The sequence below is a fragment of the Boleophthalmus pectinirostris genome, unplaced genomic scaffold (genome assembly GCF_026225935.1).
Source record: "Boleophthalmus pectinirostris isolate CB_2022bp ecotype Guang Dong unplaced genomic scaffold, ASM2622593v1 HiC_scaffold_10, whole genome shotgun sequence".
Classification (NCBI taxonomy): Eukaryota; Metazoa; Chordata; class Actinopteri; order Gobiiformes; family Gobiidae; genus Boleophthalmus; species Boleophthalmus pectinirostris.
The window spans coordinates 14,310,455-14,370,792 of record NW_026570971.1 but is presented as its reverse complement, the minus strand read 5'-3'; the positions used below and the strand labels follow the sequence as shown (position 1 = coordinate 14,370,792).

General features: G+C 37.9%; 2 protein-coding genes across 2 annotated transcripts; both read left to right on the top strand.

Moving 5' to 3' along the window:
• The first annotated feature begins 16,289 nt into the window (after positions 1–16,289).
• stac (SH3 and cysteine rich domain) lies at positions 16,290–55,315 on the top strand. The gene is made up of 12 exons (XM_055162112.1): positions 16,290–16,859; positions 18,147–18,218; positions 23,634–23,949; positions 34,595–34,728; positions 42,122–42,203; positions 42,452–42,558; positions 43,365–43,446; positions 44,394–44,461; positions 47,552–47,649; positions 51,011–51,062; positions 51,452–51,589; positions 52,683–55,315. Exons 1-12 carry the CDS (start codon positions 16,752–16,754, stop codon positions 52,779–52,781), a joined length of 1,356 nt encoding a protein of 451 aa, XP_055018087.1. The 5' UTR covers positions 16,290–16,751; the 3' UTR covers positions 52,782–55,315.
• Positions 55,316–58,480: 3,165 nt separating this feature from the next.
• LOC110155238 (uncharacterized) lies at positions 58,481–59,985 on the top strand. The gene is made up of 4 exons (XM_020919300.2): positions 58,481–58,620; positions 58,699–58,733; positions 59,161–59,247; positions 59,632–59,985. Exons 1-4 carry the CDS (start codon positions 58,572–58,574, stop codon positions 59,818–59,820), a joined length of 360 nt encoding a protein of 119 aa, XP_020774959.1. The 5' UTR covers positions 58,481–58,571; the 3' UTR covers positions 59,821–59,985.
• Positions 59,986–60,338: the final 353 nt, after the last annotated feature.

Here is a 60,338-nt window from a genome sequence, read left to right as displayed (position 1 = left end):
ATGTTATAATATTGTTAGCTCCTCAAAAACAGACCTGGAGCTGTGTTTTATTTCATTCACACATGTTTGAGTAAATCTTTATTATTATTCTGTCTACATCTCCAAAGCCCAAAATGCTTTGTTCCACCTTGTGAAGTCATGAAGCGGTAGTTTTCAAGTTAACAGCTCCTTTTATCTTTTGTTCAGTAGATATAAGCAATTTCAGGACTGAAGTCATCCAAATGCTTCTAGTGAAGGTGTATGGAGTTTAACACATTGGAACACTTTCAGTATTACCACAGGGTGGAACAGAGTGTTTCTGTTTGAGAGAAGAACTCAGCCTAAATATGCAGAATGTGTGTGAATGAAACAAAACACAACTCCAGGTATGTTTGTGATGAAGAAACACCATTATAACAGATTAGAAAACAGCTTAATATGGACCATTTAATAAAACAAAATGAACTATGCAAATGCTTTAAACTATAACCATCTTGAGCGTGGCAGCCCTTAAGCCTGTGAGGTGGAACACTGGCCACTCTTTCATCCCTCTGTCTGTCTGTACAGCTCTCAGAAAAAGCACCCAGGGTTCTAAATGACTCCCAATTTCACCCAGAGCCTGTCACCACTAGGGCCATTTGTCACTTCCAGTGTTCTCCCCTGCCACGGTAGAAAATGCATTTGTGCTCTTCTTTATGGAGTGTGAAGGCTTTGGTTTTGATGGATCTGGATGGTAAATATGTCTGGCACTTATGGGTGGAGGACCACAGAATCTCATTCACACTAAGCAGATTTTCTAGCATCTCACATTTAAATTTTATTTTAGGAATGGAAAAAAAAAAACAATTAGTGGATGTGTTTTAATATTAGACAGAGCTGGCTGACTGCCAATTTGATTAGTTTTTTGTTTGTTTTTTTAACACTGGATGCATTGGCAAAATAGGTGACCAGCTCAGGGGCACACCAATAGTATGTTGGAATTTACAGCTTCCTTTGAGAAACAGCCGATGGTTTTAGTTACTTCTTAAAGACAAAAAATACTAATATTATAACTTTAATCATGATCACCCATCCCCAAAACAAATTTACTTTCTCCACAAGCAACGTATAATTGTAGCGCTCTTAAAATGATTTTGTAGAATATACATCAAATATTCAAGGCCATAAATCAGTACAGTAGCCCACAGTATTGTTGGCTACTGTAGTACTGCACTGAAGTACCACAATCTATTGATATTTTAGACCGTCCCTTCATTGGTTCCAGTTCCTCTCATAGCCCCATTGATTTACAAAACATCTACATTGTCTTCAAATGTGTGTGCGCGTTTTGGTGCTTGTTTGGTTGGAGTGTCATCTTCCATTCGGTGTCGTAGCAACCGTCAACTGAGCGAGTGTTTGACAGGGTGCCCCCACCAACCACCCACCTACGCACCCCTTCCGACCCACACACCCCCACCCACCCCGCCCGCGTCACCGCCACAACACTCATGACTCACACTTACTCTATACTCTACACTCTATTTTAGGGTCCTTTGAGGGGCTTCTGTAATGTGTCTGCATCATTAGCACCTCGCTGCTGTAAACTTGATGGCTTTGTGATGCTAAGTTAATTGTTCCCGTAAGTGGCAATGTCCAGGGTCCATATTGGATCGTGTAGTAGGTGGATAAAGTGATCATCTTTCAAATGAGACTACCTTATAAGGATCAAAGATTTTGTGAAGTAATAGTTTTTACACCGATTTTTACGCCATCGGATGACACATTACACTCTTACGTGGCCACTGTTACTATTTTTATGTACTATATGTACTAATTAAGAAGTAAACTTAGACTTAGACAAACTTTATTGATCCACAAGGGAAATTATTTGGACACAGTAGCTCACAGATCTCAATATAATATAATAACAAAGAGCAAAAACATAAATGGTAAGGGTGTAACAATAACTGAAATATCATGATATCGTATCATCAAAGTTCTCACAATAATATCGTGGACCATCGCAATATATCGAATAACAAGTCTCTTTGCTTAATGTAAGTTTTATGGTGTGGCAAAAAAATAAATAAAAGACGGACGGAACTACATAGACCATGATCCTTTGCTCCATTTCAGTGCAGACTACAAGAAGAAATAACAGTTCTAAACACTGTTAAGTCTTAGTTCTTTGGATTAAGTCTTGTCAAGGCATTTTAAGAGGAAAAAGTAGCATATTGACAGTTTTAGCTGTTTAGCCTCCAAAATATATTGCAATAAATATTGTATTGTATATCGTGGAATTATCGTACTGAGAGATTTGTATATTGCTACATCCCTAATCGTGAGCCTCCCCACCATATCGTGAGCTTTCCCACGATATCGCAATAAATATTGTACCATGAGGTTCATACCATGACAATATCGTATCGGGAGACTTGGATATCGTTACACCCCTAATAAATGGTAATAATACATTCTTAATAAGTAGCAAAAAAGAGCAAGAGACATGTGTCAAATAAGACATAATTATATAAATGTAAATGTAAAAGTCAAAATAAAATAGAAAGATAATAAAATATAAAATCACAGCTTTATGCAAGAGGTCAGAGGAAGACCGTGAACTCATGGCAGTATTTTTTGCTAGATTTTTGTTCTTTTTGGCACATTATTATGAAATAATTGTCTCTTCTCATTTAACATTGCATTTGATTGAATTTTAATAATTTTGAACACTTATTCCCCCACACTCCACCACCTGCGCAATGATGCAGCATAGTTCAAGCAGCACTTGGAGAGTAATCCCTCAGCAACATCTGCCAACAGGGTTGTCACATTTATGACATTTTGGAGAATCTACAAAATCGAAACCTTTTGGACCAAATGACACTTGTTAAACCACATTCAACTTTTTAATGGATAGGGTGTAAGGAAAAACTGTGGAGAATGGCTAAGGGAGATGGTCTTGAAATTCTTGTATTCTGAAATTGCATAAGAGATGGTTTTTGCCTTTGTACACGATGTTCTAGTTGCAAAGATAGAATGTCTCAGCGCTTCCATATAAAATATTATTTAGTGTTCTCACACAGAAGACAACATTAGTCTTATCACTGTTAGTTGTTATTTTCTATATTTGAAATGCATCCAGAACTTTTTATGTTAAGATATATTTTCCCCATGAAGTACCAGTATTCATTTCTTTTATAGGATAAAAGGGTTTTCTGTACTTTCTACTCTACTACATTTTTGAACTAGACTAAAGATTACAAAGTATTATCTTTGAGTAAACAAAGAAATATTTTGTAGTTTCTGAAAAATCTATAATTCAAGATGACATTAGATGCATTAATACAAATACTTAATTGAATTACAATTTTAAGTACTTTTATAGTGTAATTGATTACTGTGAAAATAAAGTAATTAAAAAATTACAGTTACTAACAAAATACTTTGTTACTTCATTACCCATAGGCATTACTTACGTCAGATAACCACCTCGGAGGCAGAGAGTTTGTAGCAGCGTCATGGACATGTTACTCATTTCAATTGTTGGTATGATTCTTTTGGGACAGTATAAGCAACTCATTGGTTGTTTATCTTTATTTAAATGTCTTTCATAAAACATATAAGCACATATTTGATTTATTTATGCAATATTGGAAAAATGTAACTAAGTTACTTTCTTGAGACAGTAACAAAGTAAGTAATGCAATATATTACATTTTTAACAAGTAACTAGTAAATGGGTAATTAATCACTTTTTCAAAGTAACTTCCCCAACACTGTGTATGTGTACAAAATTATGACAAAATTGAGTTCTTCTTCCTCCACCAATGGTTTTAGACACACGCTCTACCACTGAGCCACTGCCAGTAAAGTTTAAGTCTATTAATAATATGAACAGGCTCGCTAAAGTTTGCTAACCAGGCGAACTTGAGTTGTCAGTTTAATGAGATTTTAGTGAGAGAAGGCCAGGACAGTGCAATCACGAACCGCGGGACATGAAAGATGATAGTTTCTTTATGAGGCCAGGCTAAACTCATCCGTTTACTGTATGGGTGCTATTAATTGGATCAAGCCACCACCACCGCAGCCTTATTTTAGCCTGCCACAATATTGTGCCTGACCACTGAACGCATTACACACCATACGCAGACAAATGGCTCACAGGGACTAAGTTATAATTGACTTCCTCCTGTGGTCAGCACTAAATCACTGACGAAAGATGGAAACAACATTTAGACAAAGGAGCACAGATTGCCTGGCGTGGAGAGTCAACAGATTTGTCCTGATTCTGCTGCTGAAGTTAGCAAACCAAATATGGCAGAGAATTTCATATGGCTTTTCCAGCAAAGTCTGATTAAAGCATTGATGGTACAGCTCAACTTCACATTTCATTTAAAGCGATCATATTATTTTCTAATCTATGTTTTAATGTTGTTTCCTCATCACAAATATACCCGGAGTTGTGTTTTGTTTCATTCACACATGTTCAACACACAGACCCCAGATATTTAGCTGAACTTGTACACTAGTTAACAAAATTTTTTTCCATTCAAACGTTTTAAAACAGTGACCAAGAGTTGCACTGGAGGGTTAATGTACCACTATGTTCATCAATCAATCAGTTATGGACATATCACATCAAATATATGAAGAAAGATGTATGGAATCAAAAAAAAAAATCTTAAAATTAGCCACCACAGAAAAAAGTTGAATAACTCTACAAAATATGTTTATGTATCTAAAGCAAAAAGTGGCTACTTTAAGGATTTGAATAATAAAAAATATTAAAAAACTATTTTTCTTTGCTACGTAAATCCATGCATGACACATAAATACTAGAAGTTTTCATTGTCATTTTCACATCATATTAGCTGACCAATCTATTCCAAGACCAATACTGTAAAAACACCTAGCTCTATGGTATTGGATCGGGACACCCCAGTGCAGAATTTGACATTTAAAACCTCTGTCTAGCCAAAATCTCATTTGTCTCCATGTATAAGGGCTTTTTTAATACTAGTCCATGTTTGCCTGGAAATATTAGTTTGAATTTGCCAAGCAAAGTCAAGTTAAAGATGATGTTGTCTGTTTAGAGGTTGGTCCTCTGTCTCTTGTTGGACTGCTGAGGCTCATGAGAAGTGTGAAAGGAGGAGTTTCTCAGCTGGAAAATCCTTTTGTGCCTCTACAGCTTGAAAATTATACCAGACTTTTTTGTTCTCAGACAAACGGTCCCACTGTAGGATAAGACAAACAAGATACATTAATACTATTGTACATATAACATGACTGAGACACTTTAGTAGTTTGAATAATTTTAAATTAGCAAAGGTGTTTTATACTAAAACATCTAAAAGACTTATTTCATACTTACTCTTTTTTGTAGCACAGCGTTCAGCACCATGGTGTTCCTAATGTGGAGCTCTCTCATGACGTGCCCCCACTGCTCCTGTTTGAAGAGAGAAGGCTGTGGGGGGGCTCAGTGACAGAGGCCAGACCCTCTGTGGTAGGAGCAGGGGTGCGACGCTTGGATCCAGTAGGGTACTTGGATACTGGTGCAGGGCCCACAGGAACATGGGCCTCAGATCGAGGAGCATCCATGGATCCACAGACAGGGTGCTTGAACTCCAGAACAGAGCCTGTGGATCTATATGCAGGAAGCTTGGATCTAGGTGCAGACTCTTGTGGTGCTATATGAGGAGTTGCACCCATGGGTGCAGCCGGAATGTCCATTGTAGGTGAGGAACATAGCAGTCTCAGTTTGTCTTTCACCAGTTGTTCCTCGTCCTGATCAAAAGGTGGAGTATTGAGGACACTTTCCAACCAGGCCTCCTCGTCCACTGGAGGGTCGAGGTGCTCATAGACGGAGAGGGGATTGTTGGTTGGAGGTGTCTCTTGCTCCAAAACTAGTTCATTGCCCTCAGTGTTTTGACTCTGGATGAGCAGAGATTGATCTGCCATGTTGAACATCTGGGGGTCTTGAATAACCTGAAACACGTCCTGAATGGTAGGCTTATAACCACTCACATCTCTGAGTATCGGACTCCAGAAGACATGAGGCGGCAGAGGGTCTTCTACCTCTTCAGGTTCAGACAGAGGACCATGGACATAATACAATACAGGCTTCGGTTCCGCTGGAGAGGGGAACTGGAACTGGTGGTCAACCTGGGCCCTGAGGACGTCCACGATGTCCAACCAGCGGTCCAACTCAGTCTGTGACTCGATGTGGGCCATTTCCGGTATAAGTTCATACTCCCGCTGGGCACTCAGTAGAGAGATGATCTCTGCCCTTACGTTGTTTGGCATGTTCAGTATTTGGGGTATTCCACCTCTGTTATATCAAGAAATACAGAAAGTAAGCTCAGCTAAGTTAACTGTCCCACTGAGATGATTTGATGATACATGTTCAAGTTAGCTTACACTTATGTTTGTGGATACTCAAGTCCCCACTTTTCAAGATCAAACTAGTGGTAGATTTACTAATTTGAACTGTATCCACATGTTCTTCATGATTTTTGTTATCATTAAAAAGTTCATCTTGCCCACGTCTTTTACATAAGCTAGCAGTAGTCCCCACAGCACTCCAACATGCGCTACAGTTAAATTTGCACAATTGCAGATTCATAATATAATCAAAATCATTGTAAAACAGTAGACATACTAGTTTATTCCAGTTAAAGTTAAGTTAAACAGAACTACAGTAAGTTATTGTGGCTTCAAAACGTACTTAAAATTGTGCTTACTACATTATCACAGAAATTAAAACATATTTGGTAAAGACATATCACAGGACATTTTGTGTAAGTCTGGTTACCATCTTGATTGATGGACACCACTTACCGGACATTAACTCAACTTGTGCTCAAAAACAAATGTTAAAAAAAACATATTCACCTCTTGTACTCAAAATATGTTGAAAAAACAGAGCAGCTTTGGAGATGTTTTGTATTAAAAGTGTGTACAGTCTGGAGGTCAGAGCAAAAGTGCTGGCCAAGTGAAAAGTGACATTTACTTGTTTAGAAATTACATCGCCATGACAGTATGATCACCAACCGGCCAATCATAGGAGAGCAACGGACATATTCAAAATTGAGTGTATTTAAAATGATTTAACGGTCACTGTCACCATAGCAACTCAGTAAAATGTGTAGTACTTGTTAGTAAATTTTTGTAATCATGTTATTTATTTGTAGGGATGTAACAATAACTGAAATACTGTGATATTGTGATGTATCATCAAAGTTCTCACAATAATATATTGTGGACCATCACAATATATCAAATTACAAGTTTTTTTGCTTAAATTAAGAGTTATGGTGCAGCAATAGCTCAAAAGAAAGAGGGAACTACATAGACCATGATCCTTTGCTCCATTTCAGTGCAGACTACAAGAGGAAATAACAGTTCTAAGCACTTTTAAGTCTTAGTTCTTTGGATTAAGTCTTGTCAAGGCATTTTAAGAGGAAAAAGTAGCATATTAACAGTTAAATAATAGTGAAAATATCGTAACGAGAGATATGGATATTGTTACATCCCTAATCGTGAGCCTCCCCATCATATCATGAGCTTTCCCACGATATCGCAATAAATATCGTACCATGAGGTTCATACCTTGATGATATCGTATTGTGAGACTTGGATATCATTACACCCCTATTTATTTGTAAGTTTTTAAATGCTTTTTTTGCCAGATTGTAGTTTGTGAAGCATGAGGAATGAGCAAATATTTTATCTAGAGTTTCAGTATTGTATTTTAGGTATTTATTTATGAAGAACTTGCCTTAAAATACAACAAAAGTGTCAAAACATGTCTATAGGTGCAGTAACTTCATCCCATTTAGACGTTAGTATTTCTCCATTCTAGTTGTTTGTCCTGTTTCTGTGTCTTTTTAAGTGAAATCACAGAACGGTTTAATGACTGGGTTAATACGTGGACTATATGGGTGGATAATGAACTATTTTGCTATGTAAAATAATCACGTATGTAGTTTCTGGGCATTTTTTCCATGAAGCTGAAAAATAAACCCATCAGGCTACATTTTAAGAAAACATGATTAGATAATCGTCTTGACAGCCAACCAAATGGTCACATCAACAGCTTGGCTATTATGTTAATGGTTTTGTAATCGCTGTAATTAATTAATTGTAATAGCTTGTATGCATACAGTTTTTAAAAATGTAGTACAATCACAACTCAACCAATGCTTTAACCTGCATATGGTGGACACATACGGGTTTTTCTCATTCTTAATATATGGTGCAGGTGTTTAGTGATGATTCAGATTTTTTATTTTAAAACAACTGAATTTCAGCAGTGAAACTGGTAATTCAAATGAGGGAGGGAGGGACTCATGGGAAGCTCCTTTGCTTTCTGTTTGGATAATCATCTTGACAACCAAAACACCAGATTATAACACAAACAGCTTGACCATTATGTTGAATTTTTTGAACATGTTTTCCGCGTAGGTGGGGATACATACTAGTCTGATTCATCACCCAGTTTCACTTTGTGTAAACCGTCTGACCTCACAGCATTAGAATTTGTTCACTTGACGGTAGGCGGGTAGGTTTTTATTTAACCAATTGCTGCTATTTGGTCATGACATATATTAAGCTTTTCCCACAATTTGTAGGAAGAAGGGCAATAACGTCTTTCCCCTTGGTAAAATTCACCAAACATTTTCTTTGTTCCGGCTTTAAATCCTCGATCTCCTGAATCGTTGCCAACACAGAACGTATAACTCTTCTCTGATTGGCTGGTGCCTGGATTCGCACTTCCGGGTTCTTGCAAACCGTCTAATGTACTCCGATTACTGACCTAGTCGCTGGAGAAAAATGAAATTGAGCGGAGGCACTAGGTGGTGCCAGCCTGGCTAAATACATGCATCATATTTATATAATTTTAAATTCAAATTCTATGTAAGCCCCCTTAATACAAAAACACAATTAGACCTGGCACAATAACACATTTTGAAGTGTGATAAATTGCTGAAATAAATATATACAATAAAGGATAATACTGTAAGCAAACCATAAGGCTTTCCCCCAGAAACTATCCTAAATGTACTGTTATGTTAGAAAATATGAGCCACAATAAATAAATGACAGAAAGCACTTTAGTAGTTAGATTGTAGCTCTAATGAAACATAGAAATTCATAATTCAAGTGTAACTACAGTGTAATCGTGTCATAATACAGAAAAAATAACCAAAAATGTCAAATTAGTACAAAGAAATAGTCCACACAATAAATATTGACTCTCAAAAATCCTTGTTCCATCTGTCATGTATTGAATGATAAGTTGATATAGTAATTACCATGATAGGCCTAAGCGCAATTAAACACAATAGTAGATAATTAGTAGTTTTCAGTTTAAAGTCACTTCAAATGTTGCAATCAATAACAATGTAGCCTCTCATAAATACATAAATACCCCCCAAATATTGTGTATCTTTTATTTATAACACATAAAATTGATTATGGTGACAGGTGTAGGTTCTGTTAGTCCCAAAATATTTTTTCATAATGTCAGTTTTTATATAGTGATACTTATGTTTTATAGTTGTGTACACTGGCCTTGCTTTGTGTGATCTCTGTTGTCTTGAGTCGAGTGTGTGGTGTATGGATCAGCTGGCCGTGTGCTGTCATCAGTTCTGATTGACACAGGAGCCTGGCCTGTACATAAGCACCAGCGCGTCCAGAATGCGTCACTGCAGAGGATACAGTGATGAGAGAGAGGCTGTCTCCATCACAGCTCTTTCACACCTCCGAGTGAGAAGGAGACACCGCATTTACTGAGAGAGAGCGCTGCCTTTTCATGTGGATTCTGCAGGATTGCTTTATAGCATGTACAGTAGAGGTGCAATGGGAGTGTAGTTTTTTTGTAGTCTAAATCCTGACTTCAGCATTTTGATTATCCCTGTGAGTAAAGCTTGTAGAAAAAAAAAATCCTACATGCAAGAATGATGTAAAATTTTTCCCCATAGTCTGTGGTTTGTTAAAGGTTCATCATGTAACTTTTCAGGCAGAGGGTATGTCACCTGCTTGTCACCATGGAGATGTTATTGCTTTTCCTGGAACTAAGCAAAAAGAAAGCAGAAATATTGCTGTATTGGCGATACATTATCGTGGGCTGCAGTATCGATATTTCCCCATTTTTTTGGGGATGTTTTAGCAATGTTTTTTGTGACTGAATGTATCACGATATAGTAGTAATATCGTATTGCAAGCTATGAATCGTGTATCATATCTAATCGTGAAGGAACCTATTCTACAGTCTGGTGTCAAACTTTTCTTCCTCCACAGAGACAAGCAGGGAATGCCACCAGGCCTAGTTATGAGTCAGATCTGTGGAGAAGTGACCCTGCTCACAATAAGACCAGGGGTGTAACAATAACCAAAATATCGGGATATCGTATCATCTGAAGTCTCACAATAATATCACAAGCTGTCACAATATATATCATATCACAAGTTCAGTTATTTTAATTCCTTGTTCTGTTACAGCAGCTAAAAAAACAGATCTAACTACTTAGACCATGATCCTTTGCTCTGTTTCAGTGTAGATAGTGTGATGAAATAACTCTGAATAAGGACTTAGGACTGTAGTTTAGGATAGTATAAATCTCTTGAAGGCATTTTAAAAGGAAAAGTAGAATTTTTTCAATTCTGTTTAATAGGGGTGTGCCAAAATATCAAAATATTGATATATATTGTATCGTTTAATGTGATGATGCTGTATCGATATATCTCTAAGAGTATTTTTTGGTATATTTTTACAAAATTATTTTGTTACAGCTACAGTTTTGTTGCTTGTTTAGTTGAGGGAAACTTGTTTATGCAACACATTAGGTATATTCACTGTTTTGATAAATAAAATGGGTGTTTCATGTGAGCTTTAAACAAGAAGTGGTTTAACAAAGACTTTTAGTATCACAGCCATGATTTAGCCTTTATTTTTTATTGAACCTTATCGAATCGTTTTGAAATATATCGTATCAAATCGAAAGTGCATTGTATCAAGATATGTATTGTATCGTGGCCTATGTATCGAGGTATGTATCGTATCGGCAACTTTTTAATGATACCCGGCCCTACTGTTTACAGTATAGGGCTTTTTACTTCTGCAAAAACTTTGTCTTAGGTGTAGGTTTTGTAATTAATTTGAGCCTTGGCCCAAATCTGTATTAATTTTCATGTAACCTAAATCTCATCAGTTTTTTTTTTTCCTGTGGTAATGAGTGTATCCCCTGCAGAGTCTATTCCTGCTCATCTCATAAGAAAGCGTCGTTCTGCTGCTTGAGGGATTGGCTGTTAGTGGAGCAGGCAGGACTCATATCAGCCTGCGTCACTCCAACATTTTCACCTCACTTTCAGGTGAAGAGATTGCCAAAATGGAATTTAATTAATCTTTTTCAATTAACGCCTGGTTTGACATCAATGTGCAATCATTTTTTTCTATAATAGTCTTTAAGAATCATCAAAATTATTTATATCATTATTACATTCATTGATACATTGCACTATGAGGGTTGGCTGAGCAATATAACAAAAATGAGACCCATTTTTTGTCATATTGGTCAATCACAATTTTCAGTTCAATTTTATTTTTTATTCAAACCTAATAAAAATAGCTTTCTAAACATAAACAATGCAGAATTATTGCCATTTAGGAGAAACAATAGTCCACTTTTCAACTGCGAGTCTGAACTTAGTCCCAATCACTGCTGCCTTTACTAACAACGGTGTAGACTTCAACAGTAAAACAAACAAAACAAAAAAACAAAACTATACTGACAATTAAAAATGACTGAATCTCAATCTTGATTAAAGCTGTCCAAACACTTAAATATTACCAAGATGAATAAATTAAATTGTTTTATTTTTTGGATCTTCTATATGGTCACATTGTTAATAGTCAGTTTTTTCTTATAAATAAAATGAGAGATTATGTCACTTATCCGTTTGCTAATATATCAGACCTGCTGTCTAAAGAGTATACACAAAGCTTTATTTTTTCACTTTGTTGCAAAGAGATAACTGCATAAAACTACAAGACAACACAGCTCTCTTTTTCAGTTATACTTGTTGGCCCAAAAATATTAGCAGAGCCTATTGGCCGCCAGTTCCTCTGGAATTTAAACAATCAGAAATGGCTATGAAAAAAACATATCAGTCCATCTCTAAATGATAACTAACCAATTAATCACGAAGACCCATAATTTTTATAAAACCATGCACTCAAAAAGTGACTTTTGAACAAAAATGTGTATGAATAAAATGAAGACACGTGCTGAGATGTTGACCTCTTGTTACAGACAGGTCCCTGACTGCTTGTCTGGTGATGTCTTGGCTGGAGCTCTGATGTGATCAGCATGTGTGTGAGCAGGAAACTACACTCCCAGAATAAGCAGCACCATGCCGAGGCTCAGGGGGAGACACATGCACTGTCACAGGCTAAACATGCCGTCTGGAGCAGGTCAGACTCTAACACAGACAAGGTTTAGAGAAGAGATGCTCATTTAAAGAGTAAAGCACACATCAAAATATACTTCACAATAAGTATTTAGGAAATCACAATTTAAATGGACACAATTAAACCACAAATGCTGCCATTTTTAAGAATATCATTTCTTCCACAAAGAACAAAATACCCAATCTTATTCTGCATTAAAACACGTAACCGTGTAGTTTAGATGTGTGTCGTGAAATGTGATTCTTTCATTCATTCGTTCATTTTTCAGTCAGTTTTTGTAAATTTTCCTGGATGCACTTAAATTGTGAACTTTGACCAGAAGAAAAGTCTAAGGTGATCAATGTTTGTTAGAAAAATTGTGATTAGATATTTTTTTCTCATATCGCTCAGCGCTATTAAGAATGACTCAGGCTTAGTAACTAAAAAACAGGGTTAAGTGTTGGGGTAAGCAGTTACTAAGCCTAAATAATTCTTAATAAATTATTTGCTCATATTATATTATCACAACCCTAACATCCTTAGTTGTTCAGTTCAGTACTTCAGTCATTTTGATACCTTACAGACCGTTCCCACATTAACTTCACTAATTCAAAGGTGGTGAAAATCAGAATCTGCATAAGTTACAGTTCATAATTAACACATATCTGCTGCATGTGAAGTTCTTAAATAAACGTGAGACTCTGCACATGTTGTCAAACGTGTTAGGAACCTGAAAACCTGGTACACGCACTCTACTGCTAATTCCTCGGTCTCCTAATGCGTTTTGTGGAAATTACAAATCACCTTTTCCTGGTAATCGTGTTTGACGTGAGCTTCATGACCAAAATTAAACCACAAAAGTTTTGAATTTCTGTCATTTTATTTAGGCAGTCAGTCATGTCCCTGGATATTTGTTTCATAACTGGAAAAAAACCAGTGCATTTGAAGGAAAACTGCAGTTAGGGAAGAGGATTCAAACTACCCCTGGAAGGGCCTCTTCTGTCTGGAAATGGAACCTGGGATCTCTTAGTAATAATGCTGTCAAAAGGATCGAAAATCTGACACTAATCAATACTGAAACTTTTATCGAAACTACAGCAGAAGTCATTTGAGCAGTAGTAAAAAACTGGACAGAAATGAACCTTTCCTGAATAGTTTTTGAATGATCTTGAGCTGTATCAGAACAAGTATAAGATCACCTGGACCACTGTGGAGCCTATCAACATTATTTAATGTTGAAAATCACATTCTATTGTCAATTTATTTTATTTTACTATCATCGTGCTATCAGAATTGGTATTGAGTATTGAGTTTATTAGTGTGATTCATCAGTCGGTTTCACTTTGTGGAAACCGTCTGACCTCACAGCATTAAGATTCATTCACTCGACGGTAGGTGGGTACTTTTTTTTATTTAACCAATTGCTGCTATTTGGTTGCTCCTCTAACGGGGCTAACTGGCATATTAAGCTTTTCCCAAAGAAGGGCAATAAGGTCTTTCCCCTTGATAAAATTCAGCAAACATTCTTTTTGTTCCGGCTTTAAATCCTTGATCTTGGGAATCGTTGCCAACACAGAATATATGGCTCTTCGCTGATTGGCTGATGCCCGAACTCGGACTTCCAGGGTTCTTGCAAACTGTCTGGTGTATTCCGATTCCTGACCTAGTTGCTGGAGAGAAATGAAATTGAGCGGAGGCACTAGGTGGTGCCAGGCTGGCTACGAGTTTATTCCTTAGTATCAAAATCAAGTTAGCAATTTTGGGATTGCGACACTATTTAGTAATAGTAAAAATAACTGATTAAAGATCCTACATAATGCAAAATTGACTCTTTTGAGCTTTAAGCCTCCTCAAAAACAAGATTTATGTTTTGTTTCATTTACACATTTTTTGAGTATTCCTTTATTATTAATCCGTCTACAGCTCCAGAGTTTATAATTCTCTTCTTGAAGTGGTAGTTTTCAGGTTAACACCTTGGAGATTGGTGAATCCAGGGATGGAAGTATCCAAATAACTTTAATGAAGGTGTATGGAAAACACAGTGGAGCACTTCATGTATTACTACCTGACATCACAAGGTGGAACAGAGTATTTTCCATTTGAGAGAAGAACTCAGCCTAAATATGCAGGGTGTGTGTGTTAATAAAACAAAGCACAACTCCAGGTATGTTTTTGATGAGAAAACAACATTATAACAGATGAGAAAATAGCAAAATATGGGCCCTCTTTAACATAGACTTCTTCATTTAAGCATGTGTTTGTGCGTGTTAGGCTTGGACAGTGCACTTAGCATCTTGTATTTGGTTACTATTGAGCAGAGAGCCTTGGCTGTTGGCTCTGTGCTTGGATAAAGACTCTCATTTAGAATAATGAGCCCCTCTGCGTATATGTCTGTGTTCTGCTGTGCTCTCACGCCTCTGTCCACTGATGGTGCAGCCGCGTACAGAGAAAATTATACACTTCTTTTCCTGTTGCTCTTTCCCTGTTCACACTGACTGTGGCCCTGCTCATGTGTGGGGCTGATTCACACTCTGAACACATTGAGCAGAGGGAGAGTGTGCTATGACTCAAAGCTGACTGAGGAGTCCAGGGTCCAGGCTGGAGGGGCTGTCCGTGCTTTTTCTGATACTGAAATTTAAAACTTGTTTTTGATACTAGAGGAAAGGCTCAGTTCTTGATGCCAATCTCATACCAGTGTATTCAAATAAGTACACAAAATTATTCAGATAAGAAAAAGCAAGATGTGTTTTTACAGTATTGATTAGGGATGTAACGATAACTGAAATATCGTGATATCATATTGTCAAAGTTCTAACAATAATATCGTGGACCATCAGAATATATCGAGTCTCTTTGCTTAAATTAAGAGTTATGGTGCAGCAATTGCTAAAAAAAAAAAAAAACAGCGGGAACTACATAGACCATGATCCTTTGCTCCATTTCAGTGCAGACTACAAGAAGAAATAACAGTTCTAAGCACTTTTAAGTCTTAGTTCTTTGGATTAAGTCTTGCCAAGGCATTTTAAGAGGAAAAAGTAGCATATTAACAGTTTTGTTAACCTCCACAAAATACTGTAGCAAATATCGTACCGTGAGATGTATATTGTGAAAACCGAGAGATTTGAATATCGTTACATCCCTAATCGTGAGCCTCCCCACCATATCGTGAGCTTTCTCGCAATAAATACCGTGAGGGTCATACCGTGATGAAATCATGGATATCGTTTCACCCCTAGTTATTGATTCTTCAAATTAGTATTAGCACCTTTCGATTTTTTGACAACCCTTGCAGCACAGTCTAATATGCCCCATTTGATTAGTTCACTGAGTTGGTTGAAGAGGCTGATGGTTTTGCTGCTGTGGTAAAAAAAATAAGGCTGAGAGGGTTCTGGGATGTTTATGAAATAGCAGAAAGAAGAAAGGGTAGAGTGGGTTTATTTGAAGGGCTTGAGATGTATCAGACTGCAATTGATTCACTGACAGTACCTGGTCTGAAGACCTTATGTGAAGCTGGTGGTCTTTCTCAGAATAGTTATGAGCTGCAGGTTGTAGCAGACACTGAAATATAAATTTAAAATTGATTTTCCATAAAATAAAAATGTATAAATTGACGTTTGTCTTATGCGTAGATATAGTAAAGGTTTTGTTTTTCTCTATAGTCCTCACTTAATGACCTTGACAGATTGATCATGGATGCTTTTGGCTCATCTGTAACATCCATTTTCCACCTTTATCGACCAATCTGTGCGGTTTCTGACACAAGGTTTACGCAACCCACATTGTGCAGCACGTGCTTTATAGTAAACAGTAACTTTCTGGATATTTTAAACCACGTGAACAACTACAGTATTTGCGTAAAGCTCTACGGCACCGCTTCTAGAAGATGGCCGTGATTCATTGAAACATATGGGACTGTGAGCGTGTCTTCTATCGAAATGTTGGCAGGACAGTCTCGTGTTGTGTCACATCTCTCCTCCTTCCATCCTGCCTTCCCTCTCTGAGTCGCTCGCTGCTCTCCGCCCTTCGCAGTTCTGGCAGAGCGGAGCGCGCGGTGTGCGTCTGGACATGTCACGCTGCTTTACGCACAAGACCTTCTACACGAGAGACATTAAAGAGACGCGCACTGTGTAAACGGACTTGCAGAAAGTTGATTGTTTTCCCGGAACAGCGGCTCTCGGCGCGGCGGTGGCGCGGATGAGGCTCCCATCTCGCCGCGTCTTCGTCCGGACAACTTGTCTTCTTTCCTCGGTACACGAAGCGGAATGGAAACAGTCTAAAAAGAGAGCAGCGTGGGAACTTTAAAGCGCTTGACTTTTTGGAAATCATCGAATGAGAGAGCATGATCCCTCCAGCAAACATGCTCCAGGACGAAAGTGGGGGCAAAGAGGGCGACCGCGAGCATGAAGAGAGTCCAAAATCACCCACCGCCAGCCAACAAGAGACTAAGGTAGGACTGTTGCAACAAACTTTTACAACTACCTCATCTATCTGCAACATTTACAACCGGACAGCTTTCCTCCTCTTGGCTTTCTCCTCTGGTGTAAATCTAGATAGGCTGAGGCTACATTAAGAGGGGAGAGCCGTAATTTAAATGTCATTAAAGGGCACCAGCAATTTACTCCATCTTTGAAATGTAAGGATGACATTTGTTGGAGATGGCGTGGGATAATCCATTCTGCTAAACCGTGAATCCCATTGGAGATCTACGCGTGGAGTAATATTAGGATAATAATAGACTTGGATGATCTAAAACAACGCCAAATTTAGGACTAAGAAGAAAGATAATGTCTTTAGTATTTTAGTGACTGCAGAATCCTTAGATCAGTATTTTATTTTCATTATAAACATATCAGAAAATAATAAAACAACACGAAGACTGAAGCAAAGCAGGGTATAAATATCAGAGGTGGGACCAAGTTGTTGTTTTGCAAGTTTCAAGTCTTTGACCTCAAGTCCCAAGTCAAAAGTTGCATCTAAAGTAAACAAAAAAACAAAACAGAGAAGTGAGAGCGACATGTTCCAGTTTGTTCTTGTAAAATTCAGCACTGCATTTATCAACTGTAAAGAAAAAAGTATTTTCTAAAAACATATATATTTTTAGGAGAAGCATCAAGTTTTCTCAAGTCACAGGGCCCACGTCTGAGTCGAGTCCCAAGTCATTGACCTTCAAGTCCACGTCAAGTCCCAAGTCTTTGTCTGTTTTATCAAGTCAAGTCTCAAGTCCTAAAAAATAGTGACTCAAGTCTGATTCGAGCCCAAGTCACGACTTGCAAGTCCCCACCTCTGATAAACATTAATAAAAAGTTCAACAAAATAAAAAGTTGCTCTTAATGACATCTAGCTCAGAAGTTGCTAGTTCAACTCCCTCCAAATTGGCCATCATATATTCAATTTAATCTCCATTAATGTGAAATAGATTCTTCTTCTTCTTTTCTCCATATACCAGCTGCACAGAAGAGGGGCTATTTCAAAATTATAGCAATTTTGGATATTATAAAAGAAGCACATCTATTTCAAACTACTATTATTCCCTTTTACCTAGAGTCACTTCGTACCTTTCTTAACACATTATTAACTGCAGTACCCGGGACATGTACTTGTATGTGGTCCTGATGTACTGCCAGCTGCTGTGGGCTCCTCTCTGGGAGTCTCACATCCACCACTCTGCACTACTGTACTCAGAGAAGTATCAGTATTAGTACATGTACTAATGGTCCTCTTGTACATGTCTCAGGCTGATCCAGTCTCACAAGGACAGATGAGCCCTTCATCTTGTGACGTGAAAGCTCTTGGCTCCCCTACAGCAGTGAGCGTGCTTTAAATTCTCCTGCTGTCTTAAATTGGCAGCAAGTTTATGAGATTAATGCCGAACATTTTCAGCACTTTAAAACTTGGATAAACCTCTATGTAGGAGCAGACTGGTAAATACATTATTTCAGTGGACAAGGGAGACTTATGGATTGTAGTTTTACAATAAGTCTGGATCACAAGCCACATTTTTTACGCATTAATTTCCTCGTAGTGTTTATACACTCATCACTTTTACTTTCCCTTTCTTTATCAGAATCTCACCATAAGATTACAGTGGTGTTAATGAAGTTTAATAAAGATTTACATACTAATCATAGAATTACAAGTTGCATTTTGCTACTTTTTTGGTGGAGGGTCTGTCACCTGCTTGTCTCCATGGAAATGTTATTGCTTTGTCATTGCTCCGGAGAGCTACTTTTACAAATGAAAATGCGAGAGAACTAGTAATTTTGTCAGTTTCGAGAAATGTTGTATATGAGAGCCTTAGATCGGGTACAGTTGCATGCTAATAAAACATTATATATTTATTAATGCACAAAGTTAGCCATCAAAATGGTATATTTACAATGGCAATAGGCATTTCATTTATAAAATTTTAGTTCTTTGGCACAATATATATAATTTAGAAGTCCCTTGGTGAGCTCCTGGTAGCTCCCGAGCTACAGGTTGGAGACTCCTGGTCTAGAATGTTCCCTGGTAGAGATTAAACCTATCTCTGTAAGCTACATTACAGGCCAAGTCTGTGGAGAGTCGCCTCTATTCACAGTGAGAATTGTTGTATTTTTGAACAATAGAAACTTTGGTAATGAATACAGTAAATGCTAGATAGATGTGTCATACCATTGAACATACCAAGCAGTTGACGGATCCTCCACCAGAAAAGTTGCACAATGCATCTTTAACCATATGATTTTGAAGAATTGTTCAGCCCTTAGAATGTGGTTGTTTTTTGTTTTTTTTGACAACTATTGCAAGAAGATTTTCAATTTATATTTTAGTATTATTCAGAGTCCACATTTTAAACACATCCAGACAAATTAAATATAAATTGACAAACTAATTTAAGAATCACATTTCAGAACATGTTTGTACAAATCAAAACTACAACATTAGCCATTTTTATGCTGAATAATTTTCTTGTTTGTGAAGGAGATTATGGTACATCAAACATGACAGCCTTTGTGACTTGCTTATTACGTCCAGTCAAATTTCGATTCGATTGCCCCAGCCATACTTTTGTTTTTAAATAAAGCTCTTCTGCTCTGTTCCCTTGAAGAATTTGAGACCAGACGAACAGAAGCGCAAGGTGAGGTTTCACACTTAGACAATTCCCCGGCCCATCTAAGCCTCCTGCATGGAATCTAAAAGTTGTTCAGTCACAACTTTTGCCTTTTATAACATTAGACAACTTTCATATAGAGGGGATGTTATGTTTTATACTGTATAATCAATTCTATTTCTGAATTTTAAGCACTCTTATCATCCAGTCATCCCATAGTTCCTACTAACCTGCCTGGCACTGACAGGACAGCCCATCTAAACATAATGCCATTATAACACAGTAGAGGCCCCCAGATGCATGCTCCACACTCACTTAAATAATAAAAAAATATGATTCTGTTTCCTGATCTATGTTATAATGTTGTTTCCTCCCCACAAACGGACCTGGAGTTGTGTTTTGTTTCATTCACACATGTTTAACGCTCAAACCCTGTTCTTCTCTCAAACAGAAAACATTATTCCACCTTGTGACCTCATAGGGTAATGCAGGAAGTGCTCCACTGTGTTTTTAAAATCTATACTAGGGCTGTTCAATTATGGAACAAATCATTATCAGGATTATTTTGGTCAATATTGAAATCACGATCGTTCTAATGATTATTTTATAGTTACACAATGCATTTATTCAGCATTTCTCTCTCAAACAAATGCTGTTATTGATAATTTATGCAAAACTGTGTAGCCTATATGTATTTTCAATATAGGTGACAAATAAGTAGCCTGATTCATCAGCCAGTTTCACTTCGTATAAAGTGTATGACCTCGTAGTGTTAGAATTAATTCGCTCGACGGTAGGTGGGTACTTTTTTTATTTAACCATTTGCTGCTATTTGATCGTGATGTATGTAATGTGCCTCTAACAGGGCTAACTGGTATATTAAGCTTTTCCCAAATCCCATAGGAAGAAGGGCAGTAACGTCTTTCCTTTTGATAAAATTCACCAAACATTCTCTTTGTTGTGGCTTTTTTTTGTGGATCTCAGGAATCATTGCCAACACAGAATGAATGGTTGATGATGGTGCTGATCGGCTGGTGCCCAGACTCACACTTCCGAGGTTCTTGCAAACCGTCTAGTGTATTCCGATTCCTGACTGCTGGAGAGAAATGAAATTGAGAAGAGGCACTAGGTGGCACCAGCCTGGCCAACAAATATATACCTTAGAGCAGTTTTGCAATGAATAAAATATACTTTGAACAAGGCATAGAAAAACATAAATATATCCAAAATAAACTATATATCCAGCTGTTCTACAATCTCTATATTAAAACAAAAAAATAAATAAATATACGTATTTATATTTTAAAAATCGTAAAATAAACTTTAAACTTTAAAACATTTCAACTTGATTATATGAGTTTGGAAATCGCAATCAAAATTCAATTAATTGCACAGCCTTAATCCATACACCTTTGCTAGAATCATTTGGATGATTTCAGCCCTGGAATTGTTCATCTCTAAAAGGTAGCTGTTGAAAACTACTGCTTGATGTTATCACAAGGTGGAACAGAGCATTTGGAGCTTTGGAGATGTAGACAGACTGATAATAAAGTGTTAAATGAAACAAAACACAACTCCAGGCTGGTTTTTGATGAGGTGGCATCATTATGACATGGTTTAAGCTCAGAAGAGTCAGTTTTGCGTAATATAGATCAAACAAGAGAGCACATGTGTAGATGTTTTACGATGAAATGTGCTTATCCAAACACAAGCCAACAGTGCCAGTGCTGCCCTTTTAGAAATGTGTATCTGTATGTGCGTGTGTGTGTTTGTGTGCGTGTGTGTGGTTGATAATGGAGGGTGTAAATCAATTCTCTTCTGGATGACCTGTAGAACTGATTGATTGTGACCATAATGTTCTGATGCCAAAGCCAAAAGCTATCCAAACGGTCCACTCCGCACGGGAACTCTGCCAAACTAGTTCATAAAGGCTTTTGGTCTCACTCACTCACATAGAAAAAGCATTTATTTTATGTAGCTGTTTGTTTGAAGAATTTAAAAGGCCCATGTTACACTATTTATTTTATAATCTAATGTTTCCTCATTATGAGCCTACTTGAGAGTTCAGTTCTAGGCTCTGTTCCACCCTGTGATGTCATGTGGCAATACGGGAAGGTGATCCACTGTGTTTTTTTTTTGTTTTTTTTAATATTTGAATTGAACATTGAACATGACATAGAGAGAGAAAAAAATACTGTAAACAAATTGCATCCTATGTTATAGATTGCATTTAAATTTGTATAATGTTACAGCATGTCATGTCCAGTGTATGTCCCATTTATTCCAAAGTTTGTCAAAGAGGACCATTTTCAAAGTAAATCTAAATGTTATTTTTTTCCTTTTTTCAAATTTCATTTATAATTTATGACCAGGCTTCGATTGATGGCGCAGTTTCTGTCATCCATTCTTTTGTAATGGCCTTTTTTCCTGCTGCCAGAAGTATGCTCCAGAGATATCCACTGACTGTGTCCATGGCAGGGGTTTTGTAGCCAGGCTGGCGCCACCTAGTGCCTCCGCTCAATTTTATTTCTCTCCTGCGACTAGGTCAGGAATCGGAATACACTAGATGGTTCGCAAAAATCGAGTGCGAGTTCGAGCACCAGCGACTCAGCGAAGATCCAGACATTCTGTGTTGGCAACGATTCCCGAGATCGAGGATTTAAAGTTGGAACAAAGAGAATGTTCAGTGAATTTTATCAATCATTCTTTCTACGGGATTTTGGAAAAGCTTAATATACCAGTTAGCCCTGTTAGCGGCGCATTACATACGTCACAACCAAAAAGCAGCGATTGGTTAAATGAAAAAAGTACCTGCCTACCGTCGAGCTAACAAATTCTAATGCTGTGAGGTCAGACGGTTTCTACGAAGTGAAACCGGCTGATGAATCAGGCTGGGGGTTTTGAGGCCCAGGTACATAATTTTGAAATCGAGTGGGATGGTCATATTAAAGACAGTTTGCAGTGCTTCGTTAATTTCTGTCCAATATTCTCCATTGGGATGTATATATATTTTCCCATTCTTCATCTTCTTCTGCCAGGGTCCACTGTCTTTTTAAACCCCATACACATTCACTAGAATAATTTGGATAATTTTAGTCCTGGAATTTCCCATCTCTTCTGAACAAAAGATAAAATGTAGCTGCTAACTTGAAAACTATTTCCTCATGGCATCACAAAGTGGAACAAAACATTTTGAGCTTTGGCGATGTAGACAGACTAATAATCATGTGTGAATGAAACAAAACACAACTCCAGGTATGTTTTTGATGAGGGAACAACATTGTAAAGTGGTTTAGTGCTTACAAGAGTTAATTTTGCATAATGCAGGACCTTTAGAGTAATCAAAGATAAACAAATATTCTTTCCTGGTCCAGAGATGAAATGAAGCCATGTAAGGTTTGTGCTTCATATACAGTACACTGTTAAAGGTGGAAGGTGCAGAGTATGGGAATGAAAGGTGTTGCACTGTGTAAACTTAGACATGACATTGTGAAGAGGTTTAAACAGTCTCACTTAGAAGTCTCTCCAGATGGTTCCTTTTATTTACTACGATTTATACTGGAACATTTCAGATCTGTTTATACGCTAGAGGACAGTGGTCACATGCATTTAATGTCGTCACTCACTCCAGACATCGCAAATTCTAATTTAGCTTAGTTTTAAAGATGTATAAATCACATACTGTTTTGTGTTAACCTTATTTGTTTATACATAGGCCTGTCACAGTAAGAAATTTTGAAGTGGGATATATTGCTGAGGTGAATATAGATGATAAACAATAATGAAAATGAGTGAAACCAAACCATAAAGAAGATGTCTTAAAATGTATTCTAAATTTACAATATTATAAAAAAAAATATGAGTTGCAATAAATAAATGACAGAATACAACAGTTAAGTAGTTTGTTTTGGAGCTCATAGAAGTTCATAATTCAACCTTCCATAGTGTAAATTGTTTAATAATATGGAAAAATAACCAAAAATGTCTAATTAGCACAAAGAAAAAGTCCCCACGAAATATACTGACTCCCAAATATTATTGTGTTATGTATTAAATGCAAAGCCTATACAGTATTATCGTGACAGGCCTATTTATATCTGTACAATATTGTTTCTTATTGCTTTTTCTCAGCTGCAGAGACTAAAGCGCTCACTGTCCTTCAAAACCAAGAGCATCCGCAGTAAAAGTGCGGACAACTTCTTCCGTAGCAGCAATGAGAACAAGACGGAGCTCCTGTCTGACGTGAGCAGCAGCACCGGGCACCTGTGTAACATCGGCATGGCCCCACCTGCCATCCCCTCCGCCCCGCCGGCCATCCCCTCCGCCCCCCCGCCCACCTCACGCCCACAGGCCCGCAACCCCCTGCACGACTCGGCCGGACACTGCTTCATGGAGCACATCTTCAAGAAGCCCACCTTCTGTGACGTCTGCAACCACATGATCGTAGGTACGGCCCTAACAGCTCTCAATACACAGGTACCACTTCATAATAATGACACCAACATTTGCTCATATAAAGCATGAATAACACATGATTCTCAGGGTTCTCACGGTCATGGAAAGCCTGGAAAAGTCATGGAATTTTTGTATCTATCACACAACTACAGCGTTCTGTTAAGTTCTCATGACGCTATTATGATTATTTCTGAAAGTATGCACCTTTTTTTTAAAAGAGACGACAATAAATGCACTGACAGTATTTAAAATTTTGAATGAAAAATTATGATACCAAACCATAAGGCAAGTGGAAAGAGTTAACATTTCATATTTAGACCTAAAAGTATGATCAATTCTACACACGTAGGGTGAGATAGAAATTTATGTATTTATTTTTGGGCAAGTAAGAAATTGACATTCTTTTACAATGGAACATATAACATAAAAAAATCATAGCAGAAATAACAACAACAACAACAAAAAATTAAAATTAAAATAGAAAAATTGGTCCAAAAAGAAGTGGGAAGAAGAAAACTTATTTAATCCCACCCCCTTCTTCTAATCTAACACAATGAGCTTTCTTTCGCAATTTTTCAGACATTTTACATTAAATTATATGAACTATTTACAAGTGCCGTAAAGTCATGGAAAATTCACTTTAGGTCATGAAAAAGTGGAAAAGTTTTGAAATTTTGCCAATGACAGAGTGGGAACCTTGAATTCTGCTTTAGTAACTATCTTATTAATGGATTAGGGTCGGAGTTACTGTCAGAAATAAAGTCTGAATCATTCTTTACAAACTGTTCTCTCCCTTAAATAAAATGTCCATGCTTCTTTATGGTTAATGAAAGTGTAATTATGTAATTAAGTGTTACCAAAAGACGTATGTGTAAGCATTAAACAACAAGGAGCTGTACGCCCGGCTCCAAGATGTTTAATGTGCTTATGCTACAGCTTCAAACAGAAAATGTTTCACTTGTAAATGTGAAAAGCCTGTTCACAGTCTGTAAATGTCCAAAATATCAGTTATTTCAATGTTTTAATTTTACTCACAGCAGTTAAGTATTTGTTTTCTGTGGTTATGTCATGCTGATGGCTGCAGAGAAATGATACAGAACAGTGATTTGGCTTTTGCCGGACTATTATAAATGAACAAAAACCTACGTGCATGTTTTGTTTAATTCTAGCATGTTCAAGTAATCCATTTTATTTGGGCATTCAACGTATATATTTTTTTTTTAATTGGCATCAAGTCCATACATCTTCACAAGAGTCAGATCATTTTACCGTTCAAACCGCCTGTCACAAGAAGGCAGCATTGATTACAACCACAGACCAATTATATGACACGAGAGCCCAGATAGACAGATTTTATGGCGGCGTAAAAAACACGGTGTTGAGTTGCTCCGTCGAGGATGTTCTTAGCTTTATGTGGGGTTCGCTGCAGGTGGAGGCAGGTGTGGTCTCCCCCTGTCACAGCCTCTGATTTAGGTGAAGGGAGAGGATGTGTGTCTGTCTGTAATGAGAGAACACAGTGAGTCACAGTGGGCCAGGTCAGAGAGAAGGTCATCGCCGAGCTGCACATGGCAACAACAGAAACAAATTAGGGACCTGCAATTCAGTCATGATGAAACACAATAATAGATATGTTAAAGATGCACATGTTTTAAAGGACTGTATTCTAACTAGGTATGAGCTGACCAATTATTTTATTTAGACTATAAGGATTTATATGGGACAATTGCAAAAAATGTGAGTTTGCTGAAAATTTGGGACTGAATCATGAGTTTAATCAGCTTTTTATATGTAAATAAATACACAATTTCCTTTGTTTTGCATATATTCCCGTACAGTTGTAGTCTTGTGAGTGCAGTTTGGATCAGATACACAGAAATACTTGTTTTTATATTTTATTTTCTTATAGTTTTTTTTAGTTATTTTACCACAGAACCTTTTTTTAGTCGACGAGAGCATGTGTTCAGTTGACCAAGAATTTATTTTGTTGACTACAGCCCTATTTTATGTATTCTTATGTTATCAGGGTACCCACGGGGTTTTAAAAGTCTTAAAAAAGGTCTTAACATTCATGTTCCTAAATTAAGGTCTTAAAAAGTCTTAAATTATGTTGTCCAAGTCTTATTTTTTCACAAAAGTCTGACATTTCATTAGCCTATTTTTTTGTATACTCAACCGGGCTGCAGTGCAATGTTAAATGGAGGGAGGAAAAAAAAAAAAGGTTGATCATTATTAGAATTGGATCTGGTGTTTTTCACCCACATAATGGGTGCGATGTTGGTCTTAATTTTCATTTAAGTGGTCTCAAAAAGGTCTTTAGAAAGTCTTAAATTTGGGGTAGTCAAACCTGGGGATGCCCTAGTTATAGACAAGTTAAACGGCTATTGCAGTTCTTGTCTGTTTAATGCTGAATTCATTGTTAATTTTCGTAAATTAATATACACTATTAATCAAAAGTTTGGACACACCATCTCATTCAGTGTTTTTTATTTATTTTTACAACTTTCTACATTTTGGATACATACAAAATAAAATAAGAAAGAATTATGTAGCAGAAAGAAAAACATTAAATAATTCTGCTATAATGTATTTTTTAAATATTTATATTCAGATCCATAAACCTCCGAGTTTCTTTTTAACGACAACATTTTCTGTATACCCTGTGTCATATATTTGATGTCTTCTGTACGTTGTGTCTAAACTTTTGACTGGTGTAGCATAATTTTTTATCTTTGTGTCTAATATTTGTTCCCTGTAATTCAGATTTTCACTTTGGCTCTTAGGTTGTTCTTCTTTTTCAGTCGTCTGCTTCACCTGGGCTTGCCTCTTCCAGTAATATTATAATAGTGGTTCATTACTATGCAATGTCACTTAGGACTCATTTTGCCAGCACCATTATGCAACAATAACACTTATACAGCGCTCACACTAAGCAAAGCATGTACATATCAAAATGCTAATACTGTCAGACACACTGGAAATATTAAACACCCACAGGATCCTAATGGGTCTCATTTGTTATAGAAATGTCTGCAAATGTAGTCTCTAATCCATAATAAATAAGGCAAAATTACATTACATTACATTACTGTGCTTACAAAGCCATTCATTATGTCTGCATGATGGAGGCCAAGACAAATCTAATATAGAGCCACATCTCCATTTGAGTGCAGTTTAGATGTCTGCTCAGCCTCCTGCACAGGGCTCTAACACGTGAGTACCTGATCACCTGTGAGGGTTTAGACACTGTTTTCAATTTCAGTACTAAGGAAACAGGCTTGATACTCGATACCGATTCCGATTCTTTATTTAGACACTAAATCGCAGTACAGGTACTTTCTTTTATATTACCATGTGGTCTTGTATCTGTATAATCTGTTGCATACTTGTCCATGGCCCTATATTAGTAGTAAGTAGTATTTTATGTTATTTTAATATATTATGTAGTCTTATACTTGTTCTGATTATTCTAAAGCTATTCAGGAAAGGTTTATTTTTGTCCTCTGAATGTGATGTTTTTTAGTATTGGTACCTTCTCAAATGATTATCCAGTTTTGAGACACGTTTTAGTATCAGTTAGTATCTGATTTTTAATCATTTGACTAAGGATGTGCAAAAATATTGAAATATCGATATATTGCGAATAGGGGTGTAATGATATCCAAGTTTCACGATACGATATGGTCACGGTACGAACCTCACGGTGCGATATTTATTGCAATATTGTAGGGCAGCTTACGATATGGCGGGGAGCCTCATGATTAGGGGTGCAACGATATCCAGATCTCTCGGTTTTCACGATATACATCTCACGGTACGATATTTTGTGGAGGCTAACAAAACTGTTAACATGCTACTTTTTCCTCTTAAAATACCTTAACAAGACTTAATCCAAACAACTTAGACTTAGAAGTGCTTAGAACTGTTATTTCTTCTTGTAGTCTGCGCTGAAACGGAGCAAAGGATCATGGTCTATGTAGTCTTTTTTGAGCTATTGCTGTACCATAACTCTTAATTTATGCAAAGAGACTTGTAATTCGAAATAATGTGATTGTTCACGATATTATTGTGAGAACTTTGGCGATACGATATCGTGATATTTCGGTTATTGTTACATCCCTAATCGCCAAGAGTATTTTTAGGTATTTTTTACTAGAGTATTTTGTGTAAGAGCGACAGTTGTTTTGAGTAAAATTAGTGTTTTTCATCTTGACTTTGCACAGACTTAGTGGACTTAATATCACAGCCATGATTTAGCCTTTGTTTTTTGCTGAAACGTATCAAATCGATTTGAAATATATCATATTGAATCGTATCGAATCGAAAGTGCACTGTATCGAGAAATGTATCGTATTGTGGCCTCTGTATTGAGGTATGTATCGTATCGACAACTTCTTACTTTTGACAGCCCTGTTTAATAATAGTGATAGTATTTCCCTTGAAAAGAAAGAGTTGATTGTCAATGATTAATGTGATATTTTAAGTTGAATCCTTAATGCTTTTTTCCCCTCTCTCGCACTTTTTCTGCTGTTGTTGTTTGGGGAACCTAGTAACCTACAGGCGACATGTTTAAAATTACATGTTGTCCTTCTACAAACAGAGTTGTACAGTAGTCTAGTCTGCTTGAATCTGATCCTTTGCTGAAGCCTAATTATTCTCAGGGTCAAAGTTCACTCTGTGGAGGTATGTGTACATATTAGGGCTGTGTGGATTTTAATTGTAATCGAGAAGCAGTTATTTTGCATCTTCAATGATCAGCTTGGTGCTTTTTAATCGAGGTCTTCAGCTAATCCTTTGTCAGTAAAAGCATGAGTTTTTGGAGTAGTTTTTTTAAGAAATAAATTTGACTTGTTGTGCTCTGCTCCACCTGTGTCATGTCATGTAGTGGAAGTTTTCAAGTTAACAGCTCCTTTTACCTTTTATTCAGTAGAGAAGTAGGAAATTAGCCCAGTGAAGGTGTTTTAAATTTACAAACACAATGGAGCACTTCCTGTATTACCATATGACATCACAAGAATGCTGCCGAAATATACATGGTTTGTGAGTTAAATGGTTTACAGCTCATAATAGTCAATTTTGCATAATATAGTACCCTTAATGACATTGATTAAAAGTCTGTATTGTGCATGATTATGGAAAGCCATTTTTATTTGTAAATCAGGATTGATCAATATGAGAAAATAAATTGTATTCATGTTTTTGTAATATCCAGCCCTATTGTTGAAAGGCTGGCGCCACTTACTGCTGCCACCCAATTTAATTTCTCTCCAGCAACTAGGGTTGGAATCAGAATACACTAGACGATTTGCAAGAACCCCAGAAGTTGTAGACGGTGCACCGGCCCAATCAGTTGTGAGCTGTGAAGCCATGAGGTCAAACTCAAGCACCTGTCTGGGTCCCTTTTGTGGCAGAGCACAACAGTAAACAAAGCGGTCGAGATGGATGTAGATGAAGCCATATATTCTGTGTTGGCAACGATTCCCGAGATCGAGGATTTAAAGCTGGAACAAAGAGAATGTTTGGTGAATTTTATCAAGGGGAAAGACATTATTCTCCTTCTTCCTATGGAATTTGGCGTTACATACGTCATGACCAAATAGACTGTCGAGCAAACAAATCTTAATGCTGCGAGGTCAGACAGTTTCCACAAAGTGAAACCGGCTGATGAATCAGGGTAGTCCTATTGTGCACGGAGCTGCTTTTAAACCTCAGCTTGCATAAAGATGTAATTACAGTTAAATTATCACTAGGCCTATTTAATGGACATTCTGAAATGACCTTATCAGAGCCTGACATGGTCCAGGGCGGTCACCTGTCGAGGATCTTGTTGTTATCTCAGTGGTCATCTGTGTTCTAGCTTGAGACTACAGATCACATGTCTCTCTTTCCGTCTCAGTATACACGCCTCCTGTCAACAGAAACTCGAAGGGAAGTGAACGCGTCTTGTTTTTCAGTAATTGTAGACTTAAATGTTTTTGTCCAGCCTGAATGTAGCGCAGGAATTAGATTGACCAGCCACGTAAATGTACCCAGAAGAGAAGGAGACACGGAAGAGGTTAATGTCTCTGCTGCTGTGGTGGAAATAGGTTAGAGTAGGTAGAGAGCAGAGTTCTGTTACTGTTAAAAGGAAGAAATTATTTGGCATTGTGAGCGCTCCATCATTCACAATGCAACAAGTATGTGTAAATAATAAGTATTTTTATTATTTCGTCTAGCAATTTAGTTACTATGCAAGAATTTCTAACATTAGGTGCACAATGTTTTTTTTTGTTTTTTTTTTTTTTTTAAATACATTAGCATTACAATTGCATTAGCAACTAGATAATATGTATAGTGAGTAGGGATGATCAGATATGGATTTTAAAAAATGTTATTTATTTGTTTATTTATTTTAATGAAAGACAACAGAATATAACAGTTAACAAAATACAATAATCAACATAAAAACAAAACACAAAAACATAGAGCAACACCCACAACAAATACAAAACAACAAAAATGCCCCCAGCCCACCCCAAACACACACACCGACACAAATTTAGTTAAATTAAACAAAGGTAATGTGGCAGTGCAGCATAAACACTCTGCTAACCCCCCTTATATTATATGTATTTATTTATTTTTTGCACTGATACGATATCTGATATTTGTCTTGTTGTAGCCTATAATGTGTTATTTGCAGATACTGATATTAAGCATTTATTAGCATTTGGGTGAGTTATAACATTTTTTAAATAAATATTTTTTTGAAAAATAATAATTAGGGTTAGGGTTAGCTGTAATTATCTGGGATATACTGTAAGTTCATATTTGCCCCCCATTTAGTCTGTCTAAAAGACAAAGCAACAATATCACCAATATATAACTATAACCGATATCCCATCCCTTAAAGTGAGCAGTTCTGTAACTGCTAAAAGGAAGACGAACAAAGTAAGGAAAAATACACTTTTCCTTCATCAGACTAGTAGAATGTAAATGAAACTGCAGTTAGAAAACAACCCGTTTGTCTGTTTGTGTTGAAACATTGATCACTGTATCTCCTCCCTGCTCTCACCGCCCCCTGCAGTAGATCAATGCTCCCTGTGCTTGTCCATATTCACACTCACACACAGACACACACACTCACACACTCACATCGACAGTGGGCAGAGGCCGGTCCGGAGCAGAGCACGTGCTTATTGATGGATGGAGTAAGGGGCTGGGGGGCACAGCTGGCAGACTGTCGCTAATAACAGCCCCGCGCTGCTCTCAGTGTCCACTCCTGTTAATGCACAATGGCCATTAGATTGTGTAACTCTTGATGGCTGTCCATCGCTTTGTCAAGTTGCTTTTTAAAAATCGATCAGCGGTCTCAGCCTCTGTAGTGAAAGTGTCTTTTGAGTGTCACGGACGATTCAAAGAGAAAAAACACAGGGTTAAATAGTGATCCAACACAGAGCTCCATGTGAGTAACAGATTCCGCATTCACTCATTCCCTTTAGCATAAAAATTGAATAAAATTGGCATATTGTAAAATGATGTTTTACAGTTTTAACACTACACACTCAGACTGTATTATTTGGCTGTTGAAATTTGGCAATAAAGAAGTGTTATTATCAGGTATTTTTAGACCTGAAAAAGAGGTAAGGCATTCCTATTTCAACCTACTAGAGATCGACTAATATATTTTTTTGTATAATAATAATTTGTTTTTCTTTAGAATACAGAGAAACTGTTGCCAGATAAACAACGTAGAATGTGATTATTTTTCTCAAATGATATATGGATGAAATGACTCATCCACAAATCAGTTTTACTACAAAGTGGATACAAGAGCTGTGTAGTCATGATTTGTGCAGTGTCCTTTTCGCACTTAAGTGTCCAAATAAAGCGTTATGCATATTCTCTGGACATCTGGTTGGCCAAAACAAAATATCAACCTCTGCTAGAGATTTTTTTATTTTAAAAAGTGCAAATATCAGGCCTATATATCTGCCAGCTGATGCCCTCTGTGCTCAATTATTAAGCAAGTGGGTATTTTGACCATGTCATGATTTTTATGCATGTTCTCCAACTCCAAGCTGTATAAACTTGAATTCTTATTGGCTTTAGCAGACAAGGTGATGTGCATTTGTCTAACAAGGTACGGTGTAGCCTAAGGAGAGCAACACCCTATATCAAGGTGTGCAGAATTATTAGGCAAAAAAGAGATTTAACTCCCTCTGAAAAGTCAAAAAATTTAAAAAATTGTTAAGAAGAAGGATGGCTACATTGGTCACAGAATTTTTTGTTCTGTCAGAAATGTTTATTTGTAAATTTTGAATTGTTTACTATTCTGACAAATGAAAATAAACAAGTGAGAATGAAAAATGTTAATTTTTCATTTAGTTGCATAATAATTGTGCACATTAATATTTGCCCAATAAGTATGCACCCAGATTTTCTCATAAAAAAAAAACCCTGAACTCTGAAATGAATTATATTTAAACAAAGAATCTTAGAATTCTTTTGAGACAACAGTGTTTTTTTTTCCCTCTTACACTTACCTCACAACAGACTGTACTGTCCATCACCAACTTTAGACTGCCCCCTATTGCCTAAACTCAGATTGTTTAGCCACTAGTGTTTTGGGGCCCTAACGCCTCCTGCTGGTTAAGAGGGGAGTGGGGAGGGTGGTAATCGTTATGGTTTTGTACTGGAGACCTGTTCTGAAATCTTTGTTCAAACCCCCCATTGTGATGTCCATAACCTCGTCTAGTGTTATGTGGAGCCCAGTTCCTAGGAGCTTGATACTGTTGACGATTGTCCCTCGGTGGGTATGTTGGACGGTTGTAAAAGTTATTGTAATGTGCTGGAGGCCTGGTTTGAAATCCTCGTTCAAACCTGCCACTGTGATGACCATACTCACCTCTTATGTTGTGTGGGATCCAGTTTCTAGGTGGACGAGTGTCCCTAGGTGTTGTTATAATATCCATGCCCTTGCCAGCTATTATGTGAGACCTGGTTTTGTGTAGTGTGTGTCGACTGTCTGTTGTTGTTCCTTACATGACTAGGAGGATGTGTGGTTATGTTAGTATCATTTTTCTCCACCGGGGGCTGTGTTGCCAGTGTCCAGTGCAATGTTTCCATCACTGGAAGGGGAGCTCACTTCCTCTGGTTCAGGATTTAGTGTTGGTTCCTGAATTACTGGAGGAGAGACTCTCTTCTTACATCTACTGTGGTTTGGTCCATTGACGAAATATCCAAACAGTGACAATAGAAGTCCATATCTGGGCCATCATCCGGCTTCTCAAAGCAAAAACGATCTCCAGCCTTTGTCTAACTGCGCTGCTCTTTGGGACGCACTGAAGGATCACTCTGAGTTAATGCTGGAGTTAATGAGATCCCTGATGATACTGGCTCATCAGGGATCTCATCATAGAATCAAACATTTGGCTTCTCCTCAGGTTCAGAAGTTGAGGATTTTGCCAGTTCCTCCTCATTGGCCACAGTGGATCTTAGCTGATAGAGGTTGGCCTGTAATCACAAGGTTTGCTTCTTCCTCCTGTTTCCATTCTTCTTTTTTAGAGGTTTGAGGCTCACTTGCACTTTCAGATGTCTCCACACTGACATGTGATCTTTCATCATCGTGAGAGTTGTCCGCTCTGAGTTTGTTCATCACATCTGGTTCAGGCTTTGGTGTTGGTTCCTGGGTTACTGGAGGGGACTGTCTATTGATGAATCATCCAAACAGCGACCAAAGAAGTCCTTATCTCTGCCATTGTCCGGCATCTCAAAGCAAAAATGATCTCCAGCGTTTGTATAACTGCGCCTCTCTTTAGAACACACTCCAGAATCACTTGGAGTTAATGCCGTTACTGGCTCATCAGGGATCTCACCATAGAATCGAACACTTGGCTCTCCTCAGGTTCAAGCAGTGGAAGAGAAGAAAGTGATGTTCTCTCCAACTCTGATTTCCACAGATGAAAATGCTCCGCCTTCCGACCTCTTTACCAATGATGTGTATGTACCATCAACCTTAGGATCAGTGGATAAAGGCTCTACCATCTGAACTAATGTCGCCAAACTGAACCTACCTGAGCTTCTGTAGCCCAGGTAGAGACAAGTAGGACTGAAAAGTAAAAGTATTTTTCTGAAGAGGTAATTCTATGTTAACAAGGGTCATATTGATAAAAATAAATGGCAAAACCTTTACGTATACTCACTACCCACAATACTGCATCATATCGTAATAAATAATAAATAACGTCCACTGTCTTTGTTCACCTTATCAACTTCCTTTAATTAAACTTCCTCAAATTAAACATGTCCTTTTCTCTTTGCTCCATTGGACCATGGTATTGTTTATTCAAATTAAAACTACCCCATATCAGTGTTCTACCTCGTGATGTTATGTGGTTAAACAGGAAGTGCTCCACTGTGTTTTTAAACTCTATACGCCTTCACTAGAATCATTTGGATAATTTTAACTCTGGAGTTACCAATCTCTACTGAATAAAAGGTAAAAGGTAGCTGTTAACTAGAAAGCTACCACAATTTTGCGTAATAAAGACTATAGATTTGACTGGCGTAAGGAGGGGTTACTGTAGAAATAAAAGACCATTGTTGCCATGATCAAACTGAGGCCTCTGTCTTTTCTTCTTTGTGTCATCTGTGCGCAGGTACCACAGCCAAACATGTGGTGTTTTTGGCGGGAAACACGGCGAAGCATGGCCTGCGCTGCAAAGCCTGCAAGATGAGCCTCCACCACAAGTGTGAGAACGGAGTGGGACAACAGCGCTGCATGGGCAAACTGGTGAGTGCTGTTAAAATGTAAATAAACACCTTTTAAGTCAATATAGTCCACTCTACTCTTTGTTGATCATTTGTCATCCATGATTCAGTTTTAAAAGTGTAGGTTGACAATATTTTTTTCCATGTATTTGAGCAAAAATACCATCACTTGTCACAGTACAGTTATATTATATAAGCAGCTCTTGAGGTCAGTAACTCTGCTGTGTATTGTCTGTGTCTAATTACAAAGGGTTTTATTGTCCAATAAGGAAGTGTGTGCAATGCATGCTAGTTGTTGTTAGCTTTATCATCATGCAAAACTCCAATCTGATCAGTGTAAGTTGTGAAAAGAGTTTATGAACTCAACATAGTGAATAATTATGATACTCAGTATTCATAAGGTACATGAGGAATAACTTTGGATCCTTGTAAATAGTTTTACATGTTTTCAAGAGAAATCAGGTACAGCGCCTAGAATAAAAAAATACTGCAAAAGCAAATCTGCCAAATTCCACAAGTTTATTTTATTTATTTTTTTATTGAAGTGCAAAGAGGTAGACCGTTCATGTAGGAACAAAGTGCTTCTGCGACATTTAAAAAAAAAAAGCCTGTATATAAAAATTATAATTTACTGTAAAATAAAGGAAGAAATAATACGTATTGCTTTCTTTTCATTCAAAAAACACCCAACTCAACTCAAGCTCATCTTTGCATTAACTCTGTTAACCGTACAATAACCATAACCATGAGCTTATTTTAATAGATCCATGTTCCTAACCAGCAGTAAGGAGCTCTAATGTATCCCACAATCCACTGCTCAGATTAAACTGAACATTTCCAAATGCTACTGTACAAGTTATACACTGCAGCAATAAACTTTGCAATACTAAACTTAACAACAGATAAACCATAACCACTACAGAGCCACATCAGCCCGTTTGAGATTATAATGTGTTTAATGCAGTTTTGCACACATTTGTTTACGTTTTAGTGTAACAAAACTTAAAACCACATGGCTAATTTGCATGAACTAAACTGAAAAAAACTGATTTGTAGGTGTATTTATCCGTTAAACCTGGAATGTTTCACAGTAACTTATCTATCTACATGGAGGCAAACAGGCCAGATCAGTTTGATGGAGATGCAGGCCCACTCACATAAAAATGCATGTTCTTAAAGATATTTCTGAACAATAAAATCACCTCTTATGAAAACAAAAGCTGAATAGACTTTTAATGCCATACTGTGGAATATACCAATCAAAGCAATAACACAGAACAAGTCCAGTGAGTGTTGTAATTGTTTAGAAGGCAACATTATACACAGTAAAAACTCCATGTCCCCCAGATTCCTTTTGATTCTGCAGCTTCGTCTCAGCAAACGTGTCATTTTTTCAGGATGCAAAATTGTGAATATTTGCCGCAGACACGCTGGCCGTCGAATTGGCAGAGCAGAGCTGGCTGTGCGATGTGCATATTCAGAAATCACACTTCCTCGTCAGTGTCGCTTATATCATCACTGTCTGTGGGTTAGATAACCAGAATGCACTGCAGCGCTCTGCTGCACGACTGACCCGTTCTTCACAACTGTGGAGTATTGCCATTAGGACCAGAGCCATTAGTGTCCACTCAAGACGCCGTACACATGAACACATCCCTTTGACTGTTACTTATTGACTTTGGACTGCTGTACTGTGAAACGACATTCTCAAAACACTTTACATTGTATAATATTGTATAAGCAGCTCTCGAGGTCAAAATGTGTCTGCCATGTACTGTCTGCATCTAATTAGAAACCATTTTATTGTGCGATAATCAGGAAGTGTCTGTTAGCATGCTAGTTGTTTATAGCTTTGCTGTCATGACAAAACTCGCACTGGTGGTCTCTGGGAGTTGTGAAAAGCGCAGATAAACTGATCACAGTGAAAAATTAGGATGCTCGGAATGCCTAAAGTAAGTGAGGAATAAGCGTTAGTTCTGTTTTTCACGTTTTTAAGATGGTACTAATTAGTGCTGGGTATCATTAAGAAGTTGCTGATACGATACATACCTCAATACAGAGGCCATGATACAGTACATATCTCGATACATTGAACTTTCGATTCAATACGATATATATTTCAAAACGATTCGATACGGTTCTATAAAAAATAAAGGCTAAATCATGGCTGTGATACTATAAGCCTTTGTTAAACCACGTCTTATGCAAAGTTCATAAGAAACACAAACATTTGAATCATCAAAACTGTGAAAATGTCAATTGTGTCGCATAAACGAATTTCCTTTCTCAAAACAAGCAAGAAAATGCTAGTGTGACCTCGCAGCATTAGGATTCATTTGCTCAGTGGTAGACAGGTACTTTTTTATTTAACCAATCGCTGCTATTTGGTCGTGACGCAAATAATGCGCCACTAACGGGACTAACCGGTATATTAAGTTTTCCCAAATCCTGTAGGAAGAAGGGGCAATAACGTCTTTCCCCTTGATAAAATTCACCAAACATTCTCTTTGTTCCGGCTTTAAATCCTCGATCTTAGGAATTGTTGCCAACACAGAATGTATGGCTTTTCGCTGATTGGCTGGTGCCTGGACTTGCACTTTCGAGGTTCTTGCAAACCATCTATGTATATACGTGTATTCCAATTCCTGACCTAGTCACTGGAGAGAAATTAAATTGAGTGGAGACACTAGATGGTGCCAGCCTGACTAACAACCTGTAGCACTGTAACCAAATAATTCAGTAAATTTTTTAAAAATATACCTAAAAATACTCTTGGTGATATATCAATACAGCAGCTCATGATATCAATAATGTATCATCACGTTAAATGGTACGATATATCGATATTTTGATATTTTTGCACACCCCTAGTACCAATCAGGTAAAGGGCCTTTGAGGAAACGTTAAACCATTCGCCCTGGCCTCATATGACCTCACACATCCTGTTGGGTTTCATGCTTTTTAGGGACATGACATTTCCTGGAAACTGATCCTAAGGTTAACCAGAATTACTTCTAGTCTCACCTTAACCTAAATTTAACTTCGAACTGTGTTGTTGATCTAATAGTGAGCGATTTACCTCATAGGGACCTGATTTTTATAACCATAAGGCAGAGGTGGGATCAAGTCTCAAGTAAGTCTCAAGTCTTTAACCTCAAGTCCAAGTCGAGTCTCGAGTCACTGGTTTATAAATCCAAGTCAAGTCCAAGTCGTCATTTATATGAATGTAAGATAAATTGTACTTAAAAAATGTATAGTATATTTATATATGAGTATTTATAGAGTATGTAAGAGTTGTAGAAAGTCAAGTCCCAAGTCTTAGTCCATTTTATCAAGTGAAGTCTCAAGTGCTAAAAATAGTGACTCAAGTCTGACTCGAGTCCAAGTCACGACTTTCAAATCCCCACCTCTTCCATAAGTTATGCATGTATACAGATTTCAGTCATAATGTGAGAAATACGTGTCCATTCACACACCAGAAAACGCAAAATGGTAATTTTAGCAACAAATAACATATAGCTCCCTTTATGTGATGCTTCTATGTTTTTTTACTTTAACAGAATATGTAAAAATATCTTATGTATTTTGAGTCTTGGGCATTCGCATTTGGATCCACAGATTTCCTTATATGCATATAAAAAGTAATTTATGTTTGGGGATGACAAAATAAGAGACACTGCTGGAATGTGGCCTACGTGAGTAATATTGTGTCTAACTGAAGCCAGCGCACATTCTTCACTCTGCTGTCTCCTGCCTTTTCTCTGCCTAATCAATACCTCATTACACACAGATATGGAGATTATGCCTTATTTTTCTCAAATTTTGTCAGTAGCTATATGAAATTATCTGGATCAAGATTAAGTGCCTCTTTTCAAAACAAAACTCAACTCCAATATAATACAGCGTACTTCACGTAGCCTGCTGAGCGTTAGTTTACATTACCTAAGCCAGTGCTGAGGCCTTATTAAGTATTTATTTGACACTAAAATAAGCATCCCTTGAGCTCAAACAGTGAAGCGTCACTTTAACTGGAGTGAACTCATTAATAGAAAGGTTAAGAGAGCATACATCTGCTTCACCTGGAGAGCAACAGCCAGCTCCCAGCATGCACCTCACCCCCAACTGGCTGCACACGTAACAGCACAAACTTGCAATATATCAGTCTAAAGTCAATGGCATACTACTTACTATCACTATTAAAATTGAGCTGTTATGATCTTTTGTTGGTCAAATATAGAAATCAAGGTCACTCACAACAGTAATACATAATGCAAAATTAATATCAGGGAAAAATACAACTTATACTACAACTTATATTTACACTAACCAGGCCAAGATACAGGATAGATCTGTCTGATCTATGGAGCAGCAAGCCTAAATAAATGCAAGGTAGAAGGTTAATGCCATACCAGCAAAAGCAATGACAATTCCATGGATACCAGCAGGTTGCATTAGCCTGATTCATCAGCTGGTTTCACTTTATGGAAACCGTCTGACCTTGTAGCATTAGGATTCATTTGCTCGATGGTAGGCAGGTACTTTTTTTATTTTACCAATGCTATTTGGTCATGACGTATGTAATGCACCAAAATCCCATAGGAAGAAGGGTAATAACGTCTTTCCTCTTGATAAAATTCACCAAACATTCTTGTTCCAGCTTTAAATCATCGATCTCGGGAATCGTTGCCAACACAGAATGTATGAGTTCATCTACATCCATCTTGACCGCTTTGTTTACTGTTGTGCTGTACCACTAAAGGAACCCAGACAGGCGCTTGAGTTTGACATCATGGCTTCACAGCTCTTCCCTGATTGGCCGGCTTACCTAGTCGCTGGAGAGAAATGAAATTGAACAGAGGCACTAGGTGGCACCAGCCTGGCTAAGGTTGCGTAGTGCACCTAATTCAAATTAAATTCCAATTAATTCTGTCAAAGTCTGAACTTCAAACCAACTTCTTTTACTGTCAGACAACAGACAATTGATTAAAAAGCTCAGTAATCATGTCAGTAATCATGATCACGTTTCAATTTAAAGGTCCGATATTACTCAAAACTGACTCTTGTGAGCTTTAAGTCATGTTATAATGTTGTGACTTCCACAAAAACATACCTGGTGTTGTGTTTTGTTTCTTTCATGTTTGAGTAATCCTGCATTATTAGTCTCTCTTCATGTCCAAAGCTCAAAATGCTCTGTTCCACCTTGTGATGTCATGAAGTGGTAGTTACCTTTTACGGTTTGTTCAGCAGAGATGACTAACTCCAGGTGTAAAATAGTAAAATTATTGTATTATTTTGATTAGCCAAATGATTTTAGTAAAGGTGTATGGAGTTTAAAACACAGTGGAGCTCTTCTTGTATTAGCACATGACATCACAAGGTGGAACAGACTGTTTGAGAGAAGAACTTGGCCTAAATATGCAGGGTTTGTGTGTTAAACATGCGTGAATGAAACAAAACACAACTCCAGGTCTGTTTATGATGTAGAAACAACATTATAACAGATCAGAAAATAGTCTAATATGGGCCCTTTAAGTTGCAGGATATACTTTTTTGTATTTTGGTTTTCACACATGCAAAATTCTCTAGTAGCTATAATAATGTGTGAAATTATTCTGCACATATTTTTCTATATTGCTCCAAACAACTGGTAAAGAGCGGAGAATGGAAAACAGCTGATAAGGCAGATGTCATGGGTCTTTATAAGCATAAACATCCACTATATGATGTAATTTAATAATCTCTTTGCTGTACTTCCTTGAGCCAACAAAAACAAGCCTGACCATGATCCATGTCCAACTTTAGGATCAGTCTGATTTGGAGCTGTAGTCCGCTGGGGAAAGGTCCTTTTTATGCTCGACCTCTCAACCTCATTTTCCACTCCCAGGGCACAGACAAGGGCCGGGTTCCACCAAATCTATAAGCTGCACTGTGTCATAGGGCACTGTTAAATCTCGAGTCCTGCTTTAAATGTGATTGTGAGTCAAACTGATGATTGTTTCTTGGCTCTAACCGTTGTGATTTCTCTATAAACTTGCCCTACCACAGTGGGTTCCAGTGGTGTGTGTATGGTCTTGTATGATAATGGTCCCATGTCAGTCTCAAAGTCATAAGAGTGATCTGTTTTCTTCCTAGTTTGTTGGGGCAGAGGATAAAATGTACTGACAGCCTTGTGTACCGTGTAGTCTTGTAAATGATTCCATGCGTGTGCTTCGCGTGAGAAGTAAAGTCACTGCTGAATTGTTAAGTATGATTAGCACATCTTTACACATCCTATTTTATGGTTACAAATTGTATCTTCACATTTACTTTTGCATTTTAAATTTATGCGTTAATTTGTCATTGGGATTTTTACATTATTTTAAGTTAAAGATGCATTGTGTAACGTTATACAGTGCATGCTACATCAGAGTCCATTTTTGGAGACCCGCACCCACCCATTAACCTGCGATTTTATCAAAGTTAAACCCACACCAGCCCGGACCCGTTAACATTACACTCGTTACCCGCTCATGCCCGTGAGAAATCACACACAAATTAAAAGCATTCTAACTGAAGCATCCATCAGAATACACACTGAAAAGTTACAACTTCAAGAATTACAATCATGAAATGAAATGAAACTGTTACACTTTCTTCATTACAAATAAGAATTTATAGATGCGACTCAACTGTCATCACTTCACAAGCATTATTTACTGAGCAGAAGAAACATTGATCGAGATGCCAGACTTTTGCATTGCACACAGCATGGACTGAACCAGAACTACACCAGGACTAACCCAGGACTAACCTAGGACTGATTCCAGGTACGTACCAGGAGGACTAAATTAGGACTGAATTAGGACTAAAACAGGACTAAAACAGGACTAAACCAGGACTAAACCAGAACTGAACCAGGACTCACTGTCGGGATGGGCTTGGAGGTGTGTGCACGCAGACTGTTAGGTGAGCGCTGGCGAAAGGAGAGCAGAGCTCTGCTCCACACGGTGGGAAGCGCAGCCTTCGCTGGATCACGCATTGCGGACACCCTGCTCCGCAGGCTTGGGGTTCTCTCTCTCTCTTAAGTCCAAGATTAGTCCTGGTGTAGTCCTGGTTTAGTCCTGATTTAGTTCGAGGGTGCATCTGCCCCCCAGTGGTGGTTTTACGCACAGGTCACAGATTTCTCCTCACACACAGATAATTTGCTCTCTCGCAGTTAATATCTAGGTGCGTGAAATAATACAATACGCCCGAATGCATGTTTATCATGCGTGTGTATTATGGAACTATTTTGACTCCATAAAAATGTTATACCATGGAAAATTCTAGGAGAAACAATACCTCCATAAATCCTAAATTGTACAATGATGAAACTGAGTCGCTGAATGTCACTGCTAAGTGTTTGTTAAAGCACTTCTTTCTCTCTCTGCCCTCAGCCAAAAGGATTCCGGAGGTATTACAGCTCTCCACTGCTGATCCAGGAACAGTACGGATGCATCAAGGAAGTCATGCCCATTGGTAATACACCTGCACATATTGGTATTTATTTTTTGTAAGAAATGTCACTTTGATACTTCAGAGATAAAAAAAAAAAAAAAAAAAGAAAGTTGGCTAGGTTCAGTCTTGGTGTCTGAGTGTTAGATTTCAGTTCCAGAATATGAATCTTGAGGCTGAGTTAGTTTGAGTTGTGTGAAGTGTAGAAGTGCTGGTTTAATCCTGCTTCTGTAAATTCATATTTTCTGTCTCTCCCTGGTCCCGCGGTGAAGCCTGTGGGAATAAGGTGGACCCTGTGTACGAGGCGCTGAGATTCGGCACTTCTCTGGCTCAGAAGGCCAAGAGGGCGAGCGGCTCAGAGACACCTCACCACAACTCGGTACCAACAAACATGATCTTACTTATACAGAAACAAATGTTCGGGTTTAAGCTTCACTACATGCAAGAATAAGATCTTTTGTGTTAAGTCAGTTGTTTAATCTCTGAACTGAATGTGCATCTCCCAGAGGTGTAGACTTGTAAGTGTTTTTGTGTTCTGATAACTTGAGAAATCACTTAATAAAATGGACTAAGATGGTGTTTCTCAAACTTTTTCACATTAAGTACCACCTAAGGTAACATTTGGCCTTCTGAGTATCACCAGATTACCAAACTACGCAATTTATCAGGCCTAATGCAGGGCTAAATTTGACTTAAAAGGACCTGAATTTCAAAGCATAGGACTTGAGGCCATAGACTTACGACTTGCATAACAACCACCTGGTCCCACCTCACCGTCAGTTTGTCATACTGCCGATTGTCTGGCCTGATAAAACCACACAAGAGCCGTACACACTACCAATAAAGGCATGCGCTCCGAGATACTGCACAGTGATCGTAGGACTACACACTCCTGAATGGACATTATATAAGGTACGTAATTATCTTAGATTAGATTAGGCTGTTTATGCCATCTGGGCAGAGTCATGAGAGGACTGGGGCCACTTGGACTGTCCTGTGCAGCTGTTAGTGAATGGGCGTATGCATGGAGCCGCTTACAAACAAGCCCATCAGGGGTTATGGTAATAGTTTACAAATGTGAGTCTAAAGCAGCACATTTGTTTAGTGAAGAAAGACCAGCCAATGTGATTAAGATAATGTCGTGTTTAGGATAAAGTTATGTAACAAACCTCTCCATGTGTGCAGCTGAGTGACTTGGACAATGTTCCAGAGGAGGTGGTGGCACACAGCAGTAAGCAGGAGCTGTGCAGGAAACACAGTGATGATGGTAAGTGACATGAGAATGGGAACAGAAAAACACAAGAAAACCATGTTGCTTTATTTATTTTAGTCACTCGTGTTATGTATTAGCTTCAGATTCAAATTAAATCCATTTGGCAATCCAAACAAGAACATCAGGGAATGTTTCTGCAGGTTCCCCATCCATAATCATTTGAATTAGGTGGAGCTGCCAGATTTATCACAATCAAAATCACATTTTGAATGGTCACAATTAGCAAAGGATGCAGTTATATTATGTTCTCTGCAAAGAATAAAATATCCTGTCTCAACGGGGGTTAACCCTGTAGCTTTGACCTCTAAGGGCATATTTACACGAGAATGCTTGCGGGTAAAAACAACAAAATATTTTATCAGAAGTCCCTTTCTTTTAGACGGTGACTACGTTTTTGGGGCGTAAATACTCAAAACCACCCTCCAGAGTGGAAAAGTTGAATACGCTCTACCGTAGCATTTCCGTCTACACTGCCCAAGATGCAAAACTCCGATCAGATGCTCACGTCTCGTACGAATTTACATTACATACATACAGGACATAGAAACAAATATGTAGCCATAGTCACCTGGCATGTATACCCAATCGAATTCCACACACTTTTGCGTCACCGTATGCACGCAGATTTTCTCCCAAAAACACTTGTCTAAATGTGGAATAAAAAGTGTAGACACGATGCCACTTTTGCGTCTTCTGTTCAGACCGTCATCATATAAACATAGCCTAAAACAAACTGATAATAATGCTCCTGGCCATGTTTAATGTGTACACAACTGCACATCTCAGACTGATTGCACTATGATACTTTCAGCCCTACAGGGTCGGGGTGACAATATTCACTCTTTGTTATTCTTCTAAAGTCTTCTTTACTTTGTGATCTATTATAAGTAGCTTGCAAATGATATGGTGTTTAATACACTCATTCTTTGTTCATGTTTTAGTTTTCACAGTTCTGGAGAACGGAATGGAGCACTACCTCCCCCCTGAGAGAGGATACGACAATTCAGTGGTAGGAACTGTTCTCACTGTAATGAACGAACCATTTTCATGAAGCCTTTTCTGATGGATAATTTAATCATATTTCACAGTTACCCTACAGACTGGCTACATCTGTAATCACTATTTAACTAACTTATAAACTAAAAAAAATAAATGTTAAAATACAGTATGCTGTCTTGTTGATAAAGTGAGGTTCATGCACAAGTACAATTATATTTCTAATTGTTAAAAGCTATGGTTGAGCTTCCATTACCACTACTACTAATTTGTGCAAACCTCAGCATTGCACATTGTGAGTCTGGGAACTGACACACAGCCAGTTTGTCCTGGGTCCATTCCCCATTCTCCCCCAAACCCCCTACAACTCATCCATGTGGTGAGATTTTCCAAGACGGGGATGGAAACAGCTTCCTGTTGTGTGCAACAGATTACATCCAGGCTTACTGATATGGTGTGGCCCTGACCCTGGATTTGGCTCAGGGTAGCTGTGTCCAAAGCAGTCCAACTTGCTGAAAGACAAGATTAAAACTTCTCCCTGCTTTATAAGAATGCACACCCAATTATCTGAGCCATTCAACTTCTTGGGTGGCGTCATTTGAGGAAGATTCACTATCAATGCTCATATACACAACTATTTTGTTTAAACAGTTCAGTCTTTTGTCTGCAGTGGAAAAAGACCATAGATGCACTAGTATAAACACCAAAATCATCAAATCCCCATACAAGGCCGCAATGGCGCACCTCTTCACTTGGACCGAGCACAGCTGGAAGTGGGCACTTTGTCTGTCAGCCGACGGTTCCATTAACGGTGAATGGTGGAGGCGCAGATGGAGGCTTGGCGGGGTGGTCATCTGAGAAAAATGCTCCAAAAAACAGCCCCTGCATCAGCTACAGGACGGACTATCCAAGAGACAGAGAGGCATGGCCATCTGCTCACACAAAGCAGAGACAGGAGCCGGGGAGATGGAGCTATTCATTGTGTTGAGAAGTGTGATGTCATCTCAGCTGCAGCCTCCTCTGTTTTAGGTGACAACCTGTTTTGTCATCAGTTTCTTCTGCAGTGCCTGAAGCGTTGTGCCTGTTTTCTGTTACTCATTCTAAACTTTCAGCTAGGTACTTTCATTAGCTTAAAGGTCCATATTATGCTATTTTCTGATCTATGTTATACTGTTGTTTCCTCATCAAAAACATATCCAGACTTGTCTTTTGTTTCATTTACATGTTTAACACACAAACTTGCTCTTTTCTCTAACAGAAAACACTCCGTTCCACCTTGTGATGTCATGTACATATATACATACATACAGGAAGTGCTTGACTGTGTTTTTTAAACTCCATGCACCTTCACTAGAGTCATTTGGATTCTTTCAGCCTTGACATTGCCAATTTCTACTGAACAAAAGATACAAGAAGAAACTACAGGAACAGAGCATTTTGAGCTTTGAAGGAGTAGACAGACTACGTGAGGGGTTACTGAAACAAAACACAACTCCAAGTATGTTTTTGGGGAGGCAACAGCATTATAACATGACTTAAAGTTCTCAAGAGTCACATTTGGATAATCATACTTGCTTTGAAGCAGGGACCGGTGCAGTAGACACAGTGTGGGCAGCACCAGATGCCCTCCCAAGTGCACTTATTCCAAAGAGAAGGAGGCAATGTGGGTGTCATGTCGGGACTCAGCACTCATTTTGGCCATTCTTAAATTGAATCTTAATCATTTCCTCTCTAATCGGGATGGTCCGATATCCAATTTGTCTTGCTTTTGTAGCCAGTAAACGATATTTTCCCATACATGTTAAGCTTTTAAATTCCATAGCAAGGACCAAATTTTTTTGTTATAGTGAAGTTTAAAAATTTGCTTTCAATATATTTATAAGGGATATAACTTCTGCTTAAAAAGTCACACCACTGAGGACAAACTGAGAAAGACACATGGGCACACACAGATTGCTGAAAAAATATCCAGACATCAGCAAATTTTCTATGTTGTACCGATACTGATATCTGTGATCTGCGATATCGCTGATAATCGATAAACCATCCCTACTCTCCAATCTATAGAACCCATAGTTGTCTTCTGTGATAGACTGCCCACTTTGTTGTCACGCTGAGCCTGCGGGCACAGAAGCACTTTAGCTTTACCTCTGCTCATTCATCAAACGCACAGTGAGTCCCAAAACAGACCAGGAACACTTCTCTATATGTTCCCAACCGGACCATACATTACCAACACCTGTAACATGTTCTAATGTTTTAATTTCAGAAAACACTACAGCGATCAAACCCTGTGCCTCTCTTTTAATTGTTTTTACACCTCTCTGCAACTTCCTCCACACCCACGAGCTCAAGAAAAAGTGCGAAAGCAGAGATCCCACTGTTCCCACTGTGTCATCGCGGCACTGAAAGCAGATTGACTGTGAACTTGTGGCAGTAAACAAGACTTTATAACTTATGTGATACTCAAAACTATAGTTGTATTGTTAGAAATACTTAAAGGTCTTATATTACACAAAATGGATTCTTGTGAGTGTAAGCCATGTTATAATGCCAATACCTCATTTGAAACATATTCGGAGTTGTTCTTTTGTTTCTTTCTTACATGTCTGAGTAATCCTTTATTATTATCCTGCTGCTCCTTTTATCTTTTGTTCAGTAGAGATTGGAAATTCCAGTGCTGAAATGACCTAAATGATTCTGGTGAAGGTGTACAGTCTAAATATGCAGAGTTTGTGTGTTAAATGTGTGAATGAAACAAACACAGCTCTAGGTCTGTTTGTGATGAGGAAACAACTTTATAACATAGATCAGAAATTAGCATAATATGGACTGACCATTTAATAGTACTTGTAACTTGTTTGTACAAATATGGTGGTAAAAGATTAAAATTAACACGTGTTTAAAAGAGTTTTGTTGTTGGGTTTTCCTGCTGACTGAACAAAAACAAAGCAAAGGATTATGGTTTGTTTAGTTATCTCCGATACTATGACAACAATGTAACTCCTCGATAACATTCTGAGAATTCAGAATGCATTATTACTATATAACATTGTTGTTTTATGCTTACTAACTTTGCTTTTACATGTGTGTATGTGTCCAGATGGAGCCCACTCAGCTTCACAGAGACGTCCTAAAGCTGGACACATATGTGGCCTTGTACAGTTACACCGCCCAGGAGAGCCACGACCTGGACGTCCAGTGAGTTATTTTAAGATTAAAGGTGCACTGTGTTACTTTTCTGGTAGAGGATACACTTTCTGCTAGCCAAGCTGGTGCCACCCAGTGCCTCCGCTCAATTTCATTTCGCTCCAGCAACTAGGTCAGGAATCAGAATACAACAGATGGTTTGCAAGAACCCCAGAAGTTGTAGACTGTGCACCGGCCAATCAGCTGTGAGCTGTGAAGCCATGACGTCAAAATCAAGCGCCTGTCGGGGTCCCTTTTGTGTTACAGCACAACAGTAAACAAACCGGTCAAGATGGATGTAGACGAAGCCAGACATTCTGTGTTGGGAACGATTCCCAAGATCGAGGATTTAAAGTCGGAACAAAGAGAATGTTTGGTGAATTTTATCAAGGGGAAAGACGTTATTGCCCTTCTTCCTACAGGATTTGGTGCATCACATACGTCACGACCAAATACAGCAATTGGTTAGATAAAAAAGTACCCGCCTACCGTCGAGCGAAAGAATCCTAATGCTGTGAGGTCAGACAGTTTCCACGAAGTGAAATCGACTGATGAATCAGGGTAACCTTCTGTTTGTCTCCATGGAGATGTTGATGCTTTGTTTGGAAAGTCTTGGTATGGCATTAAACTCATCCATCTTGCGTTTACTCAATAACATTATTTATTGACTTAAAAACTTACCGTGAGTGGGCTCGCCTCCCCACAGATCTGACATGTCACTTAGCCCTATGCCGTCATCTAATGCCATACTGCGAAACATTCCATATTCTTCCAAATACTCAAGAATTGAATTAAACATTTTATAATTGAATTATCTGATTATCCCACTTATCTGATTTTTACTGACCATAAAAATGCACCAATCCTTCTGATTTTATCTACCGCTTTAGATGTGGAGATGAATTACCCAGAAGAATTAAAAGTTTAAAAAAAGATAAAACATTACCAACTTTTTTTTTTTACCTTGAAAAGTTTATTACAAATTTGTCAGGTAATAAGTCACACCGTGTATGTTTTTTTTTTCTTCTACCAAGTTTGGGCCAATTTTCTTAAGTAGTAGCCAGTATTAAGTGTTGAGAAAGTGAAAGTGTGTGTGCAGTGTGTTTATTGGAACGAGTTTATTGCAGTGATAAGGATTTTAACAAGAATGCGTTGCTAAAAGTATCTCTTACAAAAAACCCCTTTGTTAGGCCTTTCTGTCCTTGATAATGCACTTAAATGGTCATCGTAAGCACTGGCAGCTCTCCACCGTGAAAGAAGCAAGAATACAAAGGGATCTAATTAGCCTCTCTTTCAGGCAGGAGTCCTCACAGATTTATTCTCTTCAGTGGCCTCATTAAAGCACCTGTGAGATTCTATTAATATCAGTCAATCTGGGCTTTGAGGGACCAGGGCCGTTCAGATTTAGTCCACAGAGTTTCCACTGTGCAGAGGCAACATCAGCTCCAGTCAGGAAGAACGTCATAGATCACGTACAAGTATCAGGACTCAACTTTGCATCCACAATGAAGAGTCTAGTCATTCAGAAATGTAAAAGATCTGAAGTGCGTTGACATAAAGGTCCTATATTACACAAAATTGGACAAAGGATCTAATTTCCTAGTGAGCCAGAGTGTTGGAGACATGTGGAGACACATTTTTAAATATTCCATCCAGTCCTTGTATTTGCAGAGGTCCCTGGTGCTAGGCTAGTGCATGTCAATGGCCATAGTTAGCCTGCCACTAAAAACAGTTTTACACACTCCACAAAACACCCGAAGCAAAACATTTATAACACCAGACTGTCGATGTAAATGTCTGCGTTGATAGAATAATGTTTGAAATAAAACTAACCTTGCATTGCATGAATTGTCCCATGTTGAGGGACTATTTTCTCATATCAGTCCACTGCTGCCAAGCTTTCTGCAACAAGTACAACTCGCTGCTGTTGCTCAGACATAAATCCTTCAAACGCAAGGTTGGTTTTACTTCTAAAATTATTCTATCAAGTTAGATATTCACAGTGATAGCCTGGCTTTATAATAGATTTGCTTCATGTGTTTTGTGGAGTGGGTAAGACTGTTTTTAGTGGCAGGCTAACTATGGCCATTGACATGCACTAGCCTAGCACCAGCGACCTCTGCAAATACAAGGACTGGATGGAATATTTAAAAAGTCTCTCCACACGTCTCCAACACTCTGGCTCACTAGGAAATGAGGCCCTATGTCCAAAATTTTTGAACTGTCCCTTTAAGTCATGTTATAAAGCTGTTCCCTCATCAAAAACATACCCAGAGTTGTGTTTTGTTTCATTCACACATGTTTGAGTAATCCTGCATTATTAATCTGTCTACATCTCCAAAGATCAAGTTAACAACCACCTTTTACCATTTGTTGAGCAGAGATTTGCATTTCCAGAGCTGAAATTATCCAAATGTTGATCGATATTATAACAGAAAATAGCATAATACGGGCCCTTTAAGTAACTTTTTAATACATTTGTACTTCTTGCTTTGGAATAGTTTTTAGAGACCATGCTTTTACTCCTAGTTGACAAATATATTTTACAGTGTAACAGGACTTGAGTAAAAGTTTAAGTTACAAAAACTTTATATTAAACATTTGTGTCTTCTACAACATACAGATTTTGTGCATTATTGAAGGTTTTGTCCATCCAATCACAGTGCTCAAATAAGCTAAACTAAAACTTGGGTATTACAACAAGATAGTCACTCCTGTTTGTAGTAGTTTCCCTAAATACTTTTATTTATTTATTTACTCTTATTTCTTCGCCCACTAGAGTCAGTGTAATCCCTCATTCACACAGGAGTGATTCATGGTTAAAAAATAAAAATAAAAAATATATAAATAAATAAAATAAAATCACTATCTTTGGCTTCATTTTTCTTGTCCTTGAGCAATATTATTTGAGAAAACAATTCTCTTGAGTCCATTTTTTGGCATCCTCTGCTTTTATCTGGCTCTGCTGTCACTAGTCCATACATTCACAAAATAATGAGATCTTGAGTTGTGTGATGGTAATCAAAGAAACCACATTATTCAGTGCTTTTCATGTTTGTGCTAGTTTTCTATTCAAATTTATTCACAATCATTGTGTTTTTTATAATTATTACAATACAAAAACACAAAAGAAAATGAAGTGGCTGATAGCTTTTGTTTTTCTGATCAGAAAACCTGCATATGATTAAACACACTGTGTAATCATTCAGCACAAAAGATGTTTTTATTTGTGACCCAAAACGTGTTCTAGGATTGCTGCTTTGTCAACTGTGAAAGTAATATATTTGACAATGTTTCAGTAAATATGTGACAGCAGATATAGGTTAATAAAATCTCTAACCACACATCTGAAAGACTTTTGTTTTTATTCCAGAGCTGGGGACAGAATTCTATTGGCTGATGACTCCAATGATGACTGGTGGAAAGTGAGTTGTTTTAGTAGTTTTATTTCATCCTTATGTCAATGATATCTTGAAAAACACACACTCCACAGATCTGACCTGTAACTTGGCCTAGTTTTGTCAGCCAGCTTGTCCCATTAGGATAAATACATTTAACTCCATACTGTGGAACATTCTATACATAGCGATAACGTACAGGGACAGTGCAACAGGCTGGGTCACAGATGCATGGCACATACACGAGAGACAAGAGGCCACATGCTGTATCTGGGCTCAGTGATCTCCTCTATTTTGATTCTGTGTTTAGTCTTACATGTGTATATACTGTATGAAATGTAAAAAAGCAATATTGCAATAACTCTTGACTTTTATATCCGTCATTGATTGATGTGGCGTGGTGGTGTTTGTTTCAGGGGGTGATCGAGGACAGGATCGGATATTTCCCAGCAGCCTTTGCTCATCAGGTGCGGGGCGGAGACCAGGTGTACAGGTGTAACAGGACTTTCATTGGCTGTAAAGAGCAAGGCCAGATCACCCTGAAGGAAGGACAGGTATTCAATCCATTTAGCATTCTGAGGAAAGGAGCTTGCATTCAGTTTAAAGTAAAAACTGCATTTGGCTGGAGTTTTAAATTGTGTCAAACAATAATGACTGAGCTATATACATGAAGAAAATATGGTTTAAGTAATATGTATTTGTTTCATAATCTATGTAAACTCTTTGCAATGTTTACTGAAATTAATAATTCATTATTTATATTCCTCTGTCTGAATTCAAGCCAGATTCCTAACTTCCCACAGTGCTTTGGGGCATGTGAGGACACTGAACTCCCTGGTGGAGATGAGACCCCCAGCTTTCTGTTTTTCATAGTTTGGTCTTTGGGGGCTTGTCCAGTTTTGATGATGATTGATGATACGTTTATGGAAAAACTTGTTTTTATAATGGTGGTTAACTAGTTTTCCAACCTATACATTCATAATCATAAGCATTAACTGGAGTGCACAGCTCTGACAGAGACAAAAACAAAAAGAATAAACAATGTCAGAATTTATCAATAATACATCTTAAGGCGCCTGTGTTTCACTATTTTCTTCATGTTGTTTCTTCATCAAAAACATACCCAGAATTGTGTTTTGTTTCATTCACATTTGTTTAACACACAAACCCTTCATATTTAGGCTGAGTTCTTCTCTCAAACAGAAAACACTCCTTGTGATGTCATGTGGTAATACAGGAAGAGCTCTGCTTTGTTATAAAATGTATTTAAAACTTACATACACTTTCACTAGAATCATTTGGATGATTTCAGGCTTCGAATTGCCAATCTCTGCTGAACAAAAAGTAAAAAGTAACTTGGGTAACATGAAAACTATCAGAGCATTTTGAGCTTTGGAGGTGTAGACAGATTAATACAGCTAGATTACTTAAACATTTGTGAATGAAACAAAACACAACTCCAGGTCATTCATTATAACATTAAAGCTTTAAAGGTTTAAAGCTCACAAGAATCCATTTTGGGTAAAAGAAGAAGTCTGAAGTTACCATATTTACACATTTTAAAAAATCTGAATGTACAAAAAAATAACATTGTCATAGTTGAGTACTAAAATAATCTTTAGTTGACCGTCGTTCTCGTTGGTGCAGATCTGTGTGAGCAGTGAACCAGAGCACAGCGGCTTCATCCGAGTGGCGAGTGGCAAAAGGAGAGGCTACGTCCCCTGTGATGTTCTGGAGATCATTTGAGAAAAAACCCACCCCTCACCATAAGGACTGCTCCTGCTCCTGAAGTGGCTCTAGATAGAACTGACTTTTTCAAATCTCACTTTGTTTAAGAAGATGAGATGATTGTGAATGGCTGGCAGTACTCAAAATGGCACCTTTAAACAGGAATCTAAACCCATGAATATAGCTGTATATTTATTGAGACATTCTTTTGGGTATGTTTGTCTCACTTTGTTTAAGAAGATGAGATGATTTACTGTCTTGGAGGGTATCCACTACAACCACATTACGTCTATAAATACAAATAATCCAAAATCTGAGTAAAAAGATGGTATCTCTGGACAAGGGAGTAGATTTGGTCTCAGTATTGGTGGGGACATTATCAGCTAACCTCCATATGTTTTATGAATTCTTTCCAAAAACACACAGAGTCTGGGCAGGTCCAAAATAAGTGAGAGGTGGTTTCATTTTTCAGTTCGCAAAATGTACAGTTTGTGTCCATTGCCCTTCTAAGATGATTCTTTAGCAGATAACAGTGATGTAGAAGTTTGTAGCAGATTTCCCTTTGCTTGTTGGTGATGAGATATTTGTGAGGTCATGTCCGTACATTTTTCCATGGAATATTGTCAGTAGAGTCTGGCTGATCTTGGTGCACAAGTAGGCGATAATCGCTCTTTTTTCTCAGTGGCACATTATAAGGCAAGTTTAATTGAAAATGAAGCCAAGTAAGTTCCTTTTGAAAAGTTTTTCATAGTTGCAGCGTCTTCACTCACGTCTGCTCAAGCCACCATTTTCGGGTGCTGGCCCTGTCTTGCTGCTTCCCCAGTTTAGGCTCCTGGCTCCACTAATGACATCACTCTGTTGCAGCCAATGAAACAGCAGCAGAGGTAACCCTGTCATCATATCACTGAATACATCTCAGAACATCTAATAAACTAAATGTGAACTAAAACGTGTTAAATTAATACTACTGAGTCTGGAAAAATATCAGAATAAATTAATATTTTTGTTTATTTAAATAAAATGGCAAATATTGGTAGGGACTATTTTGTCTTTTCCAAATATTGGTTGTGACATGTCCCCACCGTCCCTAAACCTACGCCCTTGTCTGTGGATATTGGAAAATTAGCACTGTTTTCATAGTAATTAACAATAAAATATATATATATATCTTTTGATCTGCAGTAGACTGAAGCCCATTAAAATAGTTGGGTGCTTTATTGAGATGAGACTTAGGAAGAATTGTTTGTAGTTCAGCTGGATAAATATACTGAAGTAATTCACCATACTAATAATATAATTCGAGAAGTATTTGATAAATACTGGTGTAGATAAATACACAGCCCAACAGGACAGTTTATTGATAGTGCATTTTTAGCAAACTGTTTTATGTATTTGTTAAGATTTATAAATATTACTTTTACATTGCCCTTTTCATTTCATTATTAGATTCTGCTAGGCAATGCATTTACAATTAATGTTTATTTCTCATCTTTACAATGTTGATCATTGGTGATCATTTTGACAGTCACAAATAGTTTGGTTAATGATTTGGTTGATTTGAGAGAAGACAGCTGGATATAAGGTGAGGTAGAACAGCTTAAGTAACATATTGATTTAAAATGTCATAACCTCGAACGGAACGAAGAAGACGTGTTCAAGTCAAATATAACTTTTACTGATGTTCCATTTATTTATGGAATAATTTGATGTTTTGATTTTCAACACGATTATCCAGTCAGAAAGCAGAATGAGCCTCACACGAGTCTCTACTTTGGGTTGCAAGTTTGAACACTGAAATCCAGTTGGTTTAAACCTAAAATAACTTTCCCTCATCTGAAGGGTCACAGCCTAAACCCCAGCACTTGCAGCCAATGAGGAATCAGTGCTAGTGCAGCTTCTGCAGCTCACTGACTGAATTCTGGAGGTTTTGAGATTTTCACAAGTGACGTGGCCTGTCCGTATGCTGAGAAAAACATGCATGTGTACATTATCTGTAGGTTAAGACAATGGCACTCCAGGTTTAATTTTGATTGTAGTACCCTTTAAACAGCAAGAGGGCAGGTTATATACAGTCCAGTGGGGTGCAATTAATAAAGGACACGTTTTTTGAGATTCACTATGGACTTTAAATTGTGTTTTAGTTTATGGTAAATGGAGAACTGTTATTCATAATGTTTGGTTTAAAAAATAGTAAACGGTAACAAGAATCTAACCAACCACTTTACAGCCAGTGAACAATTAATATAGGATCCCCAAACTAAAATATTTGCGTATGGTTATGTCGGACTAGTATTGGAGACATATCTGGGACGGGTTAACAGCTGCATTTCCTTCATGAAGACTTTGACTGTACAATGTCTGCCATACCAGAGAGGAGGTGTTCTGTGGGTTTCATAATAACATGGACGCTTGTGTACAGAAATCTGCTTTTATAATGACTGCATTTATAGCATGATGTATAGAGACAATACTGACCTGCACTGAGCTTTTGGAAAACCGATATTGTTCTGTTGTACATATGTATAAGAATAAAATGTTTCTTTGTTACATTATTTCCATCAGTGTTGTCGTTGTGCTGCTGTGTTCTAGTACAACTTCTCTGTTGTGAATAGTATGTGGTAAGTTGAGGTTACCTTTTGAGTAACAGCTCCTTTCAGCTGTCTCAGAAATACTCGTGTGTGAAATTACAGCTCCCTCTACTGGTGTTCTAACCACAATATCTGTGGTCGTTCAATTGAGCTACAAATTGGCATGGTGAGGAAATACAGATAATACAAACATCAGTGTTGTGCAAGTTCACACTTTTCATGAACTAGTTCAAAGTTCAGTTCACACTTGTTCAAAGTGAATAGTTCATGTTCATAGTTCACAATTTTAATTTTGAACTAGCTCAAAGTTCAGTTCATTTTATATTTAGATGAGATCTGTAAATGAAAGGCTGCATTTATTTTTCAAACTGACTTCTAGTTTACAACAACTTTACAAGATACACTGTTGGACAAGTGACTTTAAAACTGTAATGTGTTATTTATGACTTGTTACTGTCATTTCAAAGTCATTTGTTACATTACAATATTACTGTATTTAAAATGTAAAACATTATATGACTATTGCAGCACTTTTAATTTACTCTCACCAAAAGAACTGTTAAGATGCTGAACTTTTGCACCGTATATGGACTAAACCAGGTCTAAACCAGGACTAAACCAGGTCTAAACCAGGTCTAAACCAGGACTGAACCAGGTCTAAACCAGGTCTAAACCAGGTCTAAACCAGGACTAAACCAGGACTAAACCAGAACTGAACCAGGACTGAACCAGGATTGAACCAGGACTAAACCAGGTCTAAACCAGGTCTAAACCAGGACTAAACCAGGTCTATACCAGAACTGAACCAGGACTAAACCAGGTCTAAACCAGGTCTAAACCAGGACTAAACCAGGACTAAACCAGAACTGAACCAGGACTGAACCAGGATTGAACCAGGACTAAACCAGGTCTAAACCAAGACTAAACCAGGACCAAACCAGGACTAATCCTGGACGAGAACTTGGAATCTAGGACCGCCCCTGAGAGAACCCCGAGTGCGATCGGGCGTCAGCTGCGTTTAGTTCGGTGGAGCGCGGACTTCTGCGTCGGTCCTTTCGCTCAGGATCACGGTCTACGCGGGCGAACCTCCGGCGTTTCACCGCTGCTGATATCGCGGTGATTTTAACAAATTTGTAAGAAGAAAAACGAAAAACCCACCATTTCAATCCAGGTTAAAAAAGCATTGTGACGCGCGTTACTGACATTTGTACCAAGTAAAATAATAAGCGCGCGGAGCAGCACGTCCTGTGCGTGTAGATTTCAGAAAATAGGATCCATCCTATTTTTTGACGCTCTACACGCGTAGGCGCGTATCCCCGTCAAAATACACAGAGAGTACGTATCTATTGTTGTATTTGTGCATTTACCATCAGCACATTGTGCTCTCTGGGCAGTTGTGTATCATGTGAAAGAGCCCAGATCAACATACACTGTTCAATTAGTGCTTTGAAATTTACTTTTGAAATCCTTGCGTTTGCCGTGGTCAGCCTGTACAGAAGGTAAATACAAGCAGCTAAACGCACTCAGTCAAGTTTGATTGACTTTCCCATTGAGAGACACAAGAGCCCGTACGTTCCGCTAAAGCTGCCGGTTTCGCGAGGTGAAGTGCGAGCAGATCGTCACTCGTCAGGTGCAAACAAATTCCGACGTTTAACTGAACCCCAACAGTGACGTACGTCGTTCATCACACATAATTTGAACAAATTCACGTTCAAGTTCTTGATTTACTAAAGTGTTGCGTTCAGTTCAAAGTTCACTGAAAAATGAACGTGTTCAATGAACGCGTTCTTTTGAACTCGTTCATGCACAACACTGACAAACATATACTGTATTTCACATCATCAGACTTAAGTTTTTCATTTTTCATACACAAAGTGCTTTACAGTCATTAAAAACAATCCCACATCCTAAAAGTGATTAAATGTCAAAAGCTAAGTACTAGAATATGAAATAGCATTAAGATTTAAGAACATAATATAAATACTAAATACATGTAATAATAAACAGAAAACAATAAATGTTGATTGATCAAAGCTAAGTTATTGTAACCAGGGAGAGGTTAAGGTCCCTTTAAAATAAATAACAGTCAGGTCAGGCAAAACAAAGGACGAAGCAGCATATGATGTACAAAGTTTATTGAGACAATCATGTTCAAAAGCATTTCTTTCTTTTAAATTAACTCACGTTTTAAGGGTAGCTATACAAAAATAAAATAAATGGACAGCCCAACAAATCAGTTTGCACACACACACGGTGGGATCAGCCCTTAACGGTGAAGTGTAACTGGACTAAAGTGTGTTGAGTAATTGTAGTAATTGATCTGTTTGCTTGTATCAAGCTGATAAACTTGGCCAAAGTTATCATAATCAGTGAGTTGTGCTATATTATAAATTACAAACTGAAACTAAATGTATCAAAGTGATAAATAAATTCACTTTCAGTTAAATTCTCATCATAAAACCTGAATACATAAGTGAACTGTCCAGTCAGAGCTCTTCTTCAGGAGCAGACTCAGGTTAAAGTCAGGGTTTTGATTGGTTGATTGATTTCAGTCACAGGTATATTCTGACATTATTTCACAGACAGACATATTTAACATACACAGACTGAAAAGGTGGAGGCTGAAGCTTGAGCTTATCATGCGTACACTTTATTCCTATATCAGAGCATAATTTTGACACCAGTTTGTATTCATAAATACAGCAAGAGTAACAGTACAGCAAAGTACTACAGCACAAACTAAGCATCATATTTCATGCATCTGCTCAGAGTTAAACATTTAAACTTCTTAGAGGTTAGAGGAATAAAACATGCTCTGGACCAGGTTAGGTTCATTCTCTCTGTGAAACTGAAAACTCTGGGTGGATCTCTTTTCAGAAGTTTGGACTAAACCTGCTTCTCGAAACAGAGCCTTGGTCTGTAGATTAGACCTCTAAAAATTCTGAAATCCATATGATTCTTGGATTAGTCCTGCAGTTCATATTTTTGTCTTCATCCAAATGTTATCTCCTTAAAAAAAATCTGCAAAAATAATAACATTTGCATTAGGCCTTGGAAGAAGGTCTAAGTAAGTTTTGGTTCACAGACTGGGTGAGGTCTTTCTTCCTTCTGTTGTTTTGTTCAGTTTTGCACAAACCAGAGATAAAAATAAGTGTGTTGCTGATTCATGAAGTTTGCAGAAGCGTCACACAATGTGCAGTGAAACTCTAACAAAGCCACAATGGCCACCAGAGCTCTATGCTGCCTCGCCCTGCTCCTGATCTGCCTCGGTAAGACCACAACCACCACAACCCTCCTGGAGCTCTCTCTGCCCCAAACACACAATATTAAATTATTTTCTTTTCCAGCTGTTGTGAACTCATGGAGACCTCCGCGACAAGAGGTGAGGCACAAAAGCAACAATCAGCCCTGTACTGTAACATTAGATTTCTTTATATGTATTTATAAAGATGCACTATGTAACATTTCCGATGGAGGATCAGCTTGTCTCCATGGAGATGTTATTACCTGACATGTTATAGATTATGGAATTACATGTATTTTTTTATTCTTCTCTCAAAAGACATGCATCCACAGATCTGACCTGTAACTTGCCCTTATCTCTATGAAGGTACTAATAGATACAGTATGTAGAATATTATTACTGTGGAACATTACAGACAAAGTGGTCACATCTCCATGGAAACAAAATGACACCTCTCACCAAAAAGGGTACACTTTTAAACCAGTCCTTTCTCTTGTTAGTTGTAAGCACCAGTCTAAACTGTATAAATTGTGAAAAGCAATGTTACATATTTTAAATCTTTCAGGATGGCAGAAGAATTCCTGGCGCTTGTTCAGTCTGCAAACGCATTGTGAAATGGGTCCAAAGTCAACTCAGCAAAGACAGCTCAAAGGTAGTGTGTTGTTGTATCTTTGGGCAAGACACTTCACCCACTTTGTCTTTGTGAAAGTAATGGTGAGTCTCATTGGTGTTGGCTGGAAAAAGTAGTAGAAGGGGATAGTCAACTCTTGCTTCCAGTCTCCCCCTTGATGTTTATGAAAGAAAAACAGATGCACCACTTGTACATTGTAGTGAATACGTAACGTCTACCACAGAACAGTATTATTCTTATTATTGGAAGTATATTTGCTGTCAGATATGGGCAGTCCTCAGTTACATTTACTTGAGTAACTTTTTAAAGAAATTGTACTTTTCTGCACACTTTTTTTGGCCACATTCTTTTACTCCTTCTTGATATATTTATACTAGTCCATCCTGATGTGTGATGTTGTTACAGGAGAAGATCGAGAATCTCCTGAACCGTGTGTGTCTCCGTATTAAAAGTCGTCTGCTGCAGAAGGCCTGTAAGCTTGTGCTGAGGAAGCTAAAGAAAAAACTCATCAACACCATCACCAACAAGGTGTGCCCTCTGAGACTGTGTCGACAGCTTCGGCTGTGCAAGAAAACATATGTGATGTGGCAATAAAGATGGTCCAGTAGAGGATTCATAATAAGGAGCAACAATATACAGTGTGTATGTTGCACATCAGTTTGTGGAATATTTAGTCAAGCCAAAAATGAGACCATATGTCTCTCTTTGAAAAAATAACCTACAACGAGCAAAATAAATAAATAAATAAAATAAAAACATGCTTTTGTTGATTCTTTTGCATTTTCTTTATGCAGAATGTATCTGTTCTGCAAGGTAATCCTGATGGTGGTAGCAGGTTACATGGCCTGTAAAGAGCTATACCAGGGTGAAAAAATTCATAGCACACTCGGTTGGCCAATGTCCAAAAGCTTTTTTATTAACAAAATAACGTTTCGGCAAAAAAAGCCTTCTGGGTTTTCATGTGCTCTGCTTGTAAAAGAAATACTAGATTATTAATGTAATCATAAAAATATGAATAATTATAACAATTACAATAAAACAAATGCATAACAAAAATCCTACTTATTTAGATAATTATTATGATACCAGTCTCTTGTTTTTTGCTACTTATT

What these genes read in the sequence shown, in the direction of transcription:
- stac (XM_055162112.1), top strand. Translation starts at nt 16,752, where the DNA reads ATGATCCCTCCAGCAAACATGCTCCAGGACGAAAGTGGGGGCAAAGAG. An exon ending in AGCGCTGCATGGGCAAACTG is followed by an intron (nt 34,729 to 42,121) that starts GTGAGTGCTGTT and finishes CTCTGCCCTCAG; the next exon opens with CCAAAAGGATTCCGGAGGTA. An exon ending in TCACCCTGAAGGAAGGACAG is followed by an intron (nt 51,590 to 52,682) that starts GTATTCAATCCA and finishes TCGTTGGTGCAG; the next exon opens with ATCTGTGTGAGCAGTGAACC.
- LOC110155238 (XM_020919300.2), top strand. Translation starts at nt 58,572, where the DNA reads ATGGCCACCAGAGCTCTATGCTGCCTCGCCCTGCTCCTGATCTGCCTC. An exon ending in GGAGACCTCCGCGACAAGAG is followed by an intron (nt 58,734 to 59,160) that starts GTGAGGCACAAA and finishes TAAATCTTTCAG; the next exon opens with GATGGCAGAAGAATTCCTGG. An exon ending in TCAGCAAAGACAGCTCAAAG is followed by an intron (nt 59,248 to 59,631) that starts GTAGTGTGTTGT and finishes ATGTTGTTACAG; the next exon opens with GAGAAGATCGAGAATCTCCT.